Here is a 69,912-nt window from a genome sequence, read left to right as displayed (position 1 = left end):
GCACAGGGGCTGTCCTTGGGCAAGGCAGCTGTGCCGGCAGGGCCCGGCAGCGGTGCCGGCTGTGCCGCGCTGCCGGGGGCTGCGGGACGGTCCGGCCGGGGCTGCGCTCGCCGCAGCCTGGCCCGCTGGGCCTGCAGCTGGCCCAGCCCCGAGCTGTGGCTGGCTCTGCTCCTTGCCCGGCCCTGGGGATGCTTGGGGAGCTCTCCGTGGGTGCATCGGAGTGCTGAGGGCTCGGTCTTTGGCCCAGCTGGAGGGAGCCTCCTGTCCCTTTGGTGCAGAGGGAGAAGACCCGGCAGTTGGGTTTCTGGCAGTTGCCTCCTGCCAAGGAATTGCAATGGGACACTTTTCCAGACTGTCGAATGAGTAGGGGAGAGCTAAGTAGACAAGGAATTGGTTGTTGTAAAGCCCCAGTACATGTGGGGATTTCTTCTTTCTCACCCTGCTTGTGAGGATTTGAGCTTTTCTCTTGCCTGACAGAAGTGCAGTTGCTGCCAAGGGAAACATACCCAAGGACCAATAGTGACTCAGCCTTCCCTTTGCTTCCTTTCTTCTTTCCTCTCTGCTCCACAGCTCCCTTGAGCCAGAACCTTGGTGCTGCCTCACCTGAGGATTCAGAGCTGCCTCTAGGCCCTTCCAGCACAAGTCCAGGTTCTCAAGAGCGTGAGGCTTTCCCAGCAACTCCCAGGAAAATGTTTGCCACCTCCAGACTTCTTGAGGATTCTTCAGAGGACACACACAGATTTCTACGCCAGCCTGAGCTCATCATTCCGCTGGTTCCTGTAGACCATCAAAGCCTTTTTGTGGCACTTCCAGAGAGCAGCAGCTGCACATCTTCAGAGCAGCACACCCAGCCTACAGCCCATCAGGTAGGGAGAGAGTTTGTACCCTTGCTTTTCAGGAAGATCATGAAAAGTGACCATTTGAAGTATTTTCCTGCAGTGCTCTGTCATGTGTACATCTCGAGTGTGAATCAGACAGGAATTGTCAAGTGAACTGGGAAGCAGGACCTTGATAACAAAACCAATCTCTGTCTGCTTTTGCTGTCCTTCCTCCAGATTTGGAGGGTGTTCTGGCCGTTTTCCAGGCAGCCTCTCTGTAGGGATGAAAGGGAGAGGCAAAAACCATTGGTCCACAAGCGGTCAGTGTCAAGTGCACCCCCATCTTCCTTGGAATGAAGCCCAACTAGGATGCTGATAGGATATTGCAGAGGTTGCAGATTGTCTCTCCTGCAAAGAAGGCTATTAAATTTCAGGGAGCTCTGTGTGTCCCCAGAAACGCTGCAGCTGCAGAATACGGCCTCACCCACAAGGTTGCTTTTTACAATACAATCACAGTTGAATTTTAGCATGTGTGTCTGCAGATCTGGGCTCTTCCTGGGTGCATCCACTTTCTGTGGTCTGTTGGGATGAGAAACTCAGAAGCAGCCACATCCAAAAGCTGCTGGGGAGATAGAAAAGGCTGAGATTACAAAGTCTTTGTGTGTAGATCAGTTTTACAATCCATCCTTTAATATACCTACCTATCATTTATTAGAAGAAACACTGTTTGCGAGGAAGAAATCAGTCTTCCAATCCCCTGGGAAGTTGGAATACATTTCTGGAATTGGGTTTGCTGTGTGCTTCCTGTGATGTTTGCTGCAAGGCAGCAATAGAGCTCTGTGTCCCAAAGCCACATTCTGGAGCCTGACCAATGTGTTTGGATTCCTGCAGCCACACCGGGCAGTTCAGCCTCCAGTGCTTCACGTGGCAGTGCTGGTTGGGCAGCATGGACGGCCTCCAGCTGGGCTTGGAATAGTCCTGGGCAAGAGGAATTGCCACCCCTGGATCTCGACCTTGTTCTTGAGACACTGGAGGAGATGCTGTCACCATCCCTGCCTGAAAGGTCTCCCTGTGCTCAGGTAACTCCATTGGGTGGGAATGAACGGGGCTGGGCTGAGAGCTGTGAATGTTGTTGCATGGCTGAGAAGCAAAGGCTTCTTGGATTAAGCTTTGAATGGACAAGGAAGGATTTGCTTGGTCAAGCAAGATTCCAAAAGAAGAGGGAATGGAAAGTCTCCCCCCTTAGTGAGGATGAGAGGCGTGAGCCTGTGGTGGCCAGGTTTGGGTGCTCCTTTTGCTGGGAAGAATCCCTGGTGCAGGGGCCTTTGTGGTGATGAAGTGGAAGCTTTGGCAGCTTTTGGACTGTGTTTGAGAAGTCAATCTTTGTAGAGAAATTGCTGAGTGAATGTACATGCACAATCCAAGCTGTATTAGTGAACTGTCCTTGACTAGAGAAAAAAGAGAGGAGCAATGCCGATGTGGCAACCCGACAGGATGTGGCGGAGTGGGATGCTGACCATAGAAAGAGAAAGACTTATGTTAGTCGTGTGCATATTAAACTGTAACCAATCACTTGCTATTAAAGGCCGCATCAACAGTAGCTGTAATCCAATAGTATGGAGCTTGCTTATGCGTGCTTGGAGAATTAGGGTATAACTATGGGTCTGACAATGGAATAAATGGAGTTCCATCATATCTCTATGAGAAGTGTGGTTCATCCTGGCAGATCTCTGGCTATTAATCTTCTCCACTGTTGAAGGCCTTTGGGGCCCAGACTTCTTTGTTAGGAACAAGGGATGAAAGTGTGTGAGCAGTGGAGCTTTTAGGGGGCAGAAGTGTTGGTTTTGAGGCCCCATGACTTGTGTGATTGGTGAGCAGGACAGTGATGATGCTGGACATGAAAGGGTTAAGGACTCCTTGAAGCCCAGGGGCTGCTTCTGTGTGGAAGAGCAGTTCAGTCAGGGACCATGAGTCCTTGTGTTTGCCAGATTCCCTCTTTGACTTAGGAATCCCCTTCCTCTTAACCCTTGCCTCTTCCCAGCCTTGCCTGGAGTGTTCAGTTCCTGTGTTGGCACTGGCCTTTTTGCGTATTATTATACAACTTTGCCAAAGAATTTCTCTGTTTTGTTTAATATGCAGACCCACTGCCTGCTGCAGATATATTAGCCAGGAAGGGCAGAGTCAAGGTGGAGTGTGGGATTTTTTGGGATCCCCAATATCTCATTGCCAAGTGTGATGAAGTTCTGTCTTCTGTAAACTCAGACACAGCAGTTTTCAAGAGCATTTTCTTCTTCAAGAGAAGAAAATGTGGCAGGCTCTGAAGTTTTGTACCCCTGAAGTAATTCCAAGAAAACAGTGAGTGATCTTTGGGTTTCTTTCTTTCTGGTTTTCTTTCAAGGGGAATATTAATGTTGCCCCTGAGTCTTCAGGAGGGGAGGCCGGGAACAGGGCTGCAGCAGAGGGAGCTTCACCTGGCACCATGAACTGAGGGAACAGTTCCCTGGAGCCCAAGGAGCCTGGTAAGGAGAGAGCCCACACTGCTTTCGAGAGCTCTGAGGTGGCTGCTCTGAGCCTGCCTCTGGCAGGAAGGGAGATGAGAAGAGTTGAGTTCCTGTCTGCAGGGTTGGTGCTCCCTGGTGCCTTTCGTTCAATTCCTGCCCTGGCACAGCCTCCCCGAGCCCTGCCCTCCACGCTTCTCCAGAGGCACTGACACCGAGTGCTGTGCTGTGGCCAGAGAGCCGTGAATAACCCTGACCCTGTGGGAGTTGTGTCACCAACCCGGGTGTCCCGATGTGGTTCATAACCCAGCTCACAGCACCCTTCAGCTTCAGCCGTTTCAGTGAGGTGTCTCTGTCAGCACAGAGGGAGAACAAGGCTGGGCTTCTGTGTGGGAAGAAGCTGGGACTGTCTGAGCTTCAGGCTCTCGTTGGTGCCATTTGCACTGCGGGTGCTGAGACTTTATTGGGAGACTTCAAACCTTTGGAGGTTTTGCAAACTTGGAATGCTCCCTGTTCTCTAAAGAGCAGCCTTCAAACTCCCAAGTGAGAGTCTGCCTTTGAGGCCATCTTTAACAGTCCCTCAGAAGAAGGACCATTGCTGCCCAAGGGAGATGTGCACAAGGGCCAATATCGGCTCAGTGTTCCCTTTGCTTCCCAGATTCCATCTGATTGACCTCTCCAGGAGGGCTGTCCTGAGTGGGAGGAAGAGACAGAGGGAGAGCCTGCGAGAAGATCTGGCAGGTGCAATCCCTCTGTCTATAGTGATATTGATAGATGTGTATAGTTATATTTATCCATCTCTGTAGTTATATTTCTAGATTTATACAGTTGTATAGATATGTCTAGATAGATGAATTTAAAGATGTATAGAGGTAAATTTTTATATATATTTCTGTATATTGTTTTATTTATGTATGCATAGTTGTATTTCTAGGTCTGCATAGTTACATTTTTAAATGTGTACAGTTGCATTTATATATATGCAGTTAAGTTTATAAATAGTTACAAGTGCACAGTTATACATTCATATAGTTATGGGTATATGGAGCATTAGGTACATAGATTGATATCTGTATAGGTATAGGCAGCTTTTTAACCTCTTTCCTGCTCTTCTTCCTCTCTCACCTCTTGTTTTTCCCCCTGTGCCCCCTCTGTCCCCTCCTCCTGTGCTGGCTCCGAGCTGGCGGCCGGGCCGGGCGGAGCAGCAGCTGCAGCCCCGGTGTCCCTGGAGCGGTGGGAGCTGCCGGTGGCCGCAGGCCCTGTGCCCTGAGGAGCTGCTGGAGGACGGTGAGACAGAGGGGGCTGGGGAGAGGTGACACTGAAGGTGACACTGATGTTGAGGTGCTGGTGGGGCTGAAGCGATGGTGGGGGAGCAGAGGGGAATGGTGGGGATTGAAGGGACTGGGAGAGCTGAAGGGAATGGTGGAGCAGAGAGGTGTGGAGGAGCTGCTGGGGATGGTGGGGACTGAGGGGACGGGGAAGTGGCACAGGCTAAGGGGGGTGTTAGGACTGAGGGAGCTGGGAGGACTGAGCGGAGTGGCAGGAACTGAGGGCTCTAGAGGGAGCTGAGGGGACCAGTGGGGCTGAGGGAACTGGGAAAAGTGGGGAATGAATGGTGGGACTGAGGGGTAGAAGTTCCACAAGGGAAGTGGCACAGGCTGAGGGGGATGGCAGGTCTAAGGGGACTCAATGGGTGTGAAGGGAGTGAGGGGGGTGAGAAAAATTTGAGGGTCTGCAGGAACTGGCAGGACTGGGGGTTTGCTGAGGGGATGGCAGGGCTGAGGGGATGGAGGGGGCCAGCAGGGAGCACGGAGGGGTGTGGGCCTGTGGCTCTGCCAGGCTGTGGAACCAATTCCAGAGCCTCCACTTTTGCCACAGCTGCCCTGAAGACCTTCAGAAGAGCCGGAGAGAACCAGCAGGGAGAAGCTGAAGGCCGCCAGCAAGAGCAGCGAACGGGGACCTGCTGCTGCCGCCCGAGACCCTGGGTGAGGCCCCAGGGCCGCTGAGGCAGGGTGGGCGTGAGGCTGGCGTGGGCTTTGGCCGCGGGCACTGGCCGGCTGGCCAGGAGCGGGCCCTGCCCGTGCTGGGGCCGCTCAGCGCGGCTGCCCCGGGCGGCACAGGGGCTGTCCTTGGGCAAGGCAGCTGTGCCGGCAGGGCCCGGCAGCGGTGCCGGCTGTGCCGCGCTGCCGGGGGCTGCGGGACGGTCCCGCCGGGGCTGCGCTCGCCGCAGCCTGGCCCGCTGGGCCTGCTTTTTCTTTCTAACCCTCCTGGGGAGGCTCTGAGATTTCTCTTCCCTGATGGAAGCGCAGGTGCTGCCAAGGGAAACGTCCCGATCCTGACTCGGTGTTCCCTTTGCTTGCCAGGTGTCCCATCTGCTGTCCCCGTCCAGGAGAGCTGCTCTGCACGGGAGGAAGAGACCGAGGGAGAGCCTGGGAACATCGGCGCCTGCAATCCCTCCTGATTTAATTCTATTTATAGATGTGTGGAGTATGACTAAGAGCGTTCAAAGAATGGGGATATTTCCATCTGTATATCTACTTGTATGGGTATATTGATGCATGTATATCGATCTGTTTACATCTGTAGTTATATTTACATACTTGTTCAGTTGGGTACCTGATCGATTGATGGGGTTGGAATGATTTTTATATTAGTACATTGATATTTGCATATTTATAGAGGAATTTGATATGTGTGTATTATAGATGTCTTGTTATATCTCACATGAAATATTTAATATATATTTACATCTGTATGTTTTTATGATTTTATATGTATTTACTTATATTTCAGTATGTATGGAATTGTATAGCTCTAGAATTCTATTTTTTTAGTTCTAGATCTGGGATTCTTTAGAGAGGGATATCTGTATTTCTGTATTCATATATGGGCCGTACAGTTGTAGAATTATGTAATAAATTAAATTGTTAAACTTCAGTTGATATTTGTGTGTAGAGAGTGGTAGTAGAGGGTTCCAGTAAATTAATTTTTTTTAACTGAAGGGGGTATTTGTATCTATTTACATAGCATGATTGTAACAATAAATTAGTTTTGTAAACTTCAGTTGATAGTTTTATGTTCATGTATTGGCAGCAATTTTAAATAAATGTCATTTTTAAACTGAAATTGCTTTTTGTGTATTTGTACATTAGCAGTGCAAGGGTAGCAATCTGCAATAATTTCGATGTTTAAACTGCAAGAAGGGTAGATTTGTGCTGTACAAAGGACTGGGCAGATGTAAACAGGATGCTGCTGGAGGATTTTGGCCATGAAAATCCCCAGCCATGCCCAGCAGATCCCCCAGCTGCAGCCAGGCTGGGCAAGGGAACGGCACATTTGGGATGGCAGCAGAGCCACACGTTGGCTACAGACTCGCTGCAGAGGCCTGCTGAGAAAATGTGACTCCCCTTGATGCCTTTTCCTGGTCTTGAAATCAAGAGTCAGACACGGTTAGAAGGGGAAAAGGGATTTTACCTTGGTATTTATTTTAAGGATCCTTAGGTGCACACGTCCAGGTCATACGCATCAAGATGCACCCCGCTGAGCATGTGTGTGTCTCCCCAACATCGGGTATAACATTATAGGTTTTACTAATTAGCATATCTATCCAAGATTCCCCAATGAGAGGCTCAAGTGAGCCCCCTTCTCTAAGGAACCTTCCCCTGGATGGTTCTATCTTAGTTTACAGAATGTGTTCTGGAGAGGACCTTGGGGTCTGGGGCACACTGATCCCTAGCTACGAAGCTTCTAAAATGTTTAGTCTCTCAGTTTGACAAACAAGTCTAAGAATGTAGGCAAAAAGCACTAGGAATACAGAAGTTGTAAAAAGGGATAACAGGGGTATGAAAGAAAAGGCAAAAATCTTCATGGCATCATTTCCCCCCTTTTAGAGACTAACAAAACTCTATCTTGTCTAGTCTCTACTCTATTCTTTACCCGCAGAACCGGTTTACACAACCGGCTGCTCCACAGGAAATTACACAGATAATAACTACAATTACAGCTACGATGAATATTTCTTTTACCCAGGCCCAGTTTGGTAATCATGAGGTGAGGGTATCAAAAACATGATCAAATTTTAAGGTGTTATTTCTAGAAGCTACTTCATGTAGAATTTGAGTTCCCTTCCAAATTTCATCCAAATCTTTCTTAATTTTTCTATTAAAATGCCAATCAATGGCCAGTGACCATTCCCATCTAGGGGTGGTAACTGAGTACAGATCTAGCAATCGCTCTTATTAAGAACTTTGGACACATTTTGGACCACGATCTTATGCAAATCATGGGGTGAACCTTGAACCATGGTTACCAGTTGGGCAAACAGCAAACACGTAAAAAACAGTTTAAACTGCATCTTTCTGCTTTGAATCAGTTTCTGTCTTCTTGGTGATTTTGGGAGCAGAAGCTTTCTTCACCCTGGAGTAGTGAATCCACGGTCCCTTGCCAGCAACCTTGACCGCAGTAAAAGTGGTCAGCAAAACTTGGAATGGTCCCTTCCACTTGGCTTGCAAGGGGTCGCTGTCCCACCACTTGATGTAGACCCAGTCTCCAGGCTGGAATGGATGAGCAGCTGTGTCCAATCCTATTGGTTTGGAGAACACGACGAATCTCTGGAGCTTCTGCAAAGTGCAACTCAGAGCCATTAAATACTTTTGCAAATCATTTTTACTTCTCATATGAATTTCCCCTGGGATATGTGGAACCTGGTATGGCCTGCCATATAATATTTCATGGGGACTGATGTTGTCCCTTCTCCTTGGCTGTATGCGGACTCTCAGCAAGGCTACGGGCAGGGCTTGAACCCATGTCATGGATGTCTCTTGACAAATCTTGCAAATCTGGGTTTTGAGGGTCCCATTTCTACACGCACAGCTACTCTCTCTGGGTTGTCCCTGTACTTCCCAACTGAGTTTTTCCACTGCTGTAATTCTCGATGCATATGACCTGGACGTGTGCACCTAAGGATCCTTAAAATAAGTACCAAGGTAAAATCCCTTTTCCCCTTCTAACCGTGTATGACTCTTGGTTTTAGAACCAGGAAAAGGCATCACCCTGAGCGTAGAACTGCAGCCAGGAGCCACCCGAGGAGGAGAAATCCACCCCCATCCCACCGGGAGCTCTTTAGGGAGCGCTCCAAGTGTCCCTCTGAAGCTCATCCTGGAGAGCAGCAGCAACCAGGGATCCTGAGCCAGCTGCGCTGCCTTTGGCAGCACTTTGGCAAAGGGTCTGGAGCCAGGGCGAGGGAACGGTGACTCTAACTGCTGCAGGGTAGGGATGAGGGAAGGGCCACTGACCCAAGTGCTGAAATGCTCCAAAATCCAGAAGGATGCTGGAGAACTGGGAAGCAACAAGTTCTCACAAGTGCTGAAGTGATGGAAGCCCTTGGAGTGAAGTTCCCTGAAGGAACTCGCAGGGGAAACGATGCTATAATAAGTAGGACCAGAAGGCAAAACTGTAGCACTGCTAGGAGACGGTCTATAAGCCCCACAGGCTATGGCTTAGGAAAAGATCAAGTATAAATTTGACATATTCTATTTATTATATCTATTAAAATACATCCTATATCATACTATAGAAGATAAATTGAATATATGATAAATGAATATGTATTATTTGATACATTTTGAGAAATTTTGAGAACTATTTTCATTTCATGTAGATTTGAAATATTCTTCCAACTTGGGAGAGTGAAGATGTACTGCTGTCCAAAGCCTTCTGCCCACACAGCAACCAGCCCACGGCTGTGTCCGTGCACACCCACCCACCCAGCACCGTCCTTGCTCTTCTCGGCGTCTCTGGGCTGCTGTTTGCACACAATTAGGGTGAATTCAACTCGACAGACCTACGAGTGGGGTGTCCAGCTTGTCACGAACGCTGATGTGGCAAGGCACAACACACAGCTCTCAAATCACTTACATTATCACACGTGCTTTCTTTCCTGCTGGGGACTGAGGAACTCTTAAAAGCACCAAGGATACAGAAAAGAGCTGCAAAGAATTGGCATCTTACTACTGCTGGTATCCTTAGGTAGGAAAACCTGTTGGGTTTTTTAAGGTTGCAACTTTCCAAAAACGAGGAAAGCTGCTTAGCATCAGTACCGCCATTGTAAATGGTTTTACTGACTTGGCGAAACTGGAACGTTACCTTTGGACTCCATCCTTGGTTAAAATCACCTGCCCTGACCTGCAGACTAAAGCACCACCCGCAGCAGAAGCCACGTCAGTCACTTCTCTCAAAAAGATGTCTTAACTTTGCAAGAAGAAAGGAAAACGCGTCAGAAACTATGGATTAATGACAAGACTCGGAGAAATAGTCCAAAGAAGAACTCGGAAGAACTACTGGGAGAAATAGTTCCAAAGCAAAGGGCCGCAGCTTCTCTGGGACGCTCCTGGTGCTCCAAGGCAGCCGGGCTGCCCTGGCTGCCCAGGACGCTGCGCACCACGGGCCCCGCAGAGCTGCGCAGCAGGGAGGCAGCTTCGGGCACCTCAGCCCCAGGGCAGGAGCGGCCTCCTTGCTCTGCACGGCTGCCTGTGGGCAAACGCAGCGTGCCGGCCTTCTGCTCTTGGCCCCAGCCCGGCCTGGCAGGGCTAATCCCGTTCCCTGTCTGCAGTGTGCTAAAGAGGGACTTGTTCCTTTCCAGCCCTCCAGGGCATTCATTTGCACCACAAAGCACTGAAGGACTGAGGCCTCAACAACAGGCCCTGAGCCAAAGTTGCCCTCTAGATGACCCTTCTGACCAAATGTTCTACGGGTCTGCTCCTTAACCAGGCATTACCATCAGTGGGATCTGTGCATCCCTTCATTGGTGGAACGTGTCTTTACCTTTCAGTATTTAGAATCCGGACAAGACCACGAGTGGCCCTGTTTGGGGTGTAGGATCCAAGACAACTCCCTCGGTTCCTCCTTCAGCCATGGCTGGGCTTTGGAAGGAAACAAAGAGTAGAATGAAATCAGATGTCCCTGCAATAGAAGTTCTGTCAGATTGGTTGCTCAGCACTAGCAAAGCCAGGCTACTGGTGCCTAGGCAACAAGATAATGCTTGAGCTCTGCAAAAAGCTGTAGCTATGCGGAAAGAAGTAGTTCCTTTGTAACAGGGCATGTGAATGAAGCCCTTTCTAGAAATCAGCACATTTAGCAGAACAGGCTAACTGCAAAAGCTAACCACCGGCTATTTGAGCCGGCAATCTTAGAGAGCATATGCAGGAAGCAGGGGTGAAAAGTTCAGGAAGACTTAGGCGCCTTCATCAGAAACGACCACCAGGAGGCTGACCACCACCTCGTGCAGAGACTGTGCATGTGCTGCAAGGGCTGACATAATCACGCGATTGGAAAACATGTTGCAATATGAAGGTTAGGAAAGTATAATGTGCATATTAAGGAAAAAAAGTATAAAATCTAGTAGTGTGCGAAGAATGGAGTGAGTTTGTGGTGGAGTTACTCCCCTCACTCCCGGTGTCCAATAAACAAATACCTGCTCTATAGGCCTCATACTACGGAGTACTGCTTTCTTGCCCAGTTTTTGGGCATCAGACTTTGAAAACTATTGTTGATTTCAGACCAGAGGAAGAGAACAACTCCACCGTTCCTTTTTCCCAGCTCTTTCAAATGGTGTTATGAAATTTTTGTCTCTTCCCTTATTCTTTCATGGTCAGACAAAGATTTACTAGAAAACCATCAATTTACCCAAGCAAGCACATTCCCCTTTCCACTGCTTAAGTCAGGACAGTTATTGCTCTCCACGGAGTTCATAACTAGAATCAGACTGGCCATGGGGCAGAAAGCTGGGCCTGTGTGAGAGCCCAGCAAGCACAGACCCCTGCTTTTCATGCTAAGATGGCTCATGCTCCTCCTTTCTCAAAGCATTTTCACCTCTTTCTCCTTGTCATAGTATATCCTATTGTTTGTCCAGCACAAACACAGTTAAGATCTAAATCTCAGAATGAAACCATCAGCCTTGCATTCTAGTTTGCCTACTACAGACATATTTGATTGCAATTTCCATCATCTGCTGTGCTGTCTGCAAAAAATAAATTTACATTCTGTCATCAAAATAATGTTGTCCGATAAATTTGTCTAATTCTTAAACAATGCCATTGCTTTGACCTTAACAGGGGTAATTCTGTGTGTTGGCTTCACAGAAGCACACAGTCCTCACCACAGCTGGTGCCAGGGAGTGCTGAGTGTGCCTCAGCACTCAGCACTCTGAATGTGTGGAGTTTGATTGCTGGAGTGCAGTGTTTTAGCAAACATCCCCGAGGCCCGCATCTGTTCCCATAAACAGCAGGAGCTCAGAGGAGATGGCTTGTGCTCCTTTTCACCTGCTGCTTATCTCCACACACCGAAATACCTGAGAATCGTGGCTGTATTCGTCGGCAGACAAGGAGCTGTTATTTGGCCGAGTCAGGAGTGACTGTAATACCATAAACAGAAGTGATGTTTCCAGGAAAGTAAGGTACCCATTTTTTGCTGAAGAGTAAGGGTCAAATTCTCCCAACACTAAAATGTCCTTCTTATTTATCCAGTGAAAATTGAATCTTGCTACCTAGAATGTATGGTTTTCTTTTACATTCCAAAAGAGTAGTCTAAACTGTCTTGTGTCAAAGGAGTGACATTATGGGAACAAGTTTCTCCACCTACTTTTTATTTGGTTTGGTGGGGGATTGGTGTTTGGGGCGGGGGGTGGGGGGTTTGTTAGTTTAGTTTAGTTCAGTTTAGTTTTGGGTTGGGGATTTTTGTGGAGTTTTTTTGGTTGGTTGGTTACTTTGGTCTGGTTGGGTTTGCCTGTTGATGCTTTTAGCCTGAGACCTACAGCATACAGAAAGGTAAAATCCCTGGCAGGTGCATACCTGGAAAGCAGTTGGGTGCATAAGCAGGCAGACTTATATCCCTAGCTTTAATAGAGCAAACCCTACTTTGTCTCTTCATTTCTTCACTTGAGCCTTTTGCAAATATTTGCATTTTCTTGATCCTAAATGCTGACAACAGATGCTTTAATTTCTTTCTTTTCTTTTACTTTGGCTTAGGTCTCAAATGTCTTCAAGTTCTTCTGGTAAGAAGACATCCTTTACTGAAGGACACAGCAAACATATGAGGTGAGTTTTGAGTCCACGAGATGTCCAGGTCCCCAGTACTTCCCTTGACATGAGCTGCAAGATGCAGGTCGCTGAGATGATACTCCTGGACAAGAAGAGGGAGATATTTCTTCCATTGCTTGGCAAGAAGCTTTTCCAGCAAGCAGAAGGATGCAGGAGGGCACCTGAACCCCAAGAGCCCTGCAGAATTTGTCTGCCTCTCTCAGCTTGTGTGTCACTGATAAACACACAGGCTCACAGCCACACATCTGGATGAGGAAGAGTCCATACCATGTAAAGTCCAACAGCAGTATTCCAAAATCACTTCTGAGCTACCTTAGCCAGTGACTCAACTACCTGTGACAGCAGCCAGAACGAGATGCAATTATTACTGAAAACTCCCCTTAATCCCAGTTTTGTTCCTTTGCCACAGTCCTCCCCGGAGTATTTCAGCATGACCTTTAGTCCTCCTGGAGCTACTCAGGTAACAAATGCCATTTCCCCTCGGCACACTCACAGCCAGCCTGAATGGGCACAGACGATGAGAATTTCTTCCTCCTGAGGTACCTGCGCTCTTAAACGTCCCCGGAGCGCTTCCACTAGCTCAGCTCACTTGAGGGAGGATAACCATCCTGGCACACCTGAGCAGCATGTCCAGGAGACAGGGTTACCCAAACCAGGCCATCACAGCTTCAGGTTTGACAAGACTTGTGCACACATCACACAAAACAGTTCATGCAGATATTCAGTGGAGGCTGCAGAATGTGCAGAGAGATTTTAGTCGGGGGGGAGCAGCACTAGAACAACCGGAGATAGATGCTGTTTGCAGACAAACAAACCCAAGTGAGCAAACACAAAGAGGCAGAAGCTGCTTGTGAAGTTCAGCAAAGAACCATTTCAGACCAAGTTCATCCCAAAACTAAGGTGCAGTTTCAGGGCAGTTACCATGACTTCTTGCTTTGTGGTTCTGGCTTTTTGTATAAAAGACTTCATGTTCTTCTCTCTTCTTACCCTCTAAAGTCCAGGGACTAAGGTGGCCCCCTCAGTGTTGGTGAGCAGGTTTCAAAACCTGGGTTTTGAATTCACTGGACTCAAAAGCGTGGATGCTCCGTACCTGCTGTTGCAGTAAGATTCACTTTGCCTGATGGGATTCTACCTCCCATGCAAATATTGTTAGTTATGTAAAACTTGGGGTCTACGTGTTCGCATACTGGGTTAAAACCACATCTGTAAGGAGGAAGAAAGGCATGAAGATTCTCTTCCCCATTCTGTAGCCAAGGAACCCAAGAAATACATGCTAAATTCACTGACTTATTACTTGTTTCCCAGGAAGTTCTCACTTTTATCAGCAATGTAAGTCCAAATACAGACTCCAGGTAAATTGGTCAGAAAAATGTACGTTTATTTCTTCAGCTTCTACTCTTCATGGTGCTGTGGTTAGACCAAGTAACCTACAACACTGGCAGGAACAGCCTTTGCCACAAGTACAGTATAGAAGTAAACAGCAAAGGATGGGTTCAGCACCAGCAGTTAGTTCCCAGAAGATCAGCAACGGCTTGGCTGCTGCATGCCCACCATGTCTGCATCACCTTAAGGGACATTGCTGTCGCAGGTGTTGGAGGAAAAACTCTCTGAGCATCTGAGATGGAAAGGTGAAGGCAGTGACACAGCTGTGTGCCAATCCGAAAGTGAACATTGTGTCTTCCTACGCTGCAAGGAGATCCTACATGCTAGCAGAAGAGCACAAAGGACAGTTTCACCTGAAACACACACTAATGTATTGCAGATATACTGAAAATATTTATCATTTCTAACAGCTTCTCAAAAATAAGTCAGTTTAGACTGTTTGAACGTTGCCCCTGTTGCACGTAATACCAGGAGACCAGTGAAAAAACAGATTTACGTAAGGCATATTTCGCTTTCAGAACTGACTGCTCTTTTACTTGGAACTGGTAAGTAGTCACCAGTAGGGAAAACATTAAAACTGCATTTTCAAAGTGGTAAAAACTGTGATTCAAAAGCTACAGTGCCAGGTAGGGAAAAAGGAAAGATATGCAACAGCATTAATACTTTAAGTCATCAGGCCTGTACATTGAGTGATGTTCTCTACCAATTACTTCTAAAGGGGAAAGGATTAATTTTAAGAGAAAAATCTTAATCTAAAACCACATACCACAGTTTTAAGGATTTTTCTTTCCTAAAAATTAACAACCTTTTCTGTTGTTAATTATTAAACCAATTTTTGGCCCAAACACTGAAATATAATATCCATTATTTGCCTTGTGGTGTTGGTAACTGACATTAAATTCTACCGGTAGGGTAGAAAATTGGGAATGAGTCATGCTGCCAGACACAAGATAAGCCCACTTCTTTTCAAGTTTCAGTATCCTTAAAACACAGCTAAGGGTAACTTCTCATTCTTAGCCACGGAGTACTATGGAAAAGTCAACGCAACCATAACCATACTACAGGGGTGACTAAACATTCCAATGCACAATCCGCTTTTCAGCCACCTGCTTCCTCATCTCTAGTAGGGCACAGGTCCAGTGTCCGTGCGTTTCTCAGAACTCACAGAGATTACAGAGGAGATCTTCAAAAAGAGGCTTTTCTGCATGAAGCAGTGCATAGACAAATGAAACATGGGGAAAGATGTCCCTTCTTTTCTGAACTCCTGTCTTCTCCTTTTTGCCTATTCCTTAGAAATGGTGTTGCAATTCGGTCGCTGGGATAAGTTTTACAGGAGTTGTTACACTGCGCTTAAAGAAAGACAAACCCCATCCCACCGAGGTGGATCATTCGTAATTCAGGTACTGTTTTAAGCTGTTGAAGATGAATCGGGAAGAGATTTTCTAGGTAGTGGGTTTCAATTTTTCTGAGAAAGCCAGCACACAGAGGAAGAGATGACAGGGCATCTCTAAACCACTCCGTGCAAAAGACTATTCCAGAATGTGGTGAGACCAACAATCCTTGGGTCACCCATAGGCCAGGGACTGAAGTGACAGGGCAGGGCTCCTCACAAAGGGACCTGGAAGGAGGGCAAGAGAAGGCAGTGTTAGCTGGAACTCAAGACAGGCTGGATGTAAGGAGAACATCCCCTCTGTGTGTGGGATGAGCTTATGCCACAGCACCAAACATGAGCCCGCAGGGTAAAATGATGTAGAGACATAAAAAAAAAAAAAAGGGCATGAATTAAAGAGATGGAAGAATTAGGTCTATTTTTTCCTGCTACGAACAGAAAAATGTTTCCAGTTCCAGAGAGAATTTAAAATAACAAGTGACACTAAGCACAGAGGATTGGAAGATCACCTTGGTTAGTCTCCATTGAAAAGACTTGGCTGCAGGAGGGATTTTGCATTGGAACTCTCCCCAGACTGGGGAAAAAAAAGAAGAGAAGAAATGATTCCTGAGGAAAGAAAAAGGCAAAATCTCTCGGAGAGACACCAGCGTGAGTTCACTACAACTCTAGGTCATTAATCCCTTGGGGACGGCAACATCCATCCACGGTGCGGGACTAAAGCTTTGATGGCAACGCTGACAAAATTGCTGCCCCTTCCTGTTGCTGCTTCTGACTCCAGAGAATGAGAACTGGGCCAAATGTGCCCAAGACAGGCAGAGACAGTGAGACAGAACCAGCCAGTTAGCTGGAAAAGAGGCAAAAAGCAAGTCCTCAAGTGTCTCCTTTCCATCATTTCCCCTGGTCTTGTTGGACCAGTCCGCTTTGAAGTAGGGAACTCTGTTAGCAACCCCAAGCAAAAGAGTGAAGCTACTCAGTCGAAGATCTTTTTCCTCCCTCCCTTCAGCCATGCAGAACACAGAGAGATGCGGCTGTCACTTGACACATAGGAACAGTTTCCCATGGGATTCCTCAGTTTGGACCCTTTCTGAAATTTGCTGCGCTTGCCTTGGTGGTTTGGGGTCGTGCTGCGAAGCAAAGGCAGAAGGCCGATTCCAGGCAGAGAAAGCAAGGGTTTGCCCCGTGCCGGTCCGTGCCGTGCCCGGGCAGCGCCCCGGGAGCCGCCCCGCCCGCGCTGTGCCCGCAGCCCCGGCTTTGTGCCGCTCGTTCCCGCGCGGGGCCGAGCGCAGCGCCCCCCTCAGGCCGCGCGCCGCCGCTGCAGCTGCGGCCGTTGCGCTGCGGCCGTTGCGGCGCCAGTGGGCGACAGGCGCGATGGCCGAGCTGCCGCTGCCCGCCGGGCTCGATGCCAGCACCTTCCCCGCCAAGCTGTGGCGCCTGGCGAACAGCCCCCGCGTCCGCTCCGTGCGCTGGGACACCCAGGGCCGGGGGCTGCTCATCGACCGCGCCCTCTTTGAGCAGGAGCTGCTCAGCCCGCCCGGCGTCCAGGGGCCGGCCCCGCGCACCTTCAGAGCCACGCAGTTCCGCAGCATCGTGCGGCAGCTGAACCGCTACGGCTTCTACAAGGTGCCGGGCCGGGCTGGCGCGGCTGTGCCGGGCGATGCCGGGGCCTGGCTCCACTACAGCAACCCCTGGTTTCGCCGCGACCGCCCCCACCTCCTGCTGCGCATCAGGCGCCGGAGCACGGCCAGCAAGCACCGCCTGGCGCCCGGGCCGGAGCGGCGCAGGCGCTCGCCCTGCGGCTCCCAGCAGCGCCCCCGGCAGCGGCCGCGGCCGGCGGGGCCGGAGGGGCGCGGGCGGTTCCAGGCGCTGCCTCGGGAGCGGCCGCCGCTGCCGGCAGGGCGGCCGCCCAGCGGCTTCTTGCCCCTGCACAGGGAGCGGACGCTGCCGGACGGGCGGGAGCTGCGCAGCCGGCGGCCCAGCCGCTTCCAGCAGCCCCCCAGAGAGCGGCCGCTCCTGGCCCGGCGCCCGCCCTGTGGCTTCCACCTCCTCCACAGGGACCGGCCGCAGCCGGCCCGGCGGGACGGGCCCAGCCGCTTCCAGGAGCTGTACGGGGAGCGGCCGCTGCCTGCCGAGCGGGAGGTGCCCAGGATCCCGCCCTGCGAGCTCCTCGGGCTCTACGGGGAGCCGCTGCTGCCGGTCAGGCGGGAGGGGCTGAGCCGCCTCCAGGAGCTGTACGGGCTGCAGCCGCCGCCGGCCGGGCTGCCGCCCTGGGCTTTCCAGCAGCCCCACACGGAGCGGCCGCCTCCGGCCGCGCGGGAGCTGCTCAGGATCCCGCCGGGCAGCTTCCAGCAGCTCCAAACGGAGCAGCAGTCCCCAGCCCGCAAGCCATCAGGTAGGAAAAGTGTTCTACTGCCCTTGCTTTTCCCAAAGGTCATGAAAAGTGACCGTTTGAAGTATTTCCCCACAACGCTCTGTCATTCTCGGATAGAAATTGTCAAACCTACAAGGGAGGGGGACCTGGAAAACCAAAAGAGTCTCTGTCTGGTTTTCCTGTGTGCTTCCTGTGATGTTTGCTGCAAGGCGGCAATCGAGCTCTGTGTCCCAAAGCCACATTCTGGAGCCTGACCAATGTGTTTGGATTCCTGCAGGCACACCGGGCAGTTCAGCCTCCAGTGCTCCACCTGGCAGCGCTGCTTGTGCAGCATCGACGGCCTCCAGCGGGTCACAAAATGCACCTGGGCAAGAGGAATTGCCTTCAATGGATCTGGGCCTTCAGGTCGAGCAAATGATTCGGGAGATCAGGAGATCCATGGCTGAAAGGTCTCCCTTTGCTCAGGTAACTCCACTGGGTGGGTATGAAGGGGCTGGGCGGAGAGCTTTTGAACGTTGCTGCAAAGGTTTCTTTAGTTGAATTGATTTCATGATTATTTAGTGATGGAATTCTTGTTGTTCAAGCAAGACTTCTGAAAGAAGAGGAATGAGAAAGTTTCCCCCCTTAGTGAGGATGAGAGGCGTGAGCCTGTGGTGGCCAGGTTTGGGTGCTCCTTTTGCTGGGAAGAATCCCTGGTGCAGGGGCCTTTGTGGTGATGCTCTGTAGGTTCTAAGAGGCTCTGTGTGATGGGAAAGAAGAGAAGAGTGTGGGGAGAATTGCCACTGAAGGCAAAGTGTCCCCTGCAGGGAGGGGCATGCGAGAGGTGCCTCTGTTAGAGCAGCAGACGTGGGCTCTGCCTGTTTTGGGTGGGAAGGCCAAGGCAAAGCAAGGGCTGGGCTGCAGCTGCTGCTGCTGCTGCTGTGTGAGCTGTGCCGAGCCGAGCGTGCAGGCGCTGCCAGAGCCGTGCTTGGGGATGGGCTGGAGCTGCAGCTTTCTTGTCTTCTCAGTAGCCTGGTGCCTCCATTCCAGTTTCTATCTGGCAAATCCTCAGCTGGGCAAACTTGCCAGTCTTGCTCTCCGTGTTCCAGAGCTCAGGCACCTTCCTCTTGGGCATCTCTGTGGGAAGAGATGTGTGCTCCCATGCAGTCCCTGCAAAGCTGCAGCTGGATGTGACTGTTCTGCTGTTCTGCTCAGGGCTGTGGAGGGAGGGGCACATCCCTGTGCCAGGAGCTGGCAGGACTCCTTCCTTAGTGCCCACTGCATGTGTTCAGTGTCAACTTTGTCAGCTTTGGCAGCTTTTGGACTGTGTTTGAGAAGTCAGTCTTCTCCACTGTTGAAGGCCTTTGGGGTGCAGACTTTGTTAGGAACAAGGGATGAAAGTGTGTGAGCAGTGGAGCTTTTAGGGGGCAGAAGTGTTGTTTTTGAGGCCCCATGACTTGTGTGATTGGTGAGCAGGACAATGATGATGCTGGACATGAAAGGGTTAAGGACTCCTTGAAGCCCAGGGGCTGCTTCTGTGTGGAAGAGCAGTTCAGTCAGGGACCATGAGTCCTTGTGTTTGCCAGATTCCCTCTTTGACTTAGGAATCCCCTTCCTCTTAACCCTTGCCTCTTCCCAGCCTTGCCTGGAGTGTTCAGTTCCTGTGTTGGCACTGGCCTTTTTGCGTATTATTATACAACTTTGCCAAAGAATTTCTCTGTTTTGTTTAATATGCAGACCCACTGCCTGCTGCAGATATATTAGCCAGGAAGGGCAGAGTCAAGGTGGAGTGTGGGATTTTTTGGGATCCCCAATATCTCATTGCCAAGTGTGATGAAGTTCTGTCTTCTGTAAACTCAGACACAGCAGTTTTCAAGAGCATTTTCTTCTTCAAGAGAAGAAAATGTGGCAGGCTCTGATCTACTGTGTCCCTGCAGAAAACAGTAAGTGATCTTTGGGTTTCTTTCTTTCTGGTTTTCTTTTCAGGTCAATCTTAGTGTTGCCCCTGAGTCTTCAGGAGGGGAGGCTGGGAACAGGGCTGCAGCAGAGGGAGCTTCACCTGGCACCGAGAGCTGCAGGAACAGTTCCCCAGAGCCCGAGGAGCCTGGTAAGGAGAGAGCCCACACTGCTTTAGGGAGCTCTGAGGCGGCTGCTCTGAGCCTGCCTCTGGCAGGAAGGGAGATGAGAAGAGTTGAGTTCCTGTCTGCAGGGTTGGTGCTCCCTGGTGCCTTTCGTTCAATTCCTGCCCTGGCACAGCCTCCCCGAGCCCTGCCCTCCACGCTTCTCCAGAGGCACTGACACCGAGTGCTGTGCTGTGGCCAGAGAGCCGTGAATAACCCTGACCCTGTGGGAGTTGTGTCACCAACCCGGGTGTCCCAATTTTGAGCTGAAGTCCGTGGATGAGTTTGCTGCAGGGTGACAGTGCTCTGGAGGCAGCACTGAGTGACTCTTGAAGCAAGAGAGCAAAACCCCAGCAAAAAGTCAATGTAGAAGTCTGAGCTTTTTGTCTCAGCACATTAAATCAATGTAGGACCAATCTGCTGGTAGCCCTAGTGAGCCACGTTAAAAATACAAGCAGCAGAAGCTCAGAGGCCAAACAAATCATAAACCACAAGGATTTATGATTTGGAAAGGAAAAACTTAACTTACCCCAAATTAGCGAGAACTAACAGGAGAGAGAGAGCACCTTGGATCTGCATTCTTGAGCAAGGCTGGTGCAGCCTGCAGGCCTCATGGGGAGCTCTTTCCCTCCCAGCTCTTCCTGCCAGAGCTGATGGTCGAGTTGAAGCCGCTGTTGCTCACTGCAGAGGGCAGTTTGTAGGTCCCAGGTAATGGAGCTGGTTCATAACCCAGCTCACAGCACCCTTCAGCTTCAGCCGTTTCAGTGAGGACTGAGGTGTCTCTGTCAGCACAGAGGGAGAACAAGGCTGGGCTTCTGTGTGGGAAGAAGCTGGGACTGTCTGAGCTTCAGGCTCTCGTTGGTGCCATTTGCACTGCGGGTGCTGAGACTCTATCGGGATACTTCAAACCTTTGGAGGTTTTGCAAACTTGGAATGCTCCCTGTTCTCTAAAGAGCAGCCTTCAAACTCCCAAGTGAGAGTCTGCCTTTCAGGTCACCTTTTACAGTCTTTGATAGAAAGGCAGTTACTTCCAAAAGGAGAGATGCCTGAAGGCCTATATTGACTCAGTGTTCCTTTTGCTTCCCAGATTCCATCTGATCTACCTCTCCAGGAGGGCTGCCTTGCGTGGGAGGAAGGGACCGAGGGAGAGCCTGTGACCATCGGGCATGTGGAATCCCTCTGTTTGTAGCTAGATTTATAGATGTTTATAGTTATGTTTATATATCCATATAGTTATTTATAGTATTTATACTCTACTTATTAGTTACATATAGTATTTATAGATTTATACAGTTGTGTTTATAGGTGCATGTATTTATAGATCTGTGTAAATTTATATAGTTATACATATGATATAATTATATTTATACATAGGCAGTTACAGTTATAGATTTGCAGTTATAGTTATATATGTGTAGAGAAAAATTTATATATATATAAGTTGTATTTATAAATGTACATAGTTATATAGTTAGAGATATTTGGGTGTTTAGATACATAGATTGATGTTTATATAGGCCTAGGCTGGATTCTAAGCTCCTTCTGCCCTCAGCCACCTTTTTAATCTCTTGTTTTTCGCCCTGTGCCCCCTCTGTCCCCTCCTCCTGTGCTGGCTCCGAGCTGGCGGCCGGGCCGGGCGGAGCAGCAGCTGCAGCCCCGGTGTCCCTGGAGCGGTGGGAGCTGCCGGTGGCCGCAGGCCCTGTGCCCTGAGGAGCTGCTGGAGGACGGTGAGACAGAGGGGGCTGAGGACGCTGAGGAGGCAGTGACACTGAAGGGACGGTGACCTTGAGGTGCTGGTGGGACTGGGGGGTTTGGGGGAGCAGAGGGCGAAGCGGCACTGAGGTAACAGGGAAGTGGCACAAGCTGAGGGGGTTGGCAGGTCTAAGGGGACAGGATGGATCTGAGGGGACTGAGGGGCGTGAGAGGACTGTGGGGGTCTGAAGAAACTGAAGGCAGCTGTGCGTTTGCCAAGGGCATGGCAGGGCTGAGGGGATGGAGGGGGCCAGCAGGGTGCACGGAGGGGTCTGGGACTGCAGCTCTGCCAGGCCTTGGAACCAATTCCAGAGCCTCCACTTTTGCCACAGCTGCCCTGAAGACCTTGAGAAGAGCGGAAGAGTGACGAGAACCAGCAGGGAGAAGCGGAAGGCCACAGCAAGAGCAGCGAATACGGACCTGCTGCTGCCGCCCGAGACCCTGGGTGAGGCCCCAGGGCCGCTGAGGCAGGGTGGGCGTGAGGCTGGCGTGGGCTTTGGCCGCGGGCACTGGCCGGCTGGGCAGGAGCGGGCCCTGCCCGTGCTGGGGCCGCTCAGCGCGGCTGCCCCGGGCGGCACAGGGGCTGTCCTTGGGCAAGGCAGCTGTGCCGGCAGGGCCCGGCAGCGGTGCCGGCTGTGCCGCGCTGCCGGGGGCTGCGGGACGGTCCCGCCGGGGCTGCGCTCGCCGCAGCCTGGCCCGCTGGGCCTGCTTTTTCTTTCTAACCCTCCTGGGGAGGCTCTGAGATTTCTCTTCCCCGATGGAAGCGCAGGTGCTGCCAAGGGAAACGTCCCGATCCTGACTCGGTGTTCCCTTTGCTTGCCAGGTGTCCCATCTGCTGTCCCCGTCCAGGAGAGCTGCTCTGCACGGGAGGAAGAGACCGAGGGAGAGGCTTTGATGATGGGGCGGCTGGAATCCCTCTTCTTGTATCTCTGTTTAAAGATGTATGGACTTGCTCATAAGATAGTGACCATTACATGGATATTTATATGTAGGTTGCTATTTGTATAGGTATATTTGTATATGTATGTTGTTATATTTATGAGTGTATGGTATGTATATATATACATATATGTTTGTAATTATATATATGTGTATATATCTATCTAAGTATATATGTATGTCGTTATATCTGTGTTAAGTTCTGTTTCCTATGTATACTGTTTTCTAGGTATCTATTTCTATTGATGTAGTTATAGGTATATGGCTACTTAAATAGGTATAGTAGTATTTGGTTAGGTATATATGTCTATTTTTATATTTTTCTATGTATATTGATCTATTTCTAGGTGTAACTATATTTACATATGTGTTGAGATGTACAGCTATATATTTGTATTGATTTAGTTGTATGGATATGTAGATTGGTAGGGTTGCCTATAGATAGGTTTGTTGTATGTATCTGTTTTTATATATAGTATGTAATATCTAATATTTAATCTATATTTCTATCTGTATATTGTGGTGGTTATAAATGTCTTTTTTCTATTTCAATATGTGTTTATTGAGTTATTAAATATTGAATTTTCTATTTAAATATGTGTTTATTGAATTATTAAATATGCTGTTTATTGAGTTATTGGCATAGGGCTAATTAGAGAGGGATATTGATATTTTTCTACTGATATATGGGCTGTACGCTTGTAGTAGTATGCAATAAATTAAGTTGTTAACCTTCAATTGATCTTTGTGTATAGTGAGTTGTTGTAGAGGTTGGCAATAAATTAATTCTTGTTAACGGAAGTTGGTATTTGTATATTTTTACCTTGCATTGTTGTAGAAATCTAATAAAGAACTTTTTTTAACTTGAAGTTAGATCTGTAGAGTTCTATATTGTCAGCGCAGGTGTAGCAATCTGCAATAAATGACATTTGTCAGCTGAGATGAGTGTTCTGCCATTTGTGCTCTCCAAAGCAATGGGCAGATGTCGACGTGAGGACGCCTGGAGGCTTTTGGCCGTGAAAATCCCCAGCCGTGCCCAGCAGATCCCCCAGCTGCAGCCAGGCTGGGCAAGGGAACGGCACCTTTGGCATGGCAGCAGAGCCACACGTTGGCTACAGACTCGCTGCAGAGGCCTGCTGAGAAAACGGGACTCCCCTGAGCGTAGAACTGCAGCCAGGAGCCACCCGGCGAGCAGAAATCGTGCACAATGAGCACAAGAAAGAAAATGTGGCCAAACAGATGGGATGATACTGTGGGAGCCTGATTAGGTGCCCTAAATCACCGCTGTCTAGGCAACAAGAAAGTGTATCAAATTCCTTCCATGAAAGATAGGATTGCACTTTCCCCTTCATTTACCTTGCTGTGCAAGTGGAAGATGTCCTCGTTACTGAGAATTTTTGCCCTTCAGCACCTCCCTCACTCACATTAATTAAAAGATTACGTCCTACAGCGTGTCACCATAAATGAAAACAGCCCTGGCCTCGTGACAGTGTTTGCAAAGTCTTCCCTCCTCCTGCCCCTTCCTGTCCAAACTCTACCTGAGGTGAGTGAGAGCTCCAGGAATTCAGGAGGGTGCAGTACCACCACAGGTGGGAAGGTTTTGCAAAGCTTCCGAAGTATCAGGAAACTCTGGCTTCTTCCCCTGGAGTATTTTTCTGCTCATGAAGGATCTGGGAGGACGCTGTGCCTCCAGCTCACTCAAGTAAAGTTTGTTTTCTTCATGGCTTGAGTAGAGGAAAAAGAAAATTGTAATTTTTAAAGTGAAATTGGGGGTTTGGTGCAGCTGAGTTTGCTTCACGATTTGCTGTGGAAAGTAGAGTAAAAGCTTTGAATTCCCAACAGGAGCTGACTACCGGCCCCCACAGAGACTTGAATGAGGCCCAGGTGTGCTTGCTGCACACTGCTGGTCCAAGGGAAAAGTTGGGAAAAAATCCCCTTTTATTGCAGATGGAGCCTCTGTGTACTGTTGTCTGAAGGGCTGTCTGTGGTAAAAAAGGTAATCCAGCCAGCAACTGTGGATATGGGAGCTCTAACAGCAAGCTGCTTCTCCAGAGCGAGGGACAGGGCCAGCCCCAAAGGCTGAAAGGTGTTCTGGGGACTGGCGGAGGTACTGGAAGGCCAGGCTGTCCTTGTGCAGGGATGGCCTTCAAAGGGGCCTTCACACCTTGTGCTGCTGGCAAAGGGCAGCTGGTGGCCTTCCACAGAACGCTGCTTTTGTCCAGGTCTTGGAAATGTTCCAGCCAGCATCAAGTCCTGCTGCTCACACCAGCCCCTTTCCAAGCAGGAGCAACTTTGTGTAGGCAGCCTGACAGCGTAGTGGCAGGAGAAGAAAATACGCAGCGGAGTGTTATCAGCTCTCTGTCAGAAGCTGCATCCACAGTCCCTTATCTCTTCCAGTTGTCTCAGACGTGGAGGAAGCAGCGGTAAATCACTGATCCTGGAAAGGAAAGCGGAAGGAGCAAAGGCAGTAGCTGCTCCCTGGGGTCTTGGGAGCAGTGAGAGCCATCCAAACTAGGACCATTGCTGGGTTGTGGAGATGAGAGTGACCAAGCCGGCAATCCTCTGCATGCGACTGCAGCCATCTGTGAATAGGAGCATGGAAATCTGACCTTGTAAAACAGAAAAGGTGTCCTTGGGTATTTGCCCAAGCTTGGATGTGGTCTGAGCCACCTGGGCTAGTGGAATGTGTCCCTGCCCATGGCAGAGGGGCGGGATCTAGAGTGTCTTTAAGGTCCCTTCCAACTGAAGCCCTTCTCTGTGTCTGTGAATTATAAACCATCATGACAAAGAGAACACAACAAATCTGCGTTCCCTGCTACGTTATTGGAGCTTGCTGTAGTCACTTGTGTCACCCGGAGACTGCTTTGTATTTGGAGAGATTGTCATGGTCCTGCAGTATCTAGGTGTGACTTTCCCCGGTTCCGAGCGACAACAGATGCCAGAACAGGCTATTTGCAAGCACAGAATTGGTTAAGCTGCCTGTGAACCTGATGGCAGAAGTGTGTTGGTGTTATTGCAGTGTTTACCCTGGACAGGTGATAGTTGGTTTTCGTTCTGAACGTGCAATGTTCATGCACAATGCTTATGTATGCATAAATACTGGCTTTAAGTCCAAATTCCCTCTTCACACAAGGACGTGCAATCCATCAGAAATATTTAACAAGGAGCCATATTAGCTTTGGGCTTGATGGTATGGCTTGTTCAAAGTGTGTGACGAGTAATGGTAGCCCTAAGAAATACCGCTCTTGTTAATTTGGGTTTATCCTTCATCAACCCTCTTGCACAGAAATCACGTACTTACAGCAGAGACTAAATGCAATTCCTTAATACAGACGAGAATTGTGCAATCCAGGCAGATTAAAGGGGGAGTGTTCTGTTGCTGTGAAAAGACAATCTAGATAACCTGTTTGCTGTACGTCCTGGAGAAGGCTTTGCAGTTAAGAATGAAAAGGAAAAACCCGTTTCTCTTTCTTAAGACGTGTCTCGAAAGAGCTTTTTGTATTACCAGAAGCAGCTACACTGATATTGACCTGCACAATTATAAACGCACAACAACCGCTTACATAACTTAACCTGGCCATGATTTTTAGCTGCAATTCCAAAATCTCAGAAAATATGTTTCTATACTGTAAACAATGAAGGAGAGCGGAAATACCAACATTTCTCATTAGCCTTTTGGCTTGGAAAGACCATTTAATTTATGCTCCCTTAGCTGTCAGCCTAAACTCGGCTGTGCAAACCTTAGGTTTGTGTTGGGCCTTATGTACTTCTTTAGCATCAGCTTAGGTGCAAACCTGGTATAAAACCCTCCAGGCATCACACTGATTTAGAGTGACAGAACTTCACTCTTCCAGCACGGAATTTCCTTTCCTTTACTTGCTCCTGCAAGTCATCGCCACAGTGGAAGTGGAATCAGTGCCTCGCTCTCTGGATGTGGTAGGATTTTACACCTGTCCTGACAGACAACAGGGACGCAAATTTGTTTTCAGCATACCATTACATCTAAATCTTTGGTTTGAGAGCAAAAGGAAAATGTTCATCTAAGAAGTAATTTTTGCCTGGATTTTTTGACATGAGGACAACCTGGGGTCTGCTGGCAAGAGCAACACTGTCCCTGTGGGTATGAACCTCCCTGAAGGATGAAGAGACTGTTGCCACAGAGGTCACATCTGCAGGATGAAAACCCACCGTGCCATTAATTTGATGCAAACTAAGCCCAAGTGGCCCAGCTCTTCATCCTCAGCGCGGACTTGCCATTGCAGAGATGTTATTAGCAGACTCAGCTCTTGTTTACAAGTGGTGTTAAATTGTCAGACAAATCAGCCAGCCCTCCCTCTCTTGTCCTTCTTGGCCTCCGGCTGCCCAGCTGCTGCTGAGAAAGGGAGAGGCAGAGTCCTTCCAGGTAAACAGAGATTTCCAATGGGTACAGACTTTCTCCTTTCTTTTGTTTTCCAGTGACAATAGAGGGGTTTGTCTTCAATCTCTGTGTCAGCAGGGAAGTTGTGCTTGCTCATCATGCCTAGGATCTGAACAACTGTGATTTTTAAATTTTTAAAAAACCCAGAGTGACGTGACCTTCTTCAGGAATCTGGAGAGAAGAGTCAAAAGGGATTCCTGGAATGGTGTCATAAGCAGACAGTGGTATTAAACATATTTTGATAAAAAGGCATAAAAGCTCATAAAGCGTATAGAACTGATGTAAAGCTAATCAAAAAGAAGTATTTTCTTGTAATAAACAGTGAGGATTGCAGATCACAGGAAAAGAGGTTTCTGGTGGGAGGAGCACAGGTTTTAAATGTAGGACCAGCTCTTGAGGTTTGATTTGTTTCCTCTTTCAGACTACAAAGAAGTCTTGGTGTTCCTGAGTAGAATCTGGTGCCAGAAGTTTGAGAATAGGGTGTGATGAGATCACCAGAGTATTTTACCTGTATCTAGGAAGAAGCCCTGCAGAGCTTCCCTTTGGCTTGGATTGAAAGTAGAAGTCCTGTTTTTACCAAGAATATTGGTCTCTCTGTGTTTCGGACAGAGCAAAAGAAAACAACAAACTGCCTGAAGTCTAAAGGTGAAGTGTGTCACAGAGGGCTAAGAGTTCACCAAGGCAAGAGAGCCCCATGTCATTTAAACTGTTCTTTCCCTAATAACAATAATTTCCCAGTCCGTGTTGATTTCATCAAGCACCAGCAGAGTAAGTCAGATTCTCTTTTCTTGTTCTGGCCTTTCACATATCACTAAGGAAAGGTGAGGCTGTGTTATTCTCAGCTAAATTTTAAATTCTTCAGAAATCAAAACTGAATTCAAGTCAGGTTCATAAACACTGTAACTTACAGACTTCTTAAAAGCTTGTATCCTTTTATATTTACCTGGAGATTTGAGCTCATTCCTTGACAAGAAGAAAAGGCTACGTATGGGACTAATCCTTTTTTGGATACGAAACAGTTTTCAGCAGAAAAGGGGAGAAAAAGGCCTTTGAACACATCTTTACTGACAAGAAAGGTGGCTGCTGCAGCAAATACTTATCAGGACAAAAAGGCATGGGCTGTCATTTTCTCTTATTACGTGTGCATGAAATAGTGGTATGAAGCCTCTGTTTTCAAGACTATAAAAACACACAGTACAATGTGAATCTCTAGTTAATGTCTTTAACAGTGCAACTTATGCTGGATTCTAAGAGCTCTGTTTAATTCCTTTAATGCTCTGATTGTTCCTGTGAATGTTCAAAAGCCATTAACCATAGCACTCAGTGTTTGGCAGATATTTGGTCTTGAAGGAAAACTTTTACTAATTTTTTTCCTATCTCTTTTAAAATTCACAGTGTTAATAGCAAGAGCTAGAAAGCAAAAGCATGTGGGAAAGGGCTACTTATTGTAGCAAACATATCTGTTGTCAGAAAATGTCCTTTAGATAAAATCAGAATTTCAGAACTCTATCCACTCCCTCTCTCCCTCTCTCCCTCTTTCCCTTTCCCTTTCCCTTTCCCTTTCCCTTTTCCTTCCCTTTCTCTTTCCTCTTTCTTTTCCTTTTTCCTTTCCCCTTTCCTGTTTCCCCTTCCCCCTTCCCTCTTCACTCCTATTGTCTCTTCTTTTCACACACAGAGGCTTTTATCATCTGTCCCCTTCCAAGTAATTTACCACCCCTTCATTAACTCTGCCAGATGCTGTTTGAAGGTGTTCTCTGCATTCGCTGAGAGGCTCTCACAGCACTACCAACAACAGCTGTGAAGCCAGAGCGGCAGAATTTGTCATTGCTGCCCCTGGAGTGGAAATACCAGTAGGAGCCCATGCTCTGCCTCCTCGTGCTGACAAATCCCTGGAATCCCTTCTGCTGTGCTCAGGGTCTGTGGCAGCACTACCAGAGAAGACAGAGCATGTGGCAAATCCTCAGGGACACCTTGGGCTGTGGCACTGGACAGCAGGACCCTCTCTTGGCCAATGGTCAGTTCTGCAGAGAGGTATTGCCATGCTCCTCAAAACACTCCTTTCTTTTCTGGGGAAATCCCTTCCGCTTCCGTCACTTATGACTCTGAGGGGGGCCAAAGACTCAACGCTCTTTTCCTGATAAAGCAGATGATGGGCAGTTCTTCAGCCCATGGAATAACAAATAAATTCTTTTGACCTAAGTAGCCTCCAAGCACATACTTTGCAAGGGAATTACTTCCCCACTCGTGGTGCACTCTCCCCCTTCTATTCTAACAAAATCCCAGTGCTTGATGCAAACAGCCCAGGATATTTTCATGAATAGCTCATAAAATGGCTCACAATCAGCCTCTTGAAAAAAGCAAAGTGTGTTTTCTAATACAACCAATTAGTTCGAGTTTTGAATGTTTTGCATTTGCAACTGAGGCCCTGTAAGCAATTCTAATTGTTGTCAGTAGGTGAGGTACTTATGAACAAAGAATTAAGTTTTACATGGCATTTCCTCATGGGTAATGATCATAAAAAAGAATGGATGTTCAGAGGGTGTGTTCTTGTAATGTGATATGTTCAAGGTATGACACACACATACACACGCACAGAGTACAACACTTCTCCTTTATACTTTTCTTTTATAAATACACAGTTTTAAGAATTTGTAATTTTTATTTGGCACAAAAGGCCAAAGATTCTGTAGTAAACACCTGTCTAGCCTCCTGGACCTCCAGTTTGGCCATCCAGGGCCATAGGGTGCTACTTCAAAAGCTATTTTTCAGTCAACAGTAGCACACATAGGCTCCAGGGCACCAACCTGCCCTCTTTGTGTGTCTTCCACAAAAGAGTTTCTTCCAGTTCCCAAATGTCAAAAATTACGTATTTTTGCATGCAAAATAGGATGACTTTTGCTGATATTAGTAACTTTTCAAAGGGCCAAAGCTGATTAAGATTTCTGAAGTTTTACAAAATAGAGATGTAAATGTCACAAAAAGCATAGTAAGAACGAAGGTGTAATCATCCTGAAAAAAAATCCTCTCTTTCTGAAGTATTCATAGAATCACAGCTTGATGCAGAGGCAACTGACGCCGCCTTACCCTGCCAATGAGCCATGCTGGAAATGCAGAGCACGTCAGCCCCAAATCTGGTTCTCTGGCATGTTTTTATGTGCAGTTGTCTCCAAAATCTGCAGCAGCACAAGCAAAAGCCACAGCAAAGCCCATTCTGAGGATGGCTTGCGGGATCCTCCACACCTCTTCCGACTGCACAGGAAAAGCAGGTTCTCCCACAGCAGCAGGCTGGTGACTCTCACATCCCCTCAGCCTCGTGCTGTCACTGTGCTGTACCTTCTGTGTTCTGAGCCAGGAAATGTGACACTGGTGCTACCAGGGACATGATCTCTGCTTTGGCCAGACACTGCAGTGTCTCCAGGCTCCCCTGGGCTCTGTCCAGCCCAGGCCACTGCAGCCCTGGGGCAGCTGTCTCACAAGCAGGAGAGCACGTCCTGCTTTGGTGCAGCTTCTCTTCAGCTCACAGTGCCAGGAGTTATTTTTGGGGGGGGTGAAGCCCCGTGGCTGCACCGCTGCTGGGGCAGAGCGCAGGGACAGCACAGGGACAGAGGCCAGCCTGGGCACAGGTCACCGCAGGGTCCCTCAGCTTCATCGGGTACAGACAGTTCTGGAGACAACAAAATCCCCAGAAAAACTGCAGAACTGGGAAGCAAGAGGACAAAAAGGAGCCTGTGGGCAGACTTTGAGGAGAAAACCTGCAAAAACAAACTCAGGTGGACCCAAGGCCAGCTAGGAAGGGGTTACCACCATCAGTGTGTACCCCTTCCCGAGGCAGAGGAGGAAACCCCCACCAATACCATCACAAACCTCCCAGCAAGAGAGCCAGGACACTGATGGCTCCCTGGGAGCCCCAGGCTGTGGCTGCGAGCTGTGGGACCTGGGAAAGCGTTTGAAGGGCCAGCACAGCACAGGGAGGTGCTGAGGGTGTTTCTGTGCTCAGTTCTCACTGCTCTACCAGGGCTCTTCAGCACCAGTTCACCCCAGGGCTGTGTGACCGGCACAAGTGCTCCAGGGGTGACACCATCGCTGTGTGTTATTACAGCTCCTGCACACACTCATAAGCCAAATGCATGGCATTTTTACCAGGCAGTTCCTTTTTCTTTTTGAGAGTAAGGAATTTAAAGGGTTTAATGGTGATTTATTTGATTTAGACGTTTTGTAACGAGCATACTGAAGTAAGAGGTTGGCACTAAATTTTGAATCAATGCCATAATTATAGAATGCGTTCCCAAATGAAGTCAATGAATATCTATTATTTTCTACTCCCCTTGTTTGAGCTGAAATGTGACTTGCACTCCATTTATTGCAAAATAGGAGACATTTTCCAAACCTTCTTAACATTGATTAACAATGTTTACCAATCTTTTCATTTTAACCTAATCTGCTCTTTGAGACCAAAATATATAGAAGCCTTCTGAACAAAAAAACCGTTTAATTTTCTGCATTTTAGATCACATCACATCTAAATTCCAAGTAAAACATGTCTGAGCTTCACTTCTCTCTTTCTGACTGCACCCTGCCCTATTCAAAGGCATCATGCAAACATCATTTAGTGCACCATTCTGGATGGTTTGTGGAGTTGCAGACTGGTGCGGGGAGTGCAACACATGTACACACATCAGTGCCAACTGTTCATGGCAACCTCAAACTCAAGCTTAACGTTTCCTTGTCCCAACAGTTGAGCAGCGACATAAATTCAGCTCCCATGAATCCAGAAATTGTTTAAACCAACATAAAATGTGTAATTAACAAATAGGCACCCTCATCATTGTTGTCAAGGATACCAGTATTTATGGTAAATGCCTTCCATAAGCAAGCCCTGACTCTGCTGTAATAGGAAATGATCAGAGACTGAGTTATGTTTCTGTAATTTGCCCCAGAAGCTTTTGTAATCATACCATCGACACAAGAGTACAGCTACTTTTGAGGTCCGTCTTGCTTTCAGTGCCCTCTGAGTTCTACCTAGCAGCCGAAGGAGAATGCTCTGTTACAAATGAAAACTGCTGTCTGAGAACAGCCCACTGATTGCTGGCAAACATTAAGGCTTCCATTCTTCATTGAAAAGGCAGCACTGGTGACCAATATTCTGCTCTGTGTGTCCTCACAGCTGATCTGCTGGAAGTCTGACTGTCCAAGAGAAGCTTCCTTACTTGTCAACCAAATGTACCAATGTCCAACAGCTATCAGCAAAACTTCGTCCGAACTATGAAATATTGGGAATTCCCCAATGCTCTTTTTTGGGGAATTGACTGTAATTCTGACTGCAGCTGGGTCAGTTATACTGAATCCAGTGCAGCTGAACCGTAACAGACACCAAAAACCTGTGCAAGAGCATCTAAGTCCTAAAGCGGCCCCTGGATCCAGAGAGGAATTTCCCTGGAGTCTCAGAATGACTCACCATAGGTCAAAGGACGAGTCAAGCTGAAAGATGGGCGCTGCTGAGACGTGCCAACAGCCAGCAGTTACCAACAGGCGTAACAAAAGAGGAGGCTCTGTGTGCTTTTCCTGCACCCAGGTACTCGCTCCCATCTCTGCCCTGCATTGGATCTGCATCGGCGTGAGCACAGCTGGGCACTGAGGGAACTGAGAAACAGCCTGGGAAAGAGGATGGTGAAGGTGGCCCTCTGCTCCAAGGATACAACCACAGAGCAGCCCAGGGTGGGAGGGGCCTCAGAGGGTCCAACTTTTTGTGGGAAGGGGAGGGAGCGCCGGAGAGCTTGCCTGGAACCCTGTCCAGCTGCATCTTGGAAACCTCCAGCAAGGGGGACTCTGCCACACCCCTGGGAGGTTGTTCCAGCAAATGCTTGCTCCTACTGGTGCTTTCTCACGTTGACACAAAACCCCTCCCAGTGTTAGCTGTGCTGTTGCTCCTTGTCTTCCCCACGTGGCTCTTTGTGAGCAGAGATGCTCTGTCCCCTTTGTATCTCTGCTGAAAGTACTGGAAGAATGTGATGAACCTCGTGTTCTCCAGGGAGAACAGAGCCAGCTGCTCCAGTCTTCCCTCACGGCACAGGTTCTCCAGCCCTTTGATCACCTCTGTCCCTCCTTTGGACCCTCTCCAGTCTGTAAGAACAGCAGGGGGAGAACAGAGCCCTGCAAGGAGAACCATTGTCCAGTTTCAGTGGAAGCACAAACTTACCCTCAGTCAATGTGACCTTGGCTGTTGCTGGAACAGTTCAGGAGATGTTTGGAGGGAGCAGGAATGGAAATGGAAAAGGAATAATAAAAGTAAAAACAAAAATATCAAAAGGAAACGGAAATGGAAATTATCCCTAGTGATACTTTTCTACCGAGAATTTCTGGCAGTGGAGCACTGTTCCAGCAGGCACCAGAGAAACAGGAGCAATTATTTCTGCAATGAGAACTTTGCCTATTGTGCTAACTCTGTCCTCCACTGCTCAGGCTCCATTCAGGCTCAATGGCTCGTTTGTAAATCATCCAGTGTTCCTTCTTTCCGGAAGGGACTGATGACACAGTGTGTGGTTAGCAGTTTCCCTTGGACAAAGCAGGATATGCTTCTTCCTGACTGACCTGAGTGGGAAGGGACCTGCTCTAGAAATGCTTAATGCCAAAGGACCTCCAGCACTCTGCGTAGCTGCAAAGTTTGGACAATTGCTTACAAACTAATGACCTCTCTTCATCAGTGCTTCAACCTGAACATAATTTATGTTAGTTTTATAGGAACAATTTAAAGAGAAGAGCAGTTCTGTACTCTCAGCTTAATTGTTTTCTTACCAAAATGTCAGTGTCTTTGCCCACTTTTTAAAATAAAACACAGAAAGAAAGGGTTGTCTGTCCTCTCTACACACCGAATGTAGGTATTTCCCCTACCTGAGAAGTAAAAAATATTTACTTCTCTCTTCATAGATTTTGAGAAGTAAAATTGAAGTATTCATATGTCATAATTTGAGGGATCAACCTTGTTGGGACAAGAAAAGGATCCATGTTTGCCTGAAGGAAGAGAGCATGACCTAAATCTTTCACACATTTGCATGTCCTCAGCCATTTCACCTTTCACTGTGTTGGTCACAAGACCCCATGTCACTGTTTTGGAATGGATATTCTTGTTCAGAGCAGGGAGATAAGGCTGAATTATTGAAAAGTAATCATAAACCCAGCAATTAAAATGTACCTTCTACAAAACAATATATCCTTTCAAAAACTTTTTATTGTTATCTGAGCTAAACAGAAACAGTGCAATGAAAAGGGAAAAAAAAACCCCAACTCTAGAGTTTGCACACTATCCGGTAATTCTGTTGTGTAGTCGTTAGTAAGTTGATTACAGGAAGACCATAATTTTCACTGGCACCATTGAAACGGCACAGCACAAATTCTGTGAGACGCTTCAGAATCAGGTCATGGATGCCCTCCAGCAAGCACTGAGCTGGGTTTTGAATTCAATGATGCTGTAGATCTGATTTGTACCAGCTGAGCTTCCAGCTCATTGACTTTTGTAATCTAGTTGTGTCTGCCTCAACAGTCACAGAATCACAGGATCATTAAGGTTGGGAAAGACCTCCAAGACCATCGAGTCCAGCTTTCCAGGCCTACCATCAATTAGAGCAGTTGACACTAACATGACATGGATCCGCACTCTGCCCACCTTTTCCAGGTGTGTTCCTTGCACATGGACACATCTCCATTGAGGTGAGGTGAGCACAGAGTTCTTGATCAGCACTGACACGTGAGGCTGTGTAAACACAACCCCTGAGATCCCATGGAATTGGTGCGGCGCCGTTTCACATGCTTTGGGTCAGCCCTCCAGCCAACAAGTTCATAACACAGCGCGAGAGAAGCTGATCTTGGCTTTTGCTGGAGAATCCCCATGGAGGGGGAGTTGGGGTAAATGCCCCAGTTCAGGACATTGGTGACAGATGTGGTTTGAGGTGCAGCCACCAGTTCCTGGGCTTGCATTTCTCTGGAGGGCAGAACAAAGGGTCAGCCCTCATCCCATTTCAGTTTCAGGACACTGGGTGAGTTGCCTTCCCAGCGTCGTGTCTGATGAAAACCCGACGGTCACGTGGCATCCTTGGATCTGCTCCATGGAAGCAGCACATGGCAGAAGGCTGAGGGTCTTTCAGAGAACATTCCCAGTGCTGCTCTCAGCTCTTCCCAGAAAACGCCAGGAGAAACAAGTGCTGCTTGCAAGGTCAACAATAGCCAAGCTGTCCCCCAAACCCAGCCAGAGCCAGCTTCCTGGAGGTGAAGAGCTCCAAGTCCATGGCTATGTGCTGGCAGACAGATGAGAGAGAAACAAGCCCGGCCACTGACAGGGGAGAGAAAATGCCTGGCTTCTTACAAAAGGGCAGTGATACTGAGATGCAAGAGATAAAGGGAAATCTGGCCAATTTATTCTTCAGATTCATGAACCATTCAGACATTCCCTTGACAGAGTCATGTTCTTTCACAGTATGAAAGGGCTGCACACTCAGCTGTGCTGTAAATAGGAGCAAAGTGCTTCTTGTCCATAAATTTGAGGTAACATAGAAATACATAAGACGGAAACCAGCACTTTTTGCGTATTTCTAGTGCCTCTGCCATCTGAACATCCAGTGTTCCCCATAGCACAGCCTACACATTTCCAGTTCCTGTAGGACATGATTTTCTGTTCATAATCACCAGAACAATGATGAGGGTGCCTATTTGTTAATTACACATTTTATGTTGGTTTAAACAATTTCTGGATTCATGGGAGCTGAATTTATGTCGCTGCTCAACTGTTGGGACAAGGAAACGTTAAGCTTGAGTTTGAGGTTGCCATGAACAGTTGGCACTGATGTGTGTACATGTGTTGCACTCCCCGCACCAGTCTGCAACTCCACAAACCATCCAGAATGGTGCACTAAATGATGTTTGCATGATGCCTTTGAATAGGGCAGGGTGCAGTCAGAAAGAGAGAAGTGAAGCTCAGACATGTTTTACTTGGAATTTAGATGTGATGTGATCTAAAATGCAGAAAATTAAATGGTTTTTTTGTTCAGAAGGCTTATATATATTTTGGTCTCAAAGAGCAGATTAGGTTAAAATGAAAAGATTGGTAAACATTGTTAATCAATGTTAAGAAGGTTTGGAAAATGTCTCCTATTTTGCAATAAATGGAGTGCAAGTCACATTTCAGCTCAAACAAGGGGAGTAGAAAATAATAGATATTCATTGACTTCATTTGGGAACGCATTCTATAATTATGGCATTGATTCAAAATTTAGTGCCAACCTCTTACTTCAGTATGCTCGTTACAAAACGTCTAAATCAAATAAATCACCATTAAACCCTTTAAATTCCTTACTCTCAAAAAGAAAAAGGAACTGCCTGGTAAAAATGCCATGCATTTGGCTTATGAGTGTGTGCAGGAGCTGTAATAACACACAGCGATGGTGTCACCCCTGGAGCACTTGTGCCGGTCACACAGCCCTGGGGTGAACTGGTGCTGAAGAGCCCTGGTAGAGCAGTGAGAACTGAGCACAGAAACACCCTCAGCACCTCCCTGTGCTGTGCTGGCCCTTCAAACGCTTTCCCAGGTCCCACAGCTCGCAGCCACAGCCTGGGGCTCCCAGGGAGCCATCAGTGTCCTGGCTCTCTTGCTGGGAGGTTTGTGATGGTATTGGTGGGGGTTTCCTCCTCTGCCTCGGGAAGGGGTACACACTGATGGTGGTAACCCCTTCCTAGCTGGCCTTGGGTCCACCTGAGTTTGTTTTTGCAGGTTTTCTCCTCAAAGTCTGCCCACAGGCTCCTTTTTGTCCTCTTGCTTCCCAGTTCTGCAGTTTTTCTGGGGATTTTGTTGTCTCCAGAACTGTCTGTACCCGATGAAGCTGAGGGACCCTGCGGTGACCTGTGCCCAGGCTGGCCTCTGTCCCTGTGCTGTCCCTGCGCTCTGCCCCAGCAGCGGTGCAGCCACGGGGCTTCACCCCCCCAAAAAAATAACTCCTGGCACTGTGAGCTGAAGAGAAGCTGCACCAAAGCAGGACGTGCTCTCCTGCTTGTGAGACAGCTGCCCCAGGGCTGCAGTGGCCTGGGCTGGACAGAGCCCAGGGGAGCCTGGAGACACTGCAGTGTCTGGCCAAAGCAGAGATCATGTCCCTGGTAGCACCAGTGTCACATTTCCTGGCTCAGAACACAGAAGGTACAGCACAGTGACAGCACGAGGCTGAGGGGATGTGAGAGTCACCAGCCTGCTGCTGTGGGAGAACCTGCTTTTCCTGTGCAGTCGGAAGAGGTGTGGAGGATCCCGCAAGCCATCCTCAGAATGGGCTTTGCTGTGGCTTTTGCTTGTGCTGCTGCAGATTTTGGAGACAACTGCACATAAAAACATGCCAGAGAACCAGATTTGGGGCTGACGTGCTCTGCATTTCCAGCATGGCTCATTGGCAGGGTAAGGCGGCGTCAGTTGCCTCTGCATCAAGCTGTGATTCTATGAATACTTCAGAAAGAGAGGATTTTTTTTCAGGATGATTACACCTTCGTTCTTACTATGCTTTTTGTGACATTTACATCTCTATTTTGTAAAACTTCAGAAATCTTAATCAGCTTTGGCCCTTTGAAAAGTTACTAATATCAGCAAAAGTCATCCTATTTTGCATGCAAAAATACGTAATTTTTGACATTTGGGAACTGGAAGAAACTCTTTTGTGGAAGACACACAAAGAGGGCAGGTTGGTGCCCTGGAGCCTATGTGTGCTACTGTTGACTGAAAAATAGCTTTTGAAGTAGCACCCTATGGCCCTGGATGGCCAAACTGGAGGTCCAGGAGGCTAGACAGGTGTTTACTACAGAATCTTTGGCCTTTTGTGCCAAATAAAAATTACAAATTCTTAAAACTGTGTATTTATAAAAGAAAAGTATAAAGGAGAAGTGTTGTACTCTGTGCGTGTGTATGTGTGTGTCATACCTTGAACATATCACATTACAAGAACACACCCTCTGAACATCCATTCTTTTTTATGATCATTACCCATGAGGAAATGCCATGTAAAACTTAATTCTTTGTTCATAAGTACCTCACCTACTGACAACAATTAGAATTGCTTACAGGGCCTCAGTTGCAAATGCAAAACATTCAAAACTCGAACTAATTGGTTGTATTAGAAAACACACTTTGCTTTTTTCAAGAGGCTGATTGTGAGCCATTTTATGAGCTATTCATGAAAATATCCTGGGCTGTTTGCATCAAGCACTGGGATTTTGTTAGAATAGAAGGGGGAGAGTGCACCACGAGTGGGGAAGTAATTCCCTTGCAAAGTATGTGCTTGGAGGCTACTTAGGTCAAAAGAATTTATTTGTTATTCCATGGGCTGAAGAACTGCCCATCATCTGCTTTATCAGGAAAAGAGCGTTGAGTCTTTGGCCCCCCTCAGAGTCATAAGTGACGGAAGCGGAAGGGATTTCCCCAGAAAAGAAAGGAGTGTTTTGAGGAGCATGGCAATACCTCTCTGCAGAACTGACCATTGGCCAAGAGAGGGTCCTGCTGTCCAGTGCCACAGCCCAAGGTGTCCCTGAGGATTTGCCACATGCTCTGTCTTCTCTGGTAGTGCTGCCACAGACCCTGAGCACAGCAGAAGGGATTCCAGGGATTTGTCAGCACGAGGAGGCAGAGCATGGGCTCCTACTGGTATTTCCACTCCAGGGGCAGCAATGACAAATTCTGCCGCTCTGGCTTCACAGCTGTTGTTGGTAGTGCTGTGAGAGCCTCTCAGCGAATGCAGAGAACACCTTCAAACAGCATCTGGCAGAGTTAATGAAGGGGTGGTAAATTACTTGGAAGGGGACAGATGATAAAAGCCTCTGTGTGTGAAAAGAAGAGACAATAGGAGTGAAGAGGGAAGGGGGAAGGGGAAACAGGAAAGGGGAAAGGAAAAAGGAAAAGAAAGAGGAAAGAGAAAGGGAAGGAAAAGGGAAAGGGAAAGGGAAAGGGAAAGGGAAAGGGAAAGAGGGAGAGCGGGACAGAGGGAGTGGATAGAGTTCTGAAATTCTGATTTTATCTAAAGGACATTTTCTGACAACAGATATGTTTGCTACAATAAGTAGCCCTTTCCCACATGCTTTTGCTTTCTAGCTCTTGCTATTAACTAAACACTGTGAATTTTAAAAGAGATAGGAAAAAAATTAGTAAAAGTTTTCCTTCAAGACCAAATATCTGCCAAACACTGAGTGCTATGGTTAATGGCTTTTGAACATTCACAGGAACAATCAGAGCATTAAAGGAATTAAACAGAGCTCTTAGAATCCAGCATAAGTTGCACTGTTAAAGACATTAACTAGAGATTCACATTGTACTGTGTGTTTTTATAGTCTTGAAAACAGAGGCTTCATACCACTATTTCATGCACACGTAATAAGAGAAAATGACAGCCCATGCCTTTTTGTCCTGATAAGTATTTGCTGCAGCAGCCACCTTTCTTGTCAGTAAAGATGTGTTCAAAGGCCTTTTTCTCCCCTTTTCTGCTGAAAACTGTTTCGTATCCAAAAAAGGATTAGTCCCATACGTAGCCTTTTCTTCTTGTCAAGGAATGAGCTCAAATCTCCAGGTAAATATAAAAGGATACAAGCTTTTAAGAAGTCTGTAAGTTACAGTGTTTATGAACCTGACTTGAATTCAGTTTTGATTTCTGAAGAATTTAAAATTTAGCTGAGAATAACACAGCCTCACCTTTCCTTAGTGATATGTGAAAGGCCAGAACAAGAAAAGAGAATCTGACTTACTCTGCTGGTGCTTGATGAAATCAACACGGACTGGGAAATTATTGTTATTAGGGAAAGAACAGTTTAAATGACATGGGGCTCTCTTGCCTTGGTGAACTCTTAGCCCTCTGTGACACACTTCACCTTTAGACTTCAGGCAGTTTGTTGTTTTCTTTTGCTCTGTCCGAAACACAGAGAGACCAATATTCTTGGTAAAAACAGGACTTCTACTTTCAATCCAAGCCAAAGGGAAGCTCTGCAGGGCTTCTTCCTAGATACAGGTAAAATACTCTGGTGATCTCATCACACCCTATTCTCAAACTTCTGGCACCAGATTCTACTCAGGAACACCAAGACTTCTTTGTAGTCTGAAAGAGGAAACAAATCAAACCTCAAGAGCTGGTCCTACATTTAAAACCTGTGCTCCTCCCACCAGAAACCTCTTTTCCTGTGATCTGCAATCCTCACTGTTTATTACAAGAAAATACTTCTTTTTGATTAGCTTTACATCAGTTCTATACGCTTTATGAGCTTTTATGCCTTTTTATCAAAATATGTTTAATACCACTGTCTGCTTATGACACCATTCCAGGAATCCCTTTTGACTCTTCTCTCCAGATTCCTGAAGAAGGTCACGTCACTCTGGGTTTTTTAAAAATTTAAAAATCACAGTTGTTCAGATCCTAGGCATGATGAGCAAGCACAACTTCCCTGCTGACACAGAGATTGAAGACAAACCCCTCTATTGTCACTGGAAAACAAAAGAAAGGAGAAAGTCTGTACCCATTGGAAATCTCTGTTTACCTGGAAGGACTCTGCCTCTCCCTTTCTCAGCAGCAGCTGGGCAGCCGGAGGCCAAGAAGGACAAGAGAGGGAGGGCTGGCTGATTTGTCTGACAATTTAACACCACTTGTAAACAAGAGCTGAGTCTGCTAATAACATCTCTGCAATGGCAAGTCCGCGCTGAGGATGAAGAGCTGGGCCACTTGGGCTTAGTTTGCATCAAATTAATGGCACGGTGGGTTTTCATCCTGCAGATGTGACCTCTGTGGCAACAGTCTCTTCATCCTTCAGGGAGGTTCATACCCACAGGGACAGTGTTGCTCTTGCCAGCAGACCCCAGGTTGTCCTCATGTCAAAAAATCCAGGCAAAAATTACTTCTTAGATGAACATTTTCCTTTTGCTCTCAAACCAAAGATTTAGATGTAATGGTATGCTGAAAACAAATTTGCGTCCCTGTTGTCTGTCAGGACAGGTGTAAAATCCTACCACATCCAGAGAGCGAGGCACTGATTCCACTTCCACTGTGGCGATGACTTGCAGGAGCAAGTAAAGGAAAGGAAATTCCGTGCTGGAAGAGTGAAGTTCTGTCACTCTAAATCAGTGTGATGCCTGGAGGGTTTTATACCAGGTTTGCACCTAAGCTGATGCTAAAGAAGTACATAAGGCCCAACACAAACCTAAGGTTTGCACAGCCGAGTTTAGGCTGACAGCTAAGGGAGCATAAATTAAATGGTCTTTCCAAGCCAAAAGGCTAATGAGAAATGTTGGTATTTCCGCTCTCCTTCATTGTTTACAGTATAGAAACATATTTTCTGAGATTTTGGAATTGCAGCTAAAAATCATGGCCAGGTTAAGTTATGTAAGCGGTTGTTGTGCGTTTATAATTGTGCAGGTCAATATCAGTGTAGCTGCTTCTGGTAATACAAAAAGCTCTTTCGAGACACGTCTTAAGAAAGAGAAACGGGTTTTTCCTTTTCATTCTTAACTGCAAAGCCTTCTCCAGGACGTACAGCAAACAGGTTATCTAGATTGTCTTTTCACAGCAACAGAACACTCCCCCTTTAATCTGCCTGGATTGCACAATTCTCGTCTGTATTAAGGAATTGCATTTAGTCTCTGCTGTAAGTACGTGATTTCTGTGCAAGAGGGTTGATGAAGGATAAACCCAAATTAACAAGAGCGGTATTTCTTAGGGCTACCATTACTCGTCACACACTTTGAACAAGCCATACCATCAAGCCCAAAGCTAATATGGCTCCTTGTTAAATATTTCTGATGGATTGCACGTCCTTGTGTGAAGAGGGAATTTGGACTTAAAGCCAGTATTTATGCATACATAAGCATTGTGCATGAACATTGCACGTTCAGAACGAAAACCAACTATCACCTGTCCAGGGTAAACACTGCAATAACACCAACACACTTCTGCCATCAGGTTCACAGGCAGCTTAACCAATTCTGTGCTTGCAAATAGCCTGTTCTGGCATCTGTTGTCGCTCGGAACCGGGGAAAGTCACACCTAGATACTGCAGGACCATGACAATCTCTCCAAATACAAAGCAGTCTCCGGGTGACACAAGTGACTACAGCAAGCTCCAATAACGTAGCAGGGAACGCAGATTTGTTGTGTTCTCTTTGTCATGATGGTTTATAATTCACAGACACAGAGAAGGGCTTCAGTTGGAAGGGACCTTAAAGACACTCTAGATCCCGCCCCTCTGCCATGGGCAGGGACACATTCCACTAGCCCAGGTGGCTCAGACCACATCCAAGCTTGGGCAAATACCCAAGGACACCTTTTCTGTTTTACAAGGTCAGATTTCCATGCTCCTATTCACAGATGGCTGCAGTCGCATGCAGAGGATTGCCGGCTTGGTCACTCTCATCTCCACAACCCAGCAATGGTCCTAGTTTGGATGGCTCTCACTGCTCCCAAGACCCCAGGGAGCAGCTACTGCCTTTGCTCCTTCCGCTTTCCTTTCCAGGATCAGTGATTTACCGCTGCTTCCTCCACGTCTGAGACAACTGGAAGAGATAAGGGACTGTGGATGCAGCTTCTGACAGAGAGCTGATAACACTCCGCTGCGTATTTTCTTCTCCTGCCACTACGCTGTCAGGCTGCCTACACAAAGTTGCTCCTGCTTGGAAAGGGGCTGGTGTGAGCAGCAGGACTTGATGCTGGCTGGAACATTTCCAAGACCTGGACAAAAGCAGCGTTCTGTGGAAGGCCACCAGCTGCCCTTTGCCAGCAGCACAAGGTGTGAAGGCCCCTTTGAAGGCCATCCCTGCACAAGGACAGCCTGGCCTTCCAGTACCTCCGCCAGTCCCCAGAACACCTTTCAGCCTTTGGGGCTGGCCCTGTCCCTCGCTCTGGAGAAGCAGCTTGCTGTTAGAGCTCCCATATCCACAGTTGCTGGCTGGATTACCATGTTTTACCACAGACAGCCCTTCAGACAACAGTACACAGAGGCTCCATCTGCAATAAAAGGGGATTTTTTCCCAACTTTTCCCTTGGACCAGCAGTGTGCAGCAAGCACACCTGGGCCTCATTCAAGTCTCTGTGGGGGCCGGTAGTCAGCTCCTGTTGGGAATTCAAAGCTTTTACTCTACTTTCCACAGCAAATCGTGAAGCAAACTCAGCTGCACCAAACCCCCAATTTCACTTTAAAAATTACAATTTTCTTTTTCCTCTACTCAAGCCATGAAGAAAACAAACTTTACTTGAGTGAGCTGGAGGCACAGCGTCCTCCCAGATCCTTCATGAGCAGAAAAATACTCCAGGGGAAGAAGCCAGAGTTTCCTGATACTTCGGAAGCTTTGCAAAACCTTCCCACCTGTGGTGGTACTGCACCCTCCTGAATTCCTGGAGCTCTCACTCACCTCAGGTAGAGTTTGGACAGGAAGGGGCAGGAGGAGGGAAGACTTTGCAAACACTGTCACGAGGCCAGGGCTGTTTTCATTTATGGTGACACGCTGTAGGACGTAATCTTTTAATTAATGTGAGTGAGGGAGGTGCTGAAGGGCAAAAATTCTCAGTAACGAGGACATCTTCCACTTGCACAGCAAGGTAAATGAAGGGGAAAGTGCAATCCTATCTTTCATGGAAGGAATTTGATACACTTTCTTGTTGCCTAGACAGCGGTGATTTAGGGCACCTAATCAGGCTCCCACAGTATCATCCCATCTGTTTGGCCACATTTTCTTTCTTGTGCTCATTGTGCACGATTTCTGCTCGCCGGGTGGCTCCTGGCTGCAGTTCTACGCTCAGGGGAGTCCCGTTTTCTCAGCAGGCCTCTGCAGCGAGTCTGTAGCCAACGTGTGGCTCTGCTGCCATGCCAAAGGTGCCGTTCCCTTGCCCAGCCTGGCTGCAGCTGGGGGATCTGCTGGGCACGGCTGGGGATTTTCACGGCCAAAAGCCTCCAGGCGTCCTCACGTCGACATCTGCCCATTGCTTTGGAGAGCACAAATGGCAGAACACTCATCTCAGCTGACAAATGTCATTTATTGCAGATTGCTACACCTGCGCTGACAATATAGAACTCTACAGATCTAACTTCAAGTTAAAAAAAGTTCTTTATTAGATTTCTACAACAATGCAAGGTAAAAATATACAAATACCAACTTCCGTTAACAAGAATTAATTTATTGCCAACCTCTACAACAACTCACTATACACAAAGATCAATTGAAGGTTAACAACTTAATTTATTGCATACTACTACAAGCGTACAGCCCATATATCGGTAGAAAAATATCAATATCCCTCTCTAATTAGCCCTATGCCAATAACTCAATAAACAGCATATTTAATAATTCAATAAACACATATTTAAATAGAAAATTCAATATTTAATAACTCAATAAACACATATTGAAATAGAAAAAAGACATTTATAACCACCACAATATACAGATAGAAATATAGATTAAATATTAGATATTACATACTATATATAAAAACAGATACATACAACAAACCTATCTATAGGCAACCCTACCAATCTACATATCCATACAACTAAATCAATACAAATATATAGCTGTACATCTCAACACATATGTAAATATAGTTACACCTAGAAATAGATCAATATACATAGAAAAATATAAAAATAGACATATATACCTAACCAAATACTACTATACCTATTTAAGTAGCCATATACCTATAACTACATCAATAGAAATAGATACCTAGAAAACAGTATACATAGGAAACAGAACTTAACACAGATATAACGACATACATATATACTTAGATAGATATATACACATATATATAATTACAAACATATATGTATATATATACATACCATACACTCATAAATATAACAACATACATATACAAATATACCTATACAAATAGCAACCTACATATAAATATCCATGTAATGGTCACTATCTTATGAGCAAGTCCATACATCTTTAAACAGAGATACAAGAAGAGGGATTCCAGCCGCCCCATCATCAAAGCCTCTCCCTCGGTCTCTTCCTCCCGTGCAGAGCAGCTCTCCTGGACGGGGACAGCAGATGGGACACCTGGCAAGCAAAGGGAACACCGAGTCAGGATCGGGACGTTTCCCTTGGCAGCACCTGCGCTTCCATCGGGGAAGAGAAATCTCAGAGCCTCCCCAGGAGGGTTAGAAAGAAAAAGCAGGCCCAGCGGGCCAGGCTGCGGCGAGCGCAGCCCCGGCGGGACCGTCCCGCAGCCCCCGGCAGCGCGGCACAGCCGGCACCGCTGCCGGGCCCTGCCGGCACAGCTGCCTTGCCCAAGGACAGCCCCTGTGCCGCCCGGGGCAGCCGCGCTGAGCGGCCCCAGCACGGGCAGGGCCCGCTCCTGCCCAGCCGGCCAGTGCCCGCGGCCAAAGCCCACGCCAGCCTCACGCCCACCCTGCCTCAGCGGCCCTGGGGCCTCACCCAGGGTCTCGGGCGGCAGCAGCAGGTCCGTATTCGCTGCTCTTGCTGTGGCCTTCCGCTTCTCCCTGCTGGTTCTCGTCACTCTTCCGCTCTTCTCAAGGTCTTCAGGGCAGCTGTGGCAAAAGTGGAGGCTCTGGAATTGGTTCCAAGGCCTGGCAGAGCTGCAGTCCCAGACCCCTCCGTGCACCCTGCTGGCCCCCTCCATCCCCTCAGCCCTGCCATGCCCTTGGCAAACGCACAGCCGCCTTCAGTTTCTTCAGACCCCCACAGTCCTCTCACGCCCCTCAGTCCCCTCAGATCCATCCTGTCCCCTTAGACCTGCCAACCCCCTCAGCTTGTGCCACTTCCCTGTTACCTCAGTGCCGCTTCGCCCTCTGCTCCCCCAAACCCCCCAGTCCCACCAGCACCTCAAGGTCACCGTCCCTTCAGTGTCACTGCCTCCTCAGCGTCCTCAGCCCCCTCTGTCTCACCGTCCTCCAGCAGCTCCTCAGGGCACAGGGCCTGCGGCCACCGGCAGCTCCCACCGCTCCAGGGACACCGGGGCTGCAGCTGCTGCTCCGCCCGGCCCGGCCGCCAGCTTGGAGCCAGCACAGGAGGAGGGGACAGAGGGGGCACAGGGGGAAAAACAAGAGATTAAAAAGGTGGCTGAGGGCAGAAGGAGCTTAGAATCCAGCCTAGGCCTATATAAACATCAATCTATGTATCTAAACACCCAAATATCTCTAACTATATAACTATGTACATTTATAAATACAACTTATATATATATAAATTTTTCTCTACACATATATAACTATAACTGCAAATCTATAACTGTAACTGCCTATGTATAAATATAATTATATCATATGTATAACTATATAAATTTACACAGATCTATAAATACATGCACCTATAAACACAACTGTATAAATCTATAAATACTATATGTAACTAATAAGTAGAGTATAAATACTATAAATAACTATATGGATATATAAACATAACTATAAACATCTATAAATCTAGCTACAAACAGAGGGATTCCACATGCCCGATGGTCACAGGCTCTCCCTCGGTCCCTTCCTCCCACGCAAGGCAGCCCTCCTGGAGAGGTAGATCAGATGGAATCTGGGAAGCAAAAGGAACACTGAGTCAATATAGGCCTTCAGGCATCTCTCCTTTTGGAAGTAACTGCCTTTCTATCAAAGACTGTAAAAGGTGACCTGAAAGGCAGACTCTCACTTGGGAGTTTGAAGGCTGCTCTTTAGAGAACAGGGAGCATTCCAAGTTTGCAAAACCTCCAAAGGTTTGAAGTATCCCGATAGAGTCTCAGCACCCGCAGTGCAAATGGCACCAACGAGAGCCTGAAGCTCAGACAGTCCCAGCTTCTTCCCACACAGAAGCCCAGCCTTGTTCTCCCTCTGTGCTGACAGAGACACCTCAGTCCTCACTGAAACGGCTGAAGCTGAAGGGTGCTGTGAGCTGGGTTATGAACCAGCTCCATTACCTGGGACCTACAAACTGCCCTCTGCAGTGAGCAACAGCGGCTTCAACTCGACCATCAGCTCTGGCAGGAAGAGCTGGGAGGGAAAGAGCTCCCCATGAGGCCTGCAGGCTGCACCAGCCTTGCTCAAGAATGCAGATCCAAGGTGCTCTCTCTCTCCTGTTAGTTCTCGCTAATTTGGGGTAAGTTAAGTTTTTCCTTTCCAAATCATAAATCCCTGTGGTTTATGATTTGTTTGGCCTCTGAGCTTCTGCTGCTTGTATTTTTAACGTGGCTCACTAGGGCTACCAGCAGATTGGTCCTACATTGATTTAATGTGCTGAGACAAAAAGCTCAGACTTCTACATTGACTTTTTGCTGGGGTTTTGCTCTCTTGCTTCAAGAGTCACTCAGTGCTGCCTCCAGAGCACTGTCACCCTGCAGCAAACTCATCCACGGACTTCAGCTCAAAATTGGGACACCCGGGTTGGTGACACAACTCCCACAGGGTCAGGGTTATTCACGGCTCTCTGGCCACAGCACAGCACTCGGTGTCAGTGCCTCTGGAGAAGCGTGGAGGGCAGGGCTCGGGGAGGCTGTGCCAGGGCAGGAATTGAACGAAAGGCACCAGGGAGCACCAACCCTGCAGACAGGAACTCAACTCTTCTCATCTCCCTTCCTGCCAGAGGCAGGCTCAGAGCAGCCGCCTCAGAGCTCTCGAAAGCAGTGTGGGCTCTCTCCTTACCAGGCTCCTCGGGCTCTGGGGAACTGTTCCTGCAGCTCTCGGTGCCAGGTGAAGCTCCCTCTGCTGCAGCCCTGTTCCCAGCCTCCCCTCCTGAAGACTCAGGGGCAACACTAAGATTGACCTGAAAAGAAAACCAGAAAGAAAGAAACCCAAAGATCACTTACTGTTTTCTGCAGGGACACAGTAGATCAGAGCCTGCCACATTTTCTTCTCTTGAAGAAGAAAATGCTCTTGAAAACTGCTGTGTCTGAGTTTACAGAAGACAGAACTTCATCACACTTGGCAATGAGATATTGGGGATCCCAAAAAATCCCACACTCCACCTTGACTCTGCCCTTCCTGGCTAATATATCTGCAGCAGGCAGTGGGTCTGCATATTAAACAAAACAGAGAAATTCTTTGGCAAAGTTGTATAATAATACGCAAAAAGGCCAGTGCCAACACAGGAACTGAACACTCCAGGCAAGGCTGGGAAGAGGCAAGGGTTAAGAGGAAGGGGATTCCTAAGTCAAAGAGGGAATCTGGCAAACACAAGGACTCATGGTCCCTGACTGAACTGCTCTTCCACACAGAAGCAGCCCCTGGGCTTCAAGGAGTCCTTAACCCTTTCATGTCCAGCATCATCATTGTCCTGCTCACCAATCACACAAGTCATGGGGCCTCAAAACCAACACTTCTGCCCCCTAAAAGCTCCACTGCTCACACACTTTCATCCCTTGTTCCTAACAAAGTCTGCACCCCAAAGGCCTTCAACAGTGGAGAAGATTGACTTCTCAAACACAGTCCAAAAGCTGCCAAAGCTGACAAAGTTGACACTGAACACATGCAGTGGGCACTAAGGAAGGAGTCCCGCCAGCTCCTGGCACAGGGATGTGCCCCTCCCTCCACAGCCCTGAGCACAACAGCAGAACAGTCACATCCAGCTGCAGCTTTGCAGGGACTGCATGGGAGCACACATCTCTTCCCACAGAGATGCCCAAGAGGAAGGTGCCTGAGCTCTGGAACACGGAGAGCAAGACTGGCAAGTTTGCCCAGCTGAGGATTTGCCAGATAGAAACTGGAATGGAGGCACCAGGCTACTGAGAGGACAAGAAAGCTGCAGCTCCAGCCCATCCCCAAGCACGGCTCTGGCAGCGCCTGCACGCTCGGCTCGGCACAGCTCACACAGCAGCAGCAGCAGCAGCTGCAGCCCAGCCCTTGCTTTGCCTTGGCCTTCCCACCCAAAACAGGCAGAGCCCACGTCTGCTGCTCTAACAGAGGCACCTCTCGCATGCCCCTCCCTGCAGGGGACACTTTGCCTTCAGTGGCAATTCTCCCCACACTCTTCTCTTCTTTCCCATCACACAGAGCCTCTTAGAACCTACAGAGCATCACCACAAAGGCCCCTGCACCAGGGATTCTTCCCAGCAAAAGGAGCACCCAAACCTGGCCACCACAGGCTCACGCCTCTCATCCTCACTAAGGGGGGAGACTTTCCATTCCCTCTTCTTTTGGAATCTTGCTTGACCAAGCAAATCCTTCCTTGTCCATTCAAAGCTTAATCCAAGAAGCCTTTGCTTCTCAGCCATGCCACAACATTCACAGCTCTCAGCCCAGCCCCGTTCATTCCCACCCAATGGAGTTACCTGAGCACAGGGAGACCTTTCAGGCAGGGATGGTGACAGCATCTCCTCCAGTGTCTCAAGAACAAGGTCGAGATCCAGGGGTGGCAATTCCTCTTGCCCAGGACTATTCCAAGCCCAGCTGGAGGCCGTCCATGCTGCCCAACCAGCACTGCCACGTGAAGCACTGGGGGCTGAACTGCCCGGTGTGGCTGCAGGAATCCAAACACATTGGTCAGGCTCCAGAATGTGGCTTTGGGACACAGAGCTCTATTGCTGCCTTGCAGCAAACATCACAGGAAGCACACAGCAAACCCAATTCCAGAAATGTATTCCAACTTCCCAGGGGATTGGAAGACTGATTTCTTCCTCTCAAACAGTATTTCTTCTAATTGATGGGTATGTATATTAAAGGATGGATTGTAAAACTAATCTACACACAAAGACTTTGTAATCTCAGCCTTTTCTATCTCCCCAGCAGCTTTTGGATGTGGCTGCTTCTGAGTTTCTCATCCCAACAGACCACAGAAAGTGGATGCACCCAGGAAGAGCCCAGATCTGCAGACACACGTGCTAAAATTCAACTGTGATTGTATTGTAAAAAGCAACCTTGTGGGTGAGGCCGTATTCTGCAGCTGCAGCGTTTCTGGGGACACACAGAGCTCCCTGAAATTTAATAGCCTTCTTTGCAGGAGAGACAATCTGCAACCTCTGCAATATCCCGTCAGCATCCTAGTTGGGCTTCATTCCAAGGAAGATGGGGGTGCACTTGACACTGACCGCTTGTGGACCAATGTTTTTTGCCTCTCCCTTTCATCCCTACAGAGAGGCTGCCTGGAAAACGGCCAGAACACCCTCCAAATCTGGAGGAAGGACAGCAAAAGCAGACAGAGATTGGTTTTGTTTTCATGGTGCTGCTTCCCCGTACACTTGACACTTTCTACCTGATTCTCACTTGAGATCTACCCGTGACAGAGCACTGTGCAAAAAGACTTCAAACGGTCACTTTCCAGGACCTGTTTGAAAAGCAAGGGTACAAACTCTCTCCCTACCTGATGGGCTGTAGGCTGGGGTGTGCTGCTCTGAAGATGTGCAGCTGCGCTTCTGTGGAAGGGCCACGGAAGTTCTCTGATGGTCTACAGGAACCAGGGGAACCATGAGCTCAGGGTGGCGTTTAAGGTCCATGCGAACCAGTGGAATGATGAGCTCACGCTTGAGTGGAAATTTCCATGTGCCTGGTTCCTCTGATGAGACCCCAGAAAGTCCAGAGGTGGCAAACATTCTCTTGGGAGGTGGTGGGGAAGCATCAGACTCCTGAGCACCTGGACTTGCCTTGGGAGGTCTGGGAGGCAGCTCTAAACCCTCAGGTGAGACAGCACCGAGGTGCTGGTATGAGGGAGCTGTGCAGGAGGCAGGGAAGAGGAAAGGAGGCAAAGGGAAGACTAGGTCAGTATTGGTTCTCAGGTATGCTTCCCTTGGCAGCAACTGTACTTCTGTCAGGGAAAAGCTCCCATCCCCCCAAGCAGGATTACAAAGAAGAAAAAAAAAAAACCAACATGTTCCCGGGCTATTCAACAACCAATTCCTTGTCTACTTAGCTCTCCCCTACTCGTTCAACCGTCTGGGAAAACCGTCCCACTGCAATTCCTTGGCAGGAGGCAACTGCCAGAAACCCAGCTGCTGGGTCTTTCCCTCTGCGCCAAAGGGACAGGAGGCTCCCTGCAGCTGGGCGGGACCACAACCGAGCCCTCGGCTTCCACACCCCCACGGAGAGCTCCCCAAGCAACCCCAGGGCCGGGCAAGGAGCAGAGCCAGCCACAGCTCGGGGCTGGGCCAGCTGCAGGCCCAGCGGGCCAGGCTGCGGCGAGCGCAGCCCCGGCCGGACCGTCCCGCAGCCCCCGGCAGCGCGGCACAGCCGGCACCGCTGCCGGGCCCTGCCGGCACAGCTGCCTTGCCCAAGGACAGCCCCTGTGCCGCCCGGGGCAGCCGCGCTGAGCGGCTCCAGCACGGGCGGGGCCCGCGGCCAAAGCCCACGCCACCCCCCGCGCCCGCAGCTCCCACCCCGTCTCACCGGCGCTGGGGGGGTGCCCGGCGAGGAAGTCCAGCAGCGGCCGCTCCGTGTTGAGCTGCTGGAAGCGGCTGCGCTGGCGGCTGCGCACCTCCAGCCCGGCTGCCAGCCGCTGCCTGTTGGCCCTGGTCAGGCGCTTGATGCGCAGGAGGAGGTCGGGGCGGTCGCGGCGGAAGTTGGGATTCTGGAAGTGCACGATGGGCCCAGCATCGCCCGGCACAGCCGCGCCAAAGCAACCCAGCACTTTCTGGAAGCCGTACAGATTGAGCTGCCGCACGACGCTGCCGAAGTGAGTGGCTTTGAAGGAGTCCGGGACCGCCGCCCCTCTGTCTCTGCCCGCCCCGTCGGCGCCGGGCGGGCTGAGCAGCTCCTGCTCAAAGAGGGCGCGGTCGATGAGCAGCCCCCGGCCCTGGGTGTCCCAGCGCACGGAGCGGACGCGGGGGCTGTTCGCCAGGCGCCACAGCTTGGCGGGGAAGGTGCTGGCATCGAGCCCGGCGGGCAGCGGCAGCTCGGCCATCGCGCCTGTCGCCCACTGGCGCCGCAACGGCCGCAGCGCAACGGCCGCAGCTGCAGCGGCGGCGCGCGGCCTGAGGGGGGCGCTGCGCTCGGCCCCGCGCGGGAACGAGCGGCACAAAGCCGGGGCTGCGGGCACAGCGCGGGCGGGGCGGCTCCCGGGGCGCTGCCCGGGCACGGCACGGACCGGCACGGGGCAAACCCTTGCTTTCTCTGCCTGGAATCGGCCTTCTGCCTTTGCTTCGCAGCACGACCCCAAACCACCAAGGCAAGCGCAGCAAATTTCAGAAAGGGTCCAAACTGAGGAATCCCATGGGAAACTGTTCCTATGTGTCAAGTGACAGCCGCATCTCTCTGTGTTCTGCATGGCTGAAGGGAGGGAGGAAAAAGATCTTCGACTGAGTAGCTTCACTCTTTTGCTTGGGGTTGCTAACAGAGTTCCCTACTTCAAAGCGGACTGGTCCAACAAGACCAGGGGAAATGATGGAAAGGAGACACTTGAGGACTTGCTTTTTGCCTCTTTTCCAGCTAACTGGCTGGTTCTGTCTCACTGTCTCTGCCTGTCTTGGGCACATTTGGCCCAGTTCTCATTCTCTGGAGTCAGAAGCAGCAACAGGAAGGGGCAGCAATTTTGTCAGCGTTGCCATCAAAGCTTTAGTCCCGCACCGTGGATGGATGTTGCCGTCCCCAAGGGATTAATGACCTAGAGTTGTAGTGAACTCACGCTGGTGTCTCTCCGAGAGATTTTGCCTTTTTCTTTCCTCAGGAATCATTTCTTCTCTTCTTTTTTTTCCCCAGTCTGGGGAGAGTTCCAATGCAAAATCCCTCCTGCAGCCAAGTCTTTTCAATGGAGACTAACCAAGGTGATCTTCCAATCCTCTGTGCTTAGTGTCACTTGTTATTTTAAATTCTCTCTGGAACTGGAAACATTTTTCTGTTCGTAGCAGGAAAAAATAGACCTAATTCTTCCATCTCTTTAATTCATGCCCTTTTTTTTTTTTTTATGTCTCTACATCATTTTACCCTGCGGGCTCATGTTTGGTGCTGTGGCATAAGCTCATCCCACACACAGAGGGGATGTTCTCCTTACATCCAGCCTGTCTTGAGTTCCAGCTAACACTGCCTTCTCTTGCCCTCCTTCCAGGTCCCTTTGTGAGGAGCCCTGCCCTGTCACTTCAGTCCCTGGCCTATGGGTGACCCAAGGATTGTTGGTCTCACCACATTCTGGAATAGTCTTTTGCACGGAGTGGTTTAGAGATGCCCTGTCATCTCTTCCTCTGTGTGCTGGCTTTCTCAGAAAAATTGAAACCCACTACCTAGAAAATCTCTTCCCGATTCATCTTCAACAGCTTAAAACAGTACCTGAATTACGAATGATCCACCTCGGTGGGATGGGGTTTGTCTTTCTTTAAGCGCAGTGTAACAACTCCTGTAAAACTTATCCCAGCGACCGAATTGCAACACCATTTCTAAGGAATAGGCAAAAAGGAGAAGACAGGAGTTCAGAAAAGAAGGGACATCTTTCCCCATGTTTCATTTGTCTATGCACTGCTTCATGCAGAAAAGCCTCTTTTTGAAGATCTCCTCTGTAATCTCTGTGAGTTCTGAGAAACGCACGGACACTGGACCTGTGCCCTACTAGAGATGAGGAAGCAGGTGGCTGAAAAGCGGATTGTGCATTGGAATGTTTAGTCACCCCTGTAGTATGGTTATGGTTGCGTTGACTTTTCCATAGTACTCCGTGGCTAAGAATGAGAAGTTACCCTTAGCTGTGTTTTAAGGATACTGAAACTTGAAAAGAAGTGGGCTTATCTTGTGTCTGGCAGCATGACTCATTCCCAATTTTCTACCCTACCGGTAGAATTTAATGTCAGTTACCAACACCACAAGGCAAATAATGGATATTATATTTCAGTGTTTGGGCCAAAAATTGGTTTAATAATTAACAACAGAAAAGGTTGTTAATTTTTAGGAAAGAAAAATCCTTAAAACTGTGGTATGTGGTTTTAGATTAAGATTTTTCTCTTAAAATTAATCCTTTCCCCTTTAGAAGTAATTGGTAGAGAACATCACTCAGTGTACAGGCCTGATGACTTAAAGTATTATTGCTGTTGCATATCTTTCCTTTTTCCCTACCTGGCACTGTAGCTTTTGAATCACAGTTTTTACCACTTTGAAAATGCAGTTTTAATGCTTTTCCTACTGGTGACTACTTACCAGTTCCAAGTAAAAGAGCAGTCAGTTCTGAAAGCGAAATATGCCTTACGTAAATCTGTTTTTTCACTGGTCTCCTGGTATTACGTGCAACAGGGGCAACGTTCAAACAGTCTAAACTGACTTATTTTTGAGAAGCTGTTAGAAATGATAAATATTTTCAGTATATCTGCAATACATTAGTGTGTGTTTCAGGTGAAACTGTCCTTTGTGCTCTTCTGCTAGCATGTAGGATCTCCTTGCAGCGTAGGAAGACACAATGTTCACTTTCGGATTGGCACACAGCTGTGTCACTGCCTTCACCTTTCCATCTCAGATGCTCAGAGAGTTTTTCCTCCAACACCTGCGACAGCAATGTCCCTTAAGGTGATGCAGACATGGTGGGCATGCAGCAGCCAAGCCGTTGCTGATCTTCTGGGAACTAACTGCTGGTGCTGAACCCATCCTTTGCTGTTTACTTCTATACTGTACTTGTGGCAAAGGCTGTTCCTGCCAGTGTTGTAGGTTACTTGGTCTAACCACAGCACCATGAAGAGTAGAAGCTGAAGAAATAAACGTACATTTTTCTGACCAATTTACCTGGAGTCTGTATTTGGACTTACATTGCTGATAAAAGTGAGAACTTCCTGGGAAACAAGTAATAAGTCAGTGAATTTAGCATGTATTTCTTGGGTTCCTTGGCTACAGAATGGGGAAGAGAATCTTCATGCCTTTCTTCCTCCTTACAGATGTGGTTTTAACCCAGTATGCGAACACGTAGACCCCAAGTTTTACATAACTAACAGTATTTGCATGGGAGGTAGAATCCCATCAGGCAAAGTGAATCTTACTGCAACAGCAGGTACGGAGCATCCACGCTTTTGAGTCCAATGAATTCAAAACCCAGGTTTTGAAACCTGCTCACCAACACTGAGGGGGCCACCTTAGTCCCTGGACTTTAGAGGGTAAGAAGAGAGAAGAACATGAAGTCTTTTGTACAAAAAACCAGAACCACAAAGCAAGAAGTCATGGTAACTGCCCTGAAACTGCACCTTAGTTTTGGGATGAACTTGGTCTGAAATGGTTCTTTGCTGAACTTCACAAGCAGCTTCTGCCTCTTTGTGTTTGCTCACTTGGGTTTGTTTGTCTGCAAACAGCATCTATCTCCGGTTGTTCTAGTGCTGCTCCCCCCCGACTAAAATCTCTCTGCACATTCTGCAGCCTCCACTGAATATCTGCGTGAACTGTTTTGTGTGATGTGTGCACAAGTCTTGTCAAACCTGAAGCTGTGATGGCCTGGTTTGGGTAACCCTGTCTCCTGGACATGCTGCTCAGGTGTGCCAGGATGGTTATCCTCCCTCAAGTGAGCTGAGCTAGTGGAAGCGCTCCGGGGACGTTTAAGAGCGCAGGTACCTCAGGAGGAAGAAATTCTCATCGTCTGTGCCCATTCAGGCTGGCTGTGAGTGTGCTGAGGGGAAATGGCATTTGTTACCTGAGTAGCTCCAGGAGGACTAAAGGTCATGCTGAAATACTCCGGGGAGGACTGTGGCAAAGGAACAAAACTGGGATTAAGGGGAGTTTTCAGTAATAATTGCATCTCGTTCTGGCTGCTGTCACAGGTAGTTGAGTCACTGGCTAAGGTAGCTCAGAAGTGATTTTGGAATACTGCTGTTGGACTTTACATGGTATGGACTCTTCCTCATCCAGATGTGTGGCTGTGAGCCTGTGTGTTTATCAGTGACACACAAGCTGAGAGAGGCAGACAAATTCTGCAGGGCTCTTGGGGTTCAGGTGCCCTCCTGCATCCTTCTGCTTGCTGGAAAAGCTTCTTGCCAAGCAATGGAAGAAATATCTCCCTCTTCTTGTCCAGGAGTATCATCTCAGCGACCTGCATCTTGCAGCTCATGTCAAGGGAAGTACTGGGGACCTGGACATCTCGTGGACTCAAAACTCACCTCATATGTTTGCTGTGTCCTTCAGTAAAGGATGTCTTCTTACCAGAAGAACTTGAAGACATTTGAGACCTAAGCCAAAGTAAAAGAAAAGAAAGAAATTAAAGCATCTGTTGTCAGCATTTAGGATCAAGAAAATGCAAATATTTGCAAAAGGCTCAAGTGAAGAAATGAAGAGACAAAGTAGGGTTTGCTCTATTAAAGCTAGGGATATAAGTCTGCCTGCTTATGCACCCAACTGCTTTCCAGGTATGCACCTGCCAGGGATTTTACCTTTCTGTATGCTGTAGGTCTCAGGCTAAAAGCATCAACAGGCAAACCCAACCAGACCAAAGTAACCAACCAACCAAAAAAACTCCACAAAAATCCCCAACCCAAAACTAAACTGAACTAAACTAAACTAACAAACCCCCCACCCCCCGCCCCAAACACCAATCCCCCACCAAACCAAATAAAAAGTAGGTGGAGAAACTTGTTCCCATAATGTCACTCCTTTGACACAAGACAGTTTAGACCTACTCTTTTGGAATGTAAAAGAAAACCATACATTCTAGGTAGCAAGATTCAATTTTCACTGGATAAATAAGAAGGACATTTTAGTGTTGGGAGAATTTGACCCTTACTCTTCAGCAAAAAATGGGTACCTTACTTTCCTGGAAACATCACTTCTGTTTATGGTATTACAGTCACTCCTGACTCGGTCAAGTAACAGCTCCTTGTCTGCCGACGAATACAGCCACGATTCTCAGGTATTTCGGTGTGTGGAGATAAGCAGCAGGTGAAAAGGAGCACAAGCCATCTCCTCTGAGCTCCTGCTGTTTATGGGAACAGATGCAGGCCTCGGGGATGTTTGCTAAAACACTGCACTCCAGCAATCAAACTCCACACATTCAGCGTGCTGAGTGCTGAGGCACACTCAGCACTCCCTGGCACCAGCTGAGGACTGTGTGCTTCTGTGAAGCCAACACACAGAATTACCCCTGTTAAGGTCAAAGCAGTGGCATTGTTTAAGAATTAGACAAATTTATCGGACAACATTATTTTGATGACAGAATGTAAATTTATTTTTTGCAGACAGCACAGCAGATGATGGAAATTGCAATCAAATATGTCTGTAGTAGGCAAACTAGAATGCAAGGCTGATGGTTTCATTCTGAGATTTAGATCTTAACTATGTTTGTGCTGGACAAACAATAGGATATACTATGACAAGGAGAAAGAGGTGAAAATGCTTTGAGAAAGGAGGAGCATGAGCCATCTTAGCATGAAAAGCAGGGGTCTGTGCTTGCTGGGCTCTCACACAGGCCCAGCTTTCTGCCCCATGGCCAGTCTGATTCTAGTTATGAACCCCGTGGAGAGCAATAACTGTCCTGACTGAAGCAGTGGAAAGGGGAATGTGCTTGCTTGGGTAAATTGATGGTTTTCTAGTAAATCTTTGTCTGACCGTGAAAGAATAAGGGAAGAGACAAAAATTTCATAACACCATTTGAAAGAGCTGGGAAAAAGGAACGGTGGAGTTGTTCTCTTCCTCTGGTCTGAAATCAACAATAGTTTTCAAAGTCTGATGCCCAAAAACTGGGCAAGAAAGCAGTACTCCGTAGTATGAGGCCTATAGAGCAGGTATTTGTTTATTGGACACCAGGAGTGAGGGGAGTAACTCCACCACAAACTCACTCCATTCTTCGCACACTACTAGATTTTATACTTTTTTTCCTTAATATGCACATTATACTTTCCTAACCTTCATATTGCAACATGTTTTCCAATCGCGTGATTATGTCAGCCCTTGCAGCACATGCACAGTCTCTGCACGAGGTGGTGGTCAGCCTCCTGGTGGTCGTTTCTGATGAAGGCGCCTAAGTCTTCCTGAACTTTTCACCCCTGCTTCCTGCATATGCTCTCTAAGATTGCCGGCTCAAATAGCCGGTGGTTAGCTTTTGCAGTTAGCCTGTTCTGCTAAATGTGCTGATTTCTAGAAAGGGCTTCATTCACATGCCCTGTTACAAAGGAACTATTTCTTTCCGCATAGCTACAGCTTTTTGCAGAGCTCAAGCATTATCTTGTTGCCTAGGCACCAGTAGCCTGGCTTTGCTAGTGCTGAGCAACCAATCTGACAGAACTTCTATTGCAGGGACATCTGATTTCATTCTACTCTTTGTTTCCTTCCAAAGCCCAGCCATGGCTGAAGGAGGAACCGAGGGAGTTGTCTTGGATCCTACACCCCAAACAGGGCCACTCGTGGTCTTGTCCGGATTCTAAATACTGAAAGGTAAAGACACGTTCCACCAATGAAGGGATGCACAGATCCCACTGATGGTAATGCCTGGTTAAGGAGCAGACCCGTAGAACATTTGGTCAGAAGGGTCATCTAGAGGGCAACTTTGGCTCAGGGCCTGTTGTTGAGGCCTCAGTCCTTCAGTGCTTTGTGGTGCAAATGAATGCCCTGGAGGGCTGGAAAGGAACAAGTCCCTCTTTAGCACAGTGCAGACAGGGAACGGGATTAGCCCTGCCAGGCCGGGCTGGGGCCAAGAGCAGAAGGCCGGCACGCTGCGTTTGCCCACAGGCAGCCGTGCAGAGCAAGGAGGCCGCTCCTGCCCTGGGGCTGAGGTGCCCGAAGCTGCCTCCCTGCTGCGCAGCTCTGCGGGGCCCGTGGTGCGCAGCGTCCTGGGCAGCCAGGGCAGCCCGGCTGCCTTGGAGCACCAGGAGCGTCCCAGAGAAGCTGCGGCCCTTTGCTTTGGAACTATTTCTCCCAGTAGTTCTTCCGAGTTCTTCTTTGGACTATTTCTCCGAGTCTTGTCATTAATCCATAGTTTCTGACGCGTTTTCCTTTCTTCTTGCAAAGTTAAGAGATCTTTTTGAGAGAAGTGACTGACGTGGCTTCTGCTGCGGGTGGTGCTTTAGTCTGCAGGTCAGGGCAGGTGATTTTAACCAAGGATGGAGTCCAAAGGTAACGTTCCAGTTTCGCCAAGTCAATAAAACCATTTACGATGGCGGTACTGATGCTAAGCAGCTTTCCTCGTTTTTGGAAAGTCGCAACCTTAAAAAACCCAACAGGTTTTCCTACCTGAGGATACCAGCAGTAGTAAGATGCCAATTCTTTGCAGCTCTTTTCTGTATCCTTGGTGCTTTTATGAGTTCCTCAGTCCCCAGCAGGAAAGAAAGCACGTGTGATAATGTAAGTGATTTGAGAGCTGTGTGTTGTGCCTTGCCACATCAGCGTTCGTGACAAGCTGGACACCCCACTCGTAGGTCTGTCGAGTTGAATTCACCCTAATTGTGTGCAAACAGCAGCCCAGAGACGCCGAGAAGAGCAAGGACGGTGCTGGGTGGGTGGGTGTGCACGGACACAGCCGTGGGCTGGTTGCTGTGTGGGCAGAAGGCTTTGGACAGCAGTACATCTTCACTCTCCCAAGTTGGAAGAATATTTCAAATCTACATGAAATGAAAATAGTTCTCAAAATTTCTCAAAATGTATCAAATAATACATATTCATTTATCATATATTCAATTTATCTTCTATAGTATGATATAGGATGTATTTTAATAGATATAATAAATAGAATATGTCAAATTTATACTTGATCTTTTCCTAAGCCATAGCCTGTGGGGCTTATAGACCGTCTCCTAGCAGTGCTACAGTTTTGCCTTCTGGTCCTACTTATTATAGCATCGTTTCCCCTGCGAGTTCCTTCAGGGATCTTCACTCCAAGGGCTTCCATCACTTCAGCACTTGTGAGAACTTGTTGCTTCCCAGTTCTCCAGCATCCTTCTGGATTTTGGAGCATTTCAGCACTTGGGTCAGTGGCCCTTCCCTCATCCCTGCCCTGCAGCAGTTAGAGTCACCGTTCCCTCGCCCTTGCTCCAGACCCTTTGCCAAAGTGCTGCCAAAGGCAGCGCAGCTGGCTCAGGATCCCTGGTTGCTGCTGCTCTCCAGGATGAGCTTCAGAGGGACACTTGGAGCGCTCCCTAAAGAGCTCCCGGTGGGATGGGGGTGGATTTCTCCTCCCTGGGTGGCTCCTGGTTGCAGTTCTACGCTCAGGGTGATGCCTTTTCCTGGTTCTAAAACCAAGAGTCATACACGGTTAGAAGGGGAAAAGGCATTTTACCTTGGTACTTATTTTAAGGATCCTTAGGTGCACACGTCCAGGTCATATGCATCGAGAATTACAGCAGTGGAAAAACTCAGTTGGGAAGTACAGGGACAACCCAGAGAGAGTAGCTGTGCGTGTAGAAATGGGACCCTCAAAACCCAGATTTGCAAGATTTGTCAAGAGACATCCATGACATGGGTTCAAGCCCTGCCCGTAGCCTTGCTGAGAGTCCGCATACAGCCAAGGAGAAGGGACAACATCAGTCCCCATGAAATATTATATGGCAGGCCATACCAGGTTCCACATATCCCAGGGGAAATTCATATGAGAAGTAAAAATGATTTGCAAAAGTATTTAATGGCTCTGAGTTGCACTTTGCAGAAGCTCCAGAGATTCGTCGTGTTCTCCAAACCAATAGGATTGGACACAGCTGCTCATCCATTCCAGCCTGGAGACTGGGTCTACATCAAGTGGTGGGACAGCGACCCCTTGCAAGCCAAGTGGAAGGGACCATTCCAAGTTTTGCTGACCACTTTTACTGCGGTCAAGGTTGCTGGCAAGGGACCGTGGATTCACTACTCCAGGGTGAAGAAAGCTTCTGCTCCCAAAATCACCAAGAAGACAGAGACTGATTCAAATCAGAAAGATGCAGTTTAAACTGTTTTTTACGTGTTTGCTGTTTGCCCAACTGGTAACCATGGTTCAAGGTTCACCCCATGATTTGCATAAGATCGTGGTCCAAAATGTGTCCAAAGTTCTTAATAAGAGCGATTGCTAGATCTGTACTCAGTTACCACCCCTAGATGGGAATGGTCACTGGCCATTGATTGGCATTTTAATAGAAAAATTAAGAAAGATTTGGATGAAATTTGGAAGGGAACTCAAATTCTACATGAAGTAGCTTCTAGAAATAACACCTTAAAATTTGATCATATTTTTGATACCCTCACCTCATGGTTACCAAACTGGGCCTGGGTAAAAGAAATATTCATCACAGCTGTAATTGTAGTTATTGTCTGTGTAATTTCCTGTGGAGCAGCCGGTTGTGTAAACCGGTTCTGCGAGTAAAAAATAGAGTAGAGTAGAGTGGAGACTAGACAAGAGAGAGTTTTGTTAGTCTCTAAAAGGGGGGAAACGATGCCACGAAGATTTTTGCCTTTTATTTTATACCCCTGTTATCCCTTTTTACAACTTCTGTATTCTTAGTGCTTTTTGCCTACATTCTTAGACTTGTTTGTCAAACTGAGAGACTAAACATTTTAGAAGCTTCGTAGCCAGGGATCAGTGTGCCCCAGCCCCCAAGGTCCTCTCCAGAACACATTCTGTAAACCAAGATAGAACCATCCAGGGGAAGGTTCTTTGGGGAGGGGGGCTCACTTGAGCCTCTCACTTGGGAATCTTTGGTAGATATGCTAATTAGTAAAACCTATAATGTTATACCCAGTGTTGGGGGGGGGGGGGGGACACAGAGACAGAGATAGACTCGGCGGGGTGCATCTTAATGCATATGACCTGGACGTGTGCACCTAAGGATCCTTAAAATAAATACCAAGGTAAAATCCCTTTTCCCCTTCTAACTGTGTATGACTCTTGATTGTAAGACCAAGAAAAGGCATCATGTTAAATCAATAAAAAGAGCATTACTGGTGTGGCTTCACAAGTGTCTGAATGAATGATGAACAGAAAATCCGAAGATTCCAAATGATACTTTCCTGAATAAGTTGGATTTTCCAGAGGATTCAGAAAATAGGTTTGGGTTTGGTTATTTTTCTCCCTCTAAAAAAGCCAAAAGAGTTCCTGCCTTCACTTTGTCAGTTCAAGGTTCTGAAGGGTCACTCAGGTATTCTCGTGCTCACAGGCAGTGGATTCTGAGCACTTCCAAAAAGCTGTCCTTGATTTTCGGACTTTTCACAGAAAAAATGTCCTCAAAGAAAAAAAATCAGTTGAATTCAGACACCGTTTTGCTCTCCATTAAAACATAAACCTACATTCTACCCTTCTCATTAATACAAACACAGAAACACTGACAGCCTCGGTTTACAGAAAAAGGAAAACTGTCACTTCCAGTCAACTCATCAAGAGCAGTCAATGTTAAACCCCTGGCCCTGGGTTTCACAGCTGTTCCCCACCTGTGCCCATCCCTGCATGGCAAGACCAGTGCCAGGAAGACCTGTGGCAGGAGGTGGTGACAGTGGCAGGTCCCTCTGCCCAGGGCAGAAGTCACAGCCCCTCTGCTCCTGGCTGGGAGAGGAGCCACTTGTCCGGAGGGGCCCAGTGCCCCACAAAGAGGAGGGACTCCAGGCCCCAGGGCTCCCCGCAGCCATGCAAGAGGCCAACCCGCCAGCAGCTCTAGCAGGGCTCTTGCAACTCTTTATTCAAGGAAAAGGAAATAAATTATTTCCCTCTCACAGTCTCTGGGCATTGCTTTCTCTCCCTTCTAATGCCTTTCCCCTTCCCCTTGTGCCCCACTGTTGGTGGCACCCCTGTGCTGGGGAGCACAGCCATGGGCCCCTGGAGTCCCAGGGCCATGTCAGCGGTGGCACCTCTTCCCACAGGAAATCCTGCTGCAGCTGCACACCCGCAGCATAGCAGATGCCAAAAGCAGTACAGGCATCAGGAGCAGCTGGTCCTGTCACAGGACCATGCCCTCAACCTTCCTATCCAGCTGTCTGGATATGCACACCCCGAGGTAATCGAATCAGGGGCACTGTCCTCTGATGCTTCTGCCCAGAAAGTAGACCTAATTTCAGTCACTTGAGCTTTGGAATTGAGTAGAGGAAAATGAGTTAACATTTGAACTGATTCAAAATGCGCCTTTGGAGTGGCACATGCAGACGGGACCTCTGGAAAGAAAGAGACCTTTTGACATCTCAAGGCACATCGATCAAAAATGGAAAACAAATCTTGGATTTGCTTGAAAGTATCCAGAAACCAGAGGAAGTTGCCATCATGCATTGCAGAGCACACCAAGTGGGTAAGACCAAACTGGAATTAGGGAATCATTTAGCCGAAGAGGCTGCAGAAAAAGGCATGTTAGAAAACAATGTTTTATCTTTCATACCCCTGCCAGAGATAGCTCTCCGAGCAGAAAGACCAAAGTCTAGTGCTAGGGACTGTCAGCTAATTGAAACTGTAGAAGCAAGATTTGATCTGCGAGGCTGGGCAGTTATCCCAGCTGGGCAAACATTAGTCCCAGAATCAATCTTGCATGACATAGTGCATTGCAAGACACTCATTGGAGTACTGAAAAACTTTTTAAACATTTGCAAAAATCTATAATTGGGTCTAAAATGGCTCAGATTGTACAATCAAGACTCCAAAAATATATAGTTTGTAAAAGAAAGAACCCTAACATGGCTCACAAAGTAGTGCTAAGAGCCGTAAAATCTGGAAGTGTTCCAGGTGAATTGTGGCAGATTGATTGTACTGAATTGCCCAGAAGACGGGGGTATAAATCCCTCCTAGTTCTGGTGGACACCTTTTTTGGTGGCCAGAAGACTTCCCTTGTCGCACCAACCAGTCTAGGGAAGTGTCTAAAATACTGTTGAATCAAGTAATACCTAGATGAGGGGTACCTTTGGGAATGCCATCAGACAGAGGTTCCCACTTTATTGCAGAAGGGGTACAAGAGTCTTGGAAAGCCTTGGGAATAGCTTGAGCTCTTCATACTCCTTATAGGCCCCAAGCTAGTGCCAAAGTAGAGCAAATGAATTATACACTCAAATTGCAATTGGGTAAAATACGTCAGGAAACCTCCTTGACATGGGTCCAAGCCCTTCCTGTTGCTCTTCTTCAAATTAGAATTCAGCCATGGGGCACCAGCAAAATCAGCCCCTAGGAGCTGCTGTATGGTTGACCCTTACCAAGTACCACACATTTCAGGAAACACACACATAAAAGGAGAGGTTGATTTGGATAATTACCTCATTTCCCTTAGTAAAACTTTACAGGATTTGCAGCGATCAGCGGTGATCTCCAGACCAGCGGGACTGGACACACCAGTGAACGAGTTCCATCCAGGAACTTGGGTGTACTTGAAAGACTGGGGAACTGCTCTGCTACAGCGAAAAGTGGAAGGGTCCTTTCCAAGTTCTATGGGCACCTTCTACTGCATTGAAACTGGACAGAGTAAAATCGTGGCTATGTTCTTCCAGAATCAAAAGGGGCAAAGCCCCTTGGCTCAAGACGACACCTGCTGGGGAGTTGAAGAAATCTGGACCAAACCTACTTCATGGTTACCCAGGTGGTCTTGGTTAAAACATCTCTCTATAGCTGTTGTAATGCCTGATGTTATAAAATGAAATACAGGTATTAAGAAAATAATTCCCATAAGGAACTTTGTTTCAAAAAAAGGGAGGACTTGATAAGGACCATAGAACAGAGCAGCACAGCCTTGAAAAAACGGATGAAGTAAACAGGTAAACAGAAGTCATGCAAAACACAAGCAGGATGCCAGCTCAGCTCTGCAAGGCTGACAAAGCAGAAGTTATTTTGCAAAACAACAGTATTGTGCTTACTCCAAAGTCGGGGTTGAGGAACAGCCACCTAAAAAGCACACTGGACGTTGAAGACAGACCCCAAAGAACCATATAGGGACTCCAATAAAGGGTGCAAATTTGTAAAATAAAGTAATACATACACATCAAGTAAGCAGGGAGAGCTAATGAACATGTAATCAGTGCGTATGATAAAAACTCTGTTCACCTGATGCTCAGGGCACTCAGTTAGAGGCGGGATTCTTTGAGTGACCAGCATGGTGTAATAAAGAATGCCTGCTTTCTAATACTCAAAACTGTGTTAGAAAGGTTCTATTTGGCCAGTTTTAGTAGGTATCACTTTTTCTTCTTTTCTCTTGTGTTCTTTTTGGGTTCCAACAAGTAACAACTTCTCCTGGCACAGCTTTGAATTATTCCCCTGTGTCCTGTCACTGTATCCCAGGGACACCTTTAAAGGCACAATGAGACACACAGCCACAGACACATGATGCAGGTGACCAAGGGAGCGCAACATGGGAATGTAGAAGTTGGAAACAAGAAATGGTATTTCCCTTTTTTCTCCAACACCGTGTGCCTACACAGATGGAAGGCCTGCTGTGACAATAGCAGGTGGAGGAGGCTGATGTCACCAACCTGTGGACTGTGACATCCCTGAGCAATGGGTTGTGACCTCACTTCCCTCACTACTTATATGGGGGTGACCAGAAGGTGAAATACCTGTTTTGCTGTCACAGGTGAGTGGAGGCTGATGTCACTGAGCAGTGGACTGTGTGACATCACAGGAGGAATGGATGATGACATTGTGTCCCTCACTGCTTATATTCAGTTGGCAGAGCCTGGGCCAGTCTGGCTCTAGCCTGAACTCCATCCAAGTGACACTGTGAGGTCTGGAGGATCAAGCCAGGCTTCTCTAGTGCTGGGTGGTGCCTGTTACTGGCAGATCTTGGTGCCAGTCCCACAGCCATCACTCTTGATTCCCTGCCCTGCCTGCTTCAGGCAGCCGAGCACTGCAGATGCAGCACTGAAAGTGAGCTGTGCAGGAAAATGTCCTGCTGGCGTGGCTGTGGGGTGGGTGACAGGACTCGGAGAGGTGTCCTTCTCCAGGGGCCTGGCCATTTCTTCCTCCCTGCCCCAGGACAGCCACCTCAGAGACAGGACCATGGCCTCTCTCTCCTGCAGGATGTGACAGCAGTGAGGGCAAACAGGTGCTGATCCTTATCTCTCCACAGCATGCTGCAGAGCACAAAAATGTCCACAGAGACCGACAGCAACTGCCCCATCTGCCAGGGCACTTGTGAGGGTGTTGCTTCTACTCTGCCCTGTCACCACCAGTTTTGCCTGGGCTGTATCCTGCGGTGGACACAGAGAAATCCAGTGTGCCCACTCTGCAGAAGAACAATAATGACTGTGCGATTTTCTGATCGTGGAGAAGACGACTATCTGGAGACATTCATCACAGTCCCTGAGGAGCTGCCAGATGCCAGCAGCCAGGCAGGGAGAGCTCCCGACAGCCTGGATGAGAACAGCTCCCATTCTCCTGTGGTGTCCCCTTCGTCCTCTCCACAGGGGACAGTGTTTCCAGCAGAGCAGGAGGGTTCAGGGCTGGAGTTTGTGGGCAGTGTCCTGCCTGAGATCTGGGCAGAACTCTTCTGTCAACAACAGCATCTCCTGGACCCTGTGCGGCCCTGGCTGCATCAGAGGCTGGAGCAAATATACCGGGGCTGGTGGTGGGTTGATGCCACAGAGAGCACCATCTGGCACGGCCTTTGCATCTACGGGCCAAATGCTGACATGCTGGTTGAGGTTCTGCAGCCTGTCCTCGAGCAACACACGGCACCACTGGTCCATGGCATCATCAGCATCATTGTGGGCCAGTGCCGCGAGGAGGCCCAGAGGCTGCTGCGTTCTGGTGCCATCAGGGATGAGAACAACAGCCCTGTGGCCAGTGCCAGCTCCAGCTCCAGCTCCAGCGGCTCCAGCAATTCCAGGATCTCCAGCTTCAGCAACTCCAGTTTCAGCAACTCCAGGAGCTCCAGCTTCAGCAGCAACAGCTCCAGGTGCAGCTGCAGCTCCAACAGCTGCCACTCCAACAGCTCCAGCAGTTCCCAGCAAGGGACTCCTGCCAGCAGTCCCCCAGGCTCTGATGAGGAGGAAGAAGCTGGTACATCAGAGGCCTCCCCCTGCCCAGGGCAGCAGTCGCAGCCCCTGTGCTCCCAGGAAAGGGACTGATTGTCCACTGGGCCCCAGCATGTCTGACAAAAGAGGGAGCCCAGGCCCTAGGACTCTCCCCGGGCCTTCCAGAGGCTGCCCCACTGGCAGCTCTAGCAGGGCTCTTGCAACTCTTTATTCAAGGAAAAGGAAATAAATGGTTATTTCCCTCACAAAATCTCTGGGTGCTGCTTTCTCTCCCTCCTAAATGCCCTTCCCCTTAAGCCCCATCGGGGGTGGCACTCCAGTGCTGGGGGGCACAGCCATGGGCTTCCCGAGCCGCAGGGCCATGGCAGCAGCACCTCTTCCCACAGCTTCCTGCTGCAGCTGCATACTGTTACGATCCGGTTTAAACTCAGAAAAGCAAAGCAAGCTAAGTCTCTGAGCATAAACCGGAAAGAACTTAGAACGTTCTAAATATTCCCAGAAATGAGATGAAAACCAAACAAGATTAAATATTGTTTCCAAAAAATGGATGTATTTTATTTAATAGTGAAAGAGGCAAAAAGAAGGGAAGAGAGAAAAAGAGAGAAAGAAATAGAAAAAGAAGTGTGCGTGGGGGGTGGGGGAACACGGAGAGGTGACAGGGGTTAGGTGGAAGCAGATCACCCATCCGAGGGTCCCAGCGACGCCTCCTTGCTCCCCTCCATCTGGTCTTCTGGTGATGAGGGTCCCCCATCGCCGCTGTGGCCACACGGCCACACGCCAAAGAGTACAGAATCCCGTGGATTAATGTACGCTGTGGGCCAGGTGGGAACGCCCACGTGTCTCCTCTTGCAGGGGCTGGCTTGGCACTGTCCCTTGCAACACTGAGGGTCTGTTGCATCATCTCTGGTGCTCTGGTGCAGGGTCTGGGGACCCCTTGGGGGGGGCCCTGTGATGGGCCATGTCACCCCCTCCTGCTGTGGATAAGCTTCTGACCAGAGGCTTTTCCAAGATACCCGAAGCCTCTCCTCCCCCTGCCCTGTGATGTTTTTTGCTCTTATCTATTTACTACAAAGAGAAGCCTAAAACCTCTAAATTTTTCACCCCGTGACAATCTTACATAATAGTCTATCACCTAGTTCACACCATTGTATTTTCTAGTTCTTGTCTGATCATAGGCAGTTTTTTCCAAGGTTGGAGGTTAAAACAGTGTTTTTCAGGGGGGTAAAAACACTTCAAAACAGGCAGAGAAATATTACCGGCACTCTGGGTTCCTACACCTTGCAAGACGGGGTGTGGGAGGTGCTGGAAAGACTTGGGATGCCTGCTGGGCAGACGGCACCTGAGTGACCTGCTGCCTTATCTGATGGTAGTATGCAGGTAGATCAAAGAGATGCAACAATGAAGCCAGCTAGTGGTGACACAGAGGGTGCTGTCCAGGCTTTCCCAGTGCAGAAAGCTCCTCCTAACTCAGGCCAGGCTGACAAGCATGAGAGTATTGCTTGGAGGGTGGTCCAGGATTTGCAGAATAAGGTTGCTCAGTATGGATTAGGTTCCCCTCAGGTCATGCAGGTTATTGGAGTGCTGAATACTGATCTGCTTTCTCCATTTGATATTAAACATTTAGGTCAGGTTTTATTCCAACCTATACAATATTCAGTTTTTGAGAGAAGGTTGGCTGAGAAGGCTGTAGCTGGGAATGTGCAGCTGCCTGAATCTGATCCCAGGCGTCTAGTTCCTCTGGGTGGTTTTCTGGGGATCAGTGCATTTTGGGACCCTGATATTCGGGCTACCTGGCATGCCCGGATCCTGGAACAAGTTCAGAAGGTTTGCATGGCAGCTTTGCTACAAAGTTTGGATACAGCTGCTCCAAAGACGTGACATAGGAAGGTGTTTCAGGGGCGAGCCCCGACGAGCTCCCACATCCCGCAGCCCCTCGCCAGGCACAGCCTGGGCGCAGCCGGGGCCGCTCCGCCTGCGCGGGGCCGCTGCCGGGGCGGTGTCGCGGCTCCTCCGCGGGGCGGAGCTGACGCGGCCCCGGCGGCCCCGGCCCGACCCCGCCGGGCTCCGAGCGCGGCCCCGGCACGGCCCGGGCGAGGCGGCGGGGGACGGGCTGCGAGGGGCCGGAGGGGGTCCAGGAACGGTCGGACATCCCAGGAGAGGGGAGAGAGACCTGGGAGAGGGAGGAGTGACTGGGAGAGGGGCGAGATGCTGGGAGAGCCCTGGGAGAGGGAGGAGTGACCGGGGAGAAGGGGGAGATGCTGAGAGAGGGGGGAGAGCCCGAGAGAAGGGGGAGGGCTTGAAAGAGAGGGAAGGACCCAGGGAGGGGAGGGGAGGGGAGGGGAGGAAGGATCAGTAAGAAGGCACTGAAGAGTCTAATCCTTTGGTGCAGTATTGTATGGACTTGGGGATCACTACACCATTGCAAACATGTTCCCTTTCCAGCAGAAGAGGCTTCCATCGTGGTTTGACACTGACCTGACGCCGGCACTCATGAGGGTCACTCGCTCACCCTCCCCTGCCACAGCTGCCACTAAATTTTGTGCCACTTTGGCCAAATTTAGAAATATATCCTCTGAGAGAAGGCTGGTTATAAACCACCCCTCTCCCACCAGGTTTGGGAAAAAAAAAGAAACTTTTTCCTCGAAGGAAAGTGAAAGAAAAAACTATTTCTCTAACAAACACAGGGCAAAAGGATAATACTGCTAAATAATAAAATCTCTCGCTGTAGAGAAAAACCTGGGAAATGTTAGAGTCTTCCCTTTGGTCTCCCTCTTCCTCGGAGCTGGGACTTGGCCCAGGACCAGGCCCTCTGTGCTCGGTGGAAAGTCCTCCCAATGTGTTCTGATATTGAAGCAGTCCATCAGAAAAAGGGAAAAAATCCGAAATTCCTGGAAAAACAAAGTTCAACTCTCTGGAGGGCAAAACCACCAAAAAACGGCTGAACAAGCAAGCAGGGTGCTTTCTCGGCTCCCGCTCTGCGAGCCGCAGAATGCAGAAGCCCTTTCTTTTCTTGTGGAAGGAAAAAAAAATGAATGAACTCTTCATGAGTGAGATAAGGACCAGGAGAAACACTTCAAGGGCAAAACAGGCTTCACTTAAAGTTACAAAGTGAATTTATTGGTAACAGAATCAGAGGAAGATCATGAGAAGTAAAATAAGCCCTTTAAACACCTTTGCCCCCCAGCCCCTCCCTCCTTCCCCCGGACAGCGCAGGGAGACAGGGCACGGGGGTTTGGTCAGTTCATCACCACGATTTTCTTCTACTCCGGGAGAGGAGTCCTTCCCCTGTGAGGCTGTGGGGTCTCTCCCATGGGAGACAGTTCTCCACGAACCTCTCCGACGTGGGTCCACTCTCATGAGCAGCAGTCCTCCCAAAACTGCTGCAGCGTGGGTCGCTCTTCCACAGGGTGCAGTCCTTCAAGGACAGGCTGCTCCAGCCTGGAAGCCAGGGCCCCTCTCT

The 69,912-nt window shown here is 48.5% G+C and overlaps 1 protein-coding gene and 4 long non-coding RNA genes across 8 annotated transcripts in view; 3 read left to right on the top strand and 2 right to left on the bottom strand.

Moving 5' to 3' along the window:
• The window catches only part of LOC125320109, a 6,757-nt gene extending 504 nt beyond the window's left edge, over positions 1 to 6,253 (top strand). The window contains exons 2-7 of one of the 4 annotated variants that reach the window (XR_007201002.1): positions 571 to 866; positions 1,710 to 1,897; positions 3,217 to 3,337; positions 3,975 to 4,603; positions 5,195 to 5,301; positions 5,680 to 6,253. This is a non-coding gene — a long non-coding RNA (uncharacterized LOC125320109). Of the gene's footprint in view, positions 1 to 261; positions 867 to 1,709; positions 1,898 to 2,994; positions 3,174 to 3,216; positions 3,338 to 3,362; positions 3,559 to 3,974; positions 4,604 to 5,194; positions 5,302 to 5,679 lie in introns of those variants that run through there. The other 3 variants (XR_007201001.1, XR_007201003.1, XR_007201004.1) reach the window with 3 other exon arrangements.
• Positions 6,254 to 11,593: 5,340 nt separating this feature from the next.
• Positions 11,594 to 15,173, top strand: LOC125320111. Its single transcript, XR_007201006.1, has 3 exons — positions 11,594 to 11,768; positions 12,340 to 12,408; positions 15,088 to 15,173. It is a non-coding gene; the product is annotated as an uncharacterized LOC125320111 (long non-coding RNA).
• A 5,580-nt stretch (positions 15,174 to 20,753) lies between these two features.
• On the top strand, positions 20,754 to 22,440 carry LOC125320106. The gene is made up of 3 exons (XR_007200994.1): positions 20,754 to 21,378; positions 21,736 to 21,848; positions 22,227 to 22,440. It is a non-coding gene; the product is annotated as an uncharacterized LOC125320106 (long non-coding RNA).
• Positions 22,441 to 44,600: 22,160 nt separating this feature from the next.
• LOC125320555 lies at positions 44,601 to 46,287 on the bottom strand. The gene is made up of 3 exons (XR_007201178.1): positions 45,663 to 46,287; positions 45,193 to 45,305; positions 44,601 to 44,814 (listed from the first exon to the last, which is right to left on the bottom strand). It is a non-coding gene; the product is annotated as an uncharacterized LOC125320555 (long non-coding RNA).
• On the bottom strand, positions 46,282 to 52,165 carry LOC125320554 (heat shock factor protein 5-like). The gene is made up of 5 exons (XM_048292960.1): positions 51,075 to 52,165; positions 50,056 to 50,403; positions 49,028 to 49,215; positions 47,403 to 47,523; positions 46,282 to 46,302 (listed from the first exon to the last, which is right to left on the bottom strand). The coding sequence occupies exons 1-5, from the start codon at positions 51,949 to 51,951 to the stop codon at positions 46,292 to 46,294; spliced, it is 1,545 nt and encodes a 514-aa protein (XP_048148917.1). The 5' UTR covers positions 51,952 to 52,165; the 3' UTR covers positions 46,282 to 46,291.
• Between the last annotated feature and the right edge of the window lie 17,747 nt (positions 52,166 to 69,912).

The sequence above is a fragment of the Corvus hawaiiensis genome, chromosome Z (assembly GCF_020740725.1).
Source record: "Corvus hawaiiensis isolate bCorHaw1 chromosome Z, bCorHaw1.pri.cur, whole genome shotgun sequence".
NCBI lineage: Eukaryota > Metazoa > Chordata > Aves > Passeriformes > Corvidae > Corvus > Corvus hawaiiensis.
Note: the sequence above shows the minus strand (reverse complement) of the source record. Positions and strands in the feature narration are given on the sequence as shown.

Coding starts and splice junctions, on each gene's coding strand:
- LOC125320554 (XM_048292960.1), bottom strand. CDS start 51,951: ATGCAGAACACAGAGAGATGCGGCTGTCACTTGACACATAGGAACAGT. Junction 50,404..51,074: donor CGGGCACCCCCCCAGCGCCG/GTGAGACGGGGT, acceptor CCTCCTGCACAG/CTCCCTCATACCAGCACCTC. Junction 49,216..50,055: donor CCCAGCCTACAGCCCATCAG/GTAGGGAGAGAG, acceptor GGATTCCTGCAG/CCACACCGGGCAGTTCAGCC.